The sequence below is a fragment of the Sciurus carolinensis genome, chromosome 12 (genome assembly GCF_902686445.1).
Source record: "Sciurus carolinensis chromosome 12, mSciCar1.2, whole genome shotgun sequence".
In the NCBI taxonomy this organism is placed as follows: Eukaryota; Metazoa; Chordata; class Mammalia; order Rodentia; family Sciuridae; genus Sciurus; species Sciurus carolinensis.
This window is the reverse complement of record NC_062224.1, coordinates 77191393-77263481: the sequence shown is the minus strand read 5'-3', so window position 1 is coordinate 77263481 and position 72089 is coordinate 77191393. Positions and strand designations below refer to the sequence as shown.

The following is a 72089-nucleotide window of genomic DNA, read 5'->3' as shown; positions in this document are numbered from 1 at the left end:
TTTTTTTTTTTTTTTGGTGTGTGTGGTAATTAACATTGTAGATATTATAGTAGGAACCAGATATTTATTTTAATGCTATATATTGATTGCATCAGTTGTTACCATTCTTTGTTTTTCCCTTTTCCAAGAGGTACTTGGAAGCTACAGGAACACTACATGTTCATAGGGCAGAAACTTTGCTGCTGAACTAAATTCAGCCAAAGGATAACACATTTTGCTCCATACACAAATGAACCACATTCAAACTTCAACTATAATTTAATACAAAGAATAGAAGAGACAAAATCCAAAAGTAACAACCAGACAATAAGAAGGAAAAGCTAGAGCCAGACCCTTGGGTTTCATTAACAGATACCCACACCTATAGCAAAAAGGGAGAATTAACACAAAGTCTGTGTATATCACACCTATGAAGGAGTCTTAATCTGAATCACTCTAGGACATTGTGGCAAAAGAGAAGGCTATGCCATAAAAAGGCCCAATATAAGAGTGGAAGAGAAAACCATCCCAACAGATGTATAAAACCCAACACAGAAATACAAGAAATATGAAAAAACAAGGTAATATAATTCCTCCTAAATTTATAATTCACCAGTAACTGATTCCTGGTATTGAGGTGGAAGAAATATCAGATAAAAAATTCAAAAGAATGATGATAAAAATGATCAATGAATTCCAAGAGAACAATGAGTCAATGAATTCCTAGAAAAACACTGAATGAATTAAATCAGTGCAAGCTATGAATGAGAAATTCAATAAGAAGATAGAGAAACTAAAAAAGAATCAAACAAATATCTCAGAAATGCAAGACACAATCATATAAAATGTTAGGTTGAAATTTCCTCTAATACAGTAGACCATGCCAAAGATATAATCTCAGAGTTAGAAGACAAAAGTGGCCAGTCTTGAACATTCAGACAGTATTCAAGGAAAGAAAATAACCATGACCAGAATGTACAAGAACTCTAGGACAACAGTAAGAGATCACATTTAAGGAGCACTGGAATTAAAGGAGGAGTGTGAGATGCAGGATAATATCATGAATACCATCTTCAGGGATATAACAGCAGAAAAATTTCTAAACCTTGAGAATGAGATGAACGTACAAATAGAGGATGCATTCCAAACTTCAAACAGACAAGATCAAAAAAGAGCCTCTCCATGACACATATAATTAAAATGCTTAATATGTAGAAAAAGGATAGAATTTTAAAAGACTCAAGAGAAAAATGTCAGGACACATTTAGGGTCAAGTCAATCATAATTACTTCAATTTCTGAGCACAAAGTCTGAAAGCCAGAAGAACTTGGAATGATGTGTTCCAAGTCCTGAAAGAAAAATAACAATTTGTCAAGATTTCTATGTTCAGCAAAGTTATCTTTTTGAATCAAAGAAGAAATAAAAACCTTTCAAAACAAGTAGAAACTACAAGAATTCATGACTACTAAGCTGGTATTATAGAAAACAAATTCTGCACACAGAAGAAGTAAAAAAAAAAAAAACCCAGAGCTCACAAATGAACAAATCTCATTTGAAAAGTAAGCAAATGAGAAGCAGGACCAAATTAAATATTAAAAATCAATGGCAGGAATTAATAACCATCTCTCTATAATAACACTGAATGTAAATGGTCTCAACTCTTCAATTAAAAGACATAGACTGGCAGAATGTATTAAAAAAAAACAAGTCCCGACCATATGTTGTTTGCAAGAGACTTGCACACAAAGACAGCCACAGGCTGAGAATGAAAAGATGGAAACTGATATGCCAAGTGAGCAGGAGCTGGACTCTCATATCCAGCAAAGCAGGATTAAATCCAAAATTAATCAGAAGAGACAAAGAAGATTATTACATACTAGTAAAGGGAACAATCCAACAAGAAGATATAACTACAGTAAATATTTATACTCCAAATATGGGTGCACATAATTACACTGAAGAAACACTACTTGAACTGACAACTCAGATAGACCCCAGCACAATAATGCTGAGTGCTTTAAACATATCTCTCTTAACAATAAATAGGTCATCCAGACATAAATAGGTCATCTCTTTGAGCCTCGAAAATACTGTAGATCAAATGGTCTTAACAGAAACCTATAGAATATTTTATCTATTTGGATGAACAGCCAAATACACTTTCTTCCCAGCAGCCCATTGTACCTCCTCCAAAATAGACCATATCTTAGGCCACAAAACAACTCTTAGCAAATACAAAAACAAAACAAAGTTAAAAAAATATAATTCCTTGCATTGTATCAGATCATAATGGAATGGAATTAGAAATAAACACCAAAATAACCTACAAAAGCTAAACACATGGAAATTGAACAATACAGTTTTGAATGATGAATGAATGATAGAAGAAATCAGGATAAATTTTAAAATTCTTAGAATCAAATGAGAATAGTGATACAACATATCAGAACCTCTGGGACAGTATGAAGGCAGTTCTAGAGGAAGGTTTATAGCTATAAGTGCCTGCGTAATAAAATCAGAAAGACCCAAAATAAACAACCTTCTAATGGGACATCTCAAGGCCCTTGAAAAAGAAGAGAATAAAACAATTTCAAAACCAGTAGGAGATAGGAAAAAATTAAGATCAGAACTGATACCAATGAAATTTAGAATAAAAGAAATACAAAGGACCAATGAAGTGAAGACTTGGTTCTTGGAATAGGTATACAAGATTGAGGAAACTTTAGTCAAACTAACCAAAATAAGAAGAAGATCCAAATTGTAAAATTAGAGATGAAACAGAAGAAATCACCACAGAAATCCAGATGATCATTAGGAACTACTTTTAAAACTTATACTCTAATAAATTAAAAAACCATGAAGAAATTGATAAATTTCTAGACACATACAAATCATAATTGAATCAAGAGGAAATAGGAAACCTAAACAGACCAATAACTAGCAATGAGATAAAAGCAATAATAAAAAATATTCTAACAAAGAAAAGCCCAGGACCATATGGATTCTCAGCTGAATTCTACAGACCTTCAAAGAAGAACTAATGCCAATGCTCCTCAAACTATTCCATGAAATAAAAAGGGGTGGAACATTTCCAGATCCATTCTGTGATGTATCACACTCATACCAAAACCATTTAAGGATACATCAAGATTAGGAAACTACAGACCTATATTCCTGATGAACTTAGATGGAAAATCCTTAATAAATATTAGCAAATTGTATTCAACATCATATTAAGAATATTGTACATCATTACCAAGTGGGTTTTATCCCAGAGATGCAAGGAAGTTTTAACATATTCAAATCAATAAATGTAACAATAGAATTAAGGACAAAAATCACTTAGTTACCTCAATAGATGCAGAGAAAGCCTTTGACAAAATTCACCACTCATTCACTGAAGAAATCTACCTCAGCATCATAAAGGCTATATACCAAAAGCCCAAAGCCAACATCATAGTGAATGGGGAAAAACTGAATGAATTTCCTTTAAAATCTGGAGCACATCAAGGATGTCCAGTCTCACCACTCCTATTTAATATAATACTAGAAATTCTAACCAGAGCAATGAAGCAAGACAAGGAAATAAAAGGGATACAAATAACAAAGAAATAATTTAAATTATCACTGCAGATGATATGATCTGATACTTAGAAGAGCCAAAAAGTTCCACCAGAAGACTCCTAATAAACAAATTCAGCAATATAGCAGGTTACAAAATCATACAAAAATCAATATCTTTCCTATATATCAACAGTGAATCTGCTGAGAAAGAAATGAAGAAAACAATCCCATTCATAATAGCCTCAAAAAATAAAATAAAATAAAATAAAATACTGTGAAATAAATCTAATCAAGGAGCTGAAAGACCTCTACATTGAACATTAAAGAAAGAAATTGAAGAAGACACAAGAAGATGGAAAGAACGTCCATGTTCATGGATAGGCAGGATTGATATTGCTAAAATAGCCATACTATCAAAAGCAATACAGATTCAATGCAATCTCTATCAGAACACCAATGACATTGTTCACAAAACTAGAAACAAAACAGTCCTAAAATGCACTAGGAGTAATAAAAGACCCGAAATAGTCAAAGAAATTCTAAACCAAAAAAAGTAATGCTGGAAACACCATAATACATGACTTCAAATTATACTATAGAGGTATGGTAACAAAAACTTCATGGCACTGGCATAAAAAGAGATACATATAACAATGGAACATAATAGAAGTCACAGAGACAACCCCACACAGATATAGTCATCTCATTCTTGACCAAAGTTCCAAAAATTAAATTGGAGAAACAAGCCTTTTATAGCAAATGGTACTAGGAAAACTGGTTATCCATATGTAGAAGAATGAAACTAGAACTTTATTCCTCACCCTGCACATGAGTCAACTCAATGGATCAAAGATCTAGGAATTAGATCAGAAAATATGTAACTCCTGGAAGAAAAAAAAGAGTCAACACTCCCAACTTATAGGCACAGGCTATGGCTTTCTTAGTAGGACTGCTAAAGCTGAGGAAATAATGCCAAGAGTTAATAAATGGGATAGCATCAAATTAGAAAGCTTCAACACACCAAACAAAACAATTAGTAATATGAAGAGAGAACCTACAGAATGGGAGAAAACCTTTTCTAGTTGCTCTTCTGTCAGAGTATTAATATCTGGAATATATATATTGAATTTTTTCAGTACTGGGGATTGAAAACAGGGGCACTCTACCAACTGAGCTATATCCCCAGCCCTGGAATATATTTTTAAAAACTGAAAAAAAAACCTTAACACAAAAAAAGAAACCCAAATATTCAAATTAATAAATGGGCAAATGAACTGACACTTCTCAACAGAAGAAGAAATACAAATAGTCAACGAATAAATGAAAAAAAGATGTTCAACATCTTTAGCAATTAGAGGAATGCAAATCAAAACTACACTGAAATTTCATCTCACACCAATCAGAATATCATTTATCACAAATACAAACAATAAATGCTGGAGAGGTTGTAGGGGAAAAGAAACACTTTTACACTATTGGTGGGATGGTAAATTAGTACAACCACATGGAAATCAGTATGGAGGTTCCTCAAAAGACTAGGAATGGAAACACCATATGACTCAGCTATACCACTCCTTGGTATTTATCCTAAAAACTAAAGTCATCATACTATAGTTATACCTTCAACCCATGTTTACAGCAGCACAATTCACACTGGCCAAATCATGGTACTACCCTAGGTATCCATCAGTGAATGAATGGATTTTAAAAATGTGATATATATACCCAATGGATTTTTGTTCAGCCAAAAGAAAAATGAAACTATGTCATTTGCAGGAAAATGAATGGAACTTTAGAACAGTATCTTAAGCAAAATAAGTCAAACTCAGAAGATCAAGGGTTGTATGTTTTCTCACAATATGCAGAAGGTAGAGAGGAAAAAAGGAAATGAAAAGTGTATGTGGGGAGTTGTATCTCATGAAAATCAAAGGGAGAGCAGTACAGTACAATAAAGAGACTAAGGGGAGGATGGAGGGAAGGGAAAGGGAACTACTAGGAAATGATATTGGTCAAATTATATTGTTATATGGGTACATGTGCAAATATGTACCAACAAATCCCACCATTAGGTACAACTACAATGCACCAGTAGAAAAATTTGGAGAAAAAAATTTGTCATCTGGGAGGTAAACTTTCTGAGTCTTGACATATTTCAAAATGTCATTGTTCTGCCCTGGCACTAATTGACAGTTTCAGAATGACTTTCTCCAATTTCGGTTTCCAAAGGCAAGTATTTCAAACTCTACAGCAGTGTGTTTCGATATTTATATCTGTATCTCTGAATCACTTACTTATGGAGTCATTTTTTTCATTTTTCACTTTTAGGCTCCACAGAAGATAAGAATTTAGTTCCTTTTCTTTTTTAACCACCATTTTCTGTCGCATTTGCTTCCTCCCATCCTCCTAAATAGGATTTCACTATTATAACTTCGATGATTTCATTATGCAATAATTTCATTATTATGACTTTGTAGATGCTATTCAAAACTGAATATAATATTTCCTTTATAGCACAATTTTTTGTTTTTCTTGCATTTAGTAATTTTAAAATTTTTGTTTAGTTTTCTGTTCATGATATATAGTAGTAGTCTAAATTCCCTTTCAAAATATTCAAATGCATCAATATTTCATTCATTTTATTTGGGTTTTTCTCCTACATTCTTATAACATACTTCATCTGATCTTAATTGCTCTCAAGACCTGAGAAGTAGCTGTGATATTAGATTCTTCTTTCATCTTCATTCTGAGCATTTTTTTTACCTCTCATTTGGGTTTGATCACCCATATTATGGAGCATATAATTCCCACCTATTTTCCCCCTTATTTTATTGGAGCACCTCTTCTGATAACCTCCAGAAATGATGGGCAATTAATTCCTATTCTGTTTACAGTTGTAAGTTTATGCCATTAAATACATTTCATTTATTGACTTCTGCTTCCCCTGGCAGAGACCTCTATTGAAAATCCAGGAGGGCTAGGGATGAATCAGAGGTAAATTGAGCCTTATTGGGACTCTAATCTCATTTTGCATGGTTCCTAACTAGTTTTAGATGATTATCCATCATTCAGTTTATCTGGTGGAGGAAGGGTAAATAGTCTTCACAAGACAATAACATCATTTATAGCCTGTAAAAGTTTTAAATGCAAAATACCTAGCTTTCAATAAAAAACTATAAGACATTGCCACCTAACTCCAATATCTGGGTTACCTATAAGATTTAAAAATAAGAGAAAAATAACAGTCCTACAAGTATACCAGATATTAAGGTTAGGAGGCAATGATTTTAAACAATTATGATTAATATAATATATTAATTATGTTAACATAAAAGAATCAAGTATTCTAGTATAAAGTTCATTGGTATATTAATTCTACTATAGTTCAAGTATAAATTACAATATTTAAAATTAGCAATCTGGATAGGTTCACCAGTATATTAGTCACAAAAAAGACAGAACTGGTGAACTGGAAATCAGGTCAGGAGGAAGAGAAAAAAAAATGGAAGTAGAGAAGAGAGCTCATCAGAGACATGTGAGACACAGGGAAAAGATCTAAAATATAATTGGAATCCAAGAAAGAAAGAAGAGCCAATTGGAAAGAGGCAGTATTTAAATAGAATAATGGTCAAAAGTTTTGCGAAACAGATGAGAGACATCAAGTACAGATTCAAGAAACTCTGAAAACCCCAAATTGGATTAAAATATGTAGGTAATCTCACACAGGGAACTTTTGCTTACAGGTAGGAAAAAGAGTGTCTCTTATAGCATGGAATGATTAATATGGTGGCAGGCTAGTTAATAATCACCTTTTCCAATTTCTCCTTAAAATAATTCATTTTCATATTTCCCAATAAGGTATTTGATAGTTGTATTCACATAGTTTCTGCTAATAAGCACCTTATGCTTTCTAGGCTAACTAAAGTTAACTAAAAGTTAGTATCTAGTGGAACAATATTCACATTAGTATTGTTCTCTAAATGTCACACAGTTATAGCACTGGGATACAACATTTCTTAGTTTATTTTCTGCTGCTATCACAGATTATCACAGTTTGATTAATTAATAAAGAAATGACACTTATTTCTCAAAGTTCTGGAAGTTAGGAAGTCCAATATTGATAAAATTATTTTTAATAATGAGCTAAAACTTCCAATTTTTCTTAAAAAAATTTAGATGCTACCAAGGGAAAAATTAAGAGAAAGAGAAGAGACAAAAAGAATAAATGTAAAAAAGAAAGAAAGGTAAGTAATTGTAACTAATTTAATAAAAGAATAAGATTGACTACTGTAGGATACTGCACTTTCTTATTAAAAAAAGAGCACAAAATCTGCAGGGAATTTTGAAGAGATATAAGGTAAAGAATGGTTAACAAGTTGGTACTAAAGTGACAGTGTCCTTTTCCTTTTTTTCAGATATTCAGAAAACTATATACATAATTAAAACCTTAAAACTGAAAATCTTTTAACTTTCAAATTAAATTAGTTTTAATTTTTTGTTTTAATTTGTCCTTTAATTTTGATGTTAACATGGCTATAAATGCATATTTACTTTGAAAAAATACAAGTAATTGGAAAGAAAATAAGTCACAGGTGAAATAGCCACACTTTTTTTTTTTTTTTTTCATTTCCCTGGGGTTATCACTCTTAAAATTTTGGTATATATCTTAGGTTCTTCCTCTATGCACATGGAAACAAGTGAAATTGATATAAATAAATGTACATAATTTACAGGCCTTAACAACAAGCTAAAGAACAGCATATGGAAAAAGGCAATCTTTCAGTAGAGCATTTCCCTTGAAGTTCTTTACCCCCAGAAGAAAGCAGTTTCCTGGGGCAGGGAAATTGGAATCCAGGAAACCTTTAGGTAATTAAACCAAAGGAAAGCAACCAGAATCTCAAAGAACTAAACCAGTTGTTTTTTTTTTTTTTTTCTAAATCTCTCCCACAACTTTGCTTACTACAGAATTTACTGCCCTTATTCAAAATGACTATAATCTAATCATTGATTTTTCTCTCTACCAAAAACTATCAAAATTAACACATATACTAAAAATGAATCAAAAGGTTTACTGATAGAATATAAATAAGGAAAGGGATATAACTTTATAGGAAACAAATCCCCCAATCACAGCTAGGGAAAGAAAAAGGAAATTTTAGCAAGGCCCTTTTCCAGTGAAACTATGCTATGGAAAGAAGGTAAGAGCCAAAAACAAACAAACCAAAAAACAAAACAAAAAAACCCAAAACCTGCATTCTCATAAATATTCAATTTAGAGTGAAGCAGCCTGAGAGTATGACCAGATAATTCTGAGAAAAGTTCATAGAAAAAATCAGTAGCATCTTCTCCCTCCTATTTGAAGGTCTCCCCAGGGCCTAGCATTTTGGTTTTTCAGGGCTGTCTGATAAGGAGGTTGTCATGCTGCTTGTTTGTTAGTCAGAAGCAACAAATGAAATTTTATACCTACTCTTACCTTAATGAGTGGAGGAAGGGTCTGTTTGGGCTTGAGATATTTGATCATCCCCAAGTTGAATAAATTGGACTGTGATCTTTAAGTTCATTAAGTCTTCCAACAAGGCACTTGTTGACTTGTTGAAACTTCACTGAAGTCCTCAGATCCCAGAAAGATCACCAGCAATTGCTCCTACATCAGTGACTACAGGACCTACCCTTTTCTGCCCTGAATTGCCTCACAACCTAATGGCATTGACACTGCCTGAACCTCAGATCATAGGTCCCTGGATCGGATATGTCTTGTAATTTTTTGCTCCCACGAGCAAAGAGATATGGAATCGGTGGATTCTGGAAGCAGATATTTCCTTGCTAAAAAGCAGAAAATCTTAAGTTTCATTTTAAGGGCCCAACTTGTTTCTCTGTTGAGGACAAAACATTCCTTAAAATGTTTTCCTTTCCCGATGGTCCCTGATTTACTGTTGTTTCCTTCATTTTGTGAAAAGCTGTGATGATTCCAGATAGTTTGTTACTATACACTAATATAACTTACCCTGTCTGATACATTTGGTTTGGTTATCCATATCACTTACAGTGTTAACTGATATATCCTGCCTTTTTCTATCAATTAAAAAGAGAAGATTTAAAATCTTCCTTATAATTATGGAGTCCTCAAGAACTTTTCATTGTTTGCTTATATTTTGAAGCTGTTATTAAAAGAATTTAAAATATGGATGATTAATTCTTCTGAAAAATTATGGCTTTATTATTATGAAGTTACCTTCTTTAACTTTAATAATATTTATTGCCTTAAAGTCAATTTTACCTGATAGTAACAGCTATACCACATTTTGGAGGGAGAGAAGAATTAGTGTTTGTTTGGTATATCTTTTTCTATTCTTTTACTTCCAACTTTTCTCTATCTTTAGTGTTAAGTATCTCTTGTAGATAGTATAAGTTGTTTTATTTTCTTATCCAACCTGAGGTTCTTCATTTTTTAAATGTGGACACAGATTTAATATAATTACTAATATTTTTCAGTTTAATCTTACCATTCTATTTATCCTGTTGAGTTCATTGTTTGTCTTTTTTATATATTGTACATTTTCTAATTTATTTTTCCTTGTTTTAATATTGGTCACCATATAAATTATAGCATACATCCTTGATTATCAAAGACTAATGTTAGCTGGTGCTTTTACCTTCCATTTAGAGAAAGGAAGGACCTCAGAATACTCTAATTCTTTACCTTTTTCCTGACTTGTATGCCACTGTGTTGTGTATTTTAATTCTGGGTAAATTTTAAACTCCACTTAATGTTATTCCCCTAAATCAGAAGTTCATTCATTTGTGTAAATATTTTTATTGTTGAAAAAAAGAAGTGACATTAACTTTCAAAAGAAATAATTAGAAAAGAACAACTAAATACAACTTAAAGTAGGAGGAAGGAAATAATAAAGATAAAAACCTTAGTGACTTTTAAGAGGAAGAATAAATGGACAGTAAATCCAAGATTGGATTTTTTAAAAATTCCAATAAACTGATCAAAGCCTTGACAAATCTACTTTTTTGAAAAAAGGAAATACAAAAGAAAAAAGGGGTATATCAGTAGATATATAACTTAAAAAACTTAACAGATATGTAACTTTAAAAACTTAAAGTGAATAATATGAATAGTTTTGCTAGTCTATGGGTTTGAATCTGTCCACAACATAGCTATGTAAAAAATATAACTTTATTTTTCTGTAATTCATCTCATTATTTTTGAAACCCTAATTCATTGATGTGGGATAGAAACCTGATCTTAGTTTCCCACTTTGAGGTGTGTGAGGGGAGGTCTCTATGTTGCCAAGCAAGAGCAGGGAGCATGTACTTATATTTCCCTAGTCCTGAATGCTATCTGTTCATGCAGGAATCTTCTGAGATGTCCATCATCCAGTCATTGATCCACACCATTGACCACTGAGATGTCATCATTCCTGTTTGCCTATTCCTTCAGGTATGGTGTTGTGCTCTCTTGTTAATGACATGTCACATAAGGGAGAATGTACATAATTAGCTTCTTCCCTGCTGTGCTAGAATACTAAATGCAAGGTTATTTCAAGCCTGGTCAGCATGGTCTCATCTTCAGTCATTTTTTTCTCTAGTATCATGATACTATCCTAAGGTTCAAGATGCAACCCCTCCTCCCTCTTTAGATCCCTCATATTTGTGTGGATTTTTATAGCTTCTCTGATACTCTATGCATCAGGTACACAGCTTGTCTTTTGGGGGGTCTATGGTTGTCTATCCTTTTATCAATTCCCCCACCATATTCACTTCTTCCTCAGTCTGAGGAAATTTCTTTCTAAGCTTGTAGGTTGGAGTAGGGTTATAAGGAAGTGAGAAATCCCAGTTCTTCCTAGTTATGTTTGTCCCAAATACTTCACATATATATAGAAAGGCTTAGATTTTTAGAAATGAAGTCTGAGAAGATTTCTTTTTCTTTTGGTTTTCTAATTTGGTTTATCTCTCCCCTAATGTGGTGAGTTCACAGCTGCCTAGTTGCTTAAGGGGAGTGTTGACAAAGGGACAAGGAAAAAGTGAACTAATACAAAAACAGAAAATTTAATATTTCAAAAATATTTTCCCACCATATAAAAGCTTGTTGAGATGACAGAATTTGTTGAATAATATTTAATGATATTTCTCAAGTACTCACCAGATACCAAGTACTGTTATAAGAATTTTACATGGGTTAATTAATTGAATCATAACAAAAAGATGAAATAGGTACCATAATTATTCTGATTTTAAGATAAGGAAACTGAGAGATGGGTCAAGTAATTCCACCAAGGTTTGTACAATAATGTCAGAGATTGTATTAAAACCAGCAAATGGCTCTGTAGTCTATCTGTTCTCTTAACTATGTTATTGGTTCTCAGAGAGAAGCCCCAAGGGACATTTGGAAATGCACAGGGATTATGGATCTGATTGTCATAAAACCTAGGGAAAGTTGGTGGCAGTTAGTCAATAGGGGTCCCAAATATTAAATGTCCTATAGTATGAGGAATGGTCCTGAACAATGAAGAATTGACCCATACAGAACAAAAATAGAGAACTGGGGAGCAACTTACTGATAGAGCCCTTGCTCAGCATATGTGAGGCCTTGGATCCAAGCCCCAGTGCTGGAAAAAAAAAAAAAAAAAAAAAAAAGATATATGTAGAAATCCTACTGAGAAATCTTACACTATGTTATATTACCTTTAAATTACTAAAATTGACTCAAGTAGTAGTAGTAAGAGAAGTAATAGTAGTAATAGGTAGTAGTAATAACTCAGACAACTTCATAAAGAAGCTGTAAAAGTTATCCAAAAACAAACTGATGATTGGTATATTTTCTGCCCAGTTCTTTGAAGCTCATCAGAGAATGAGTGAGTCCAATACTACAGATAATAATGTTTTCCAGAATGTGAAAGAATAGAATATGGAATGCTTTTGAATTGACGTTACGAAGCTAATAAAACACAGAAAAAATGATTTTAAGAAATATTAATAGAGCTGGGTATGGTGGTACATGCTTGTAATCCTAACAACTCAGGAGGCTGAGGCAGGAGGATCCAAGTTTCAGGCCAGCTGGAGCAATTTAGCAAGGCTCTAAGCAACCTAATGAGATACTGTTTCAAAATAAAAAATAAAAAGGACTGGGGATATGGGTCAGTGAGTAAGTGCCCCCTAGGAACCTAGGGTATAGGAATCCCTGGTATAGGAAGGAAGGAAGGGAGGGAGGGAGGGAGGGAGGAAGGAAGGAAGGAAGGAAGGAAGGAAGGAAGGAAGGAAGGAAGGAAAGAAGGAAGGAAGGAAGGAAGGAAGGAAGGAAGGAAGGAAGGAAGGAAGGAAGGAAGGAAGGAAGGAAATATTATTAGGGAAAAAGAAGGAACTTTCATTATGATAAAAGGGTCACTACATCAGGAAGGTACACAATGTAAATATATTCACACTGTAATGGACTGAATAGTATCCTTCCAAAAATTCACATCCACCCAGAACCTCACAATGTTCAGAACTAGGATCTTTTCAGATGTAATTAGTTAAGATAAGATCATACTGGACTGGGGTGAGGTTGGGGCTAAATTCAGTGAGTGGTGTCCTTATAAGAAGGAGAGAAGACACAGAAAAACATAGAAAAGAAGGCCATGTGACTGGATGCAGAGACTGGAGTTAAGCTGCCATAATTAGGGTATACCTGGAGCTATGAGAACCTGGAAAAGGCAAGGACAGATTCTTCCTTATAGCCTTTGAAGGATGCATAACACTGTAAACAAACTGATTTTAGACTTCTAACTCCCAGAACCATGACAATACATTTCTGTTTTTAAGTCACCTAGTTTTTGTCCTAATTTTTTAGGACAGTCCTAGGAAACTGATAACAACTACAAAACATATGAAGCAAAAACTGTTTACAAAGTTGGAGGGAAAAATAAGCAATTCAAAATTTGAATATTTCAGTGCCCTACTTTCTTTTCTTATTTTATTGGTTCTTTTTAGTTATACATAACAGCAGAATTCATTTTGATAAAATTATATAAGCATGAAATATATCTTATTCTAGTTAGGATCCCATTCATATAAATGTATATGATGTATATGATGGTGGGATTCACTGTGTTGTTTTCATATGTGCACACGGGAAAGTTATCAGATTCATTCTACCCTCTTTCCTTTTCCTGTCCCCCCTCCTTTCCCTCCATTCCTCATTGCCTAATCTGCTGAACTTCTATTCTTCTCCTGACCCCCACCTTATTATGGGTTACTTGTATGTATCAGAGAAAACATTTGTCATTTGACTTTTTGAGACTGGTTTATTTTATTTAGTATGATAGTCTCCAGATCCATGTATTTGCTGACAAATATCATAAAGTCATTCTTCTTTATAGTTGAGTAGTATTCCATTGTATGTATGTATGTATGTGTGTGGGTGTATATATACATATATGTTACACCACATTTCTTTATCTATTCACCTATTGAATGGCAATGGCAATTCCCATCAAAATTCTAATGTTCTTCATGGAAATATAAAAATCAGTCATGAAATTCATTTGGAAATATAAGAGGCCCAGAATAGCCAAAGCAATCCTTAGCAAGAAAAATGAAGTAGCAGTTATTGTCAACAAAAACAGCATGGTTTTGGCACCAAAAAAGGCAAGAAGACCAATGGAACAGAATAGAAGACACAGAAACAAACCCACACAAATACAGTTATTTTGTACTAGATAATGGCACCAAACACATACATTGGAGAAAAGATAACCTCTTCAACAAATGATGCTGGGAAAACTGGAAATCCATAGGTAGTAGAATAAAATTGAACCCCTATCCTCTTACCCTGCACAAAACTCAACTCAAAGTTGATTAGTGATCTAGGCATTAGATCAGAAACCCTGCACATACTAGAAGAAAATGTAGGCCCAACACCCCAACATATTGACTTACTCAATAAGACTCCTAAAGCATGAGAAGTAAAATCAATAATGAATAAATGGAATAAATTTATTCAATAATGAATAAATAAATAAAAAGCTTCTTTACAGCAAATGAAACAATCAAGAGTGTGAGGAGAAAGCCTACAGGATGGGAGAAAATCTTTACCACTTGTACCTCAGATAGAGCATTAATCTCCAGGATATATAAAGAACTCAAAAAACTTAACACTAAAAATAAATAAATAAAAGTAAAAATAACCCAATCAATAATTGGGCAAAGGAACTGAACAGACATTTCACAGAACAAATATGAATGGTCAACAAATGTATGAAAAAATATTCAATGTCTATAGCAATTAGAGAAATGCAAATTAAAACTACACTGAAATTCTCTCTCTCTCCAGTCAGAATGGTAGTTATCAAGAATATAATAGTAAATGTTGGCAAGGATGTGGGTGAAAAGGTTCACTCATACATTGCTGGTGGGAATGCAAATTGGTGCAACCACTATGGAAAGCAGTATGGAGATACCTCACAAAACTTGGAATGGAACTACCATTTGACCCAGTTATCCCACTTCTTGGTATATACCCAAAGGACTTAATATTAGCATACTACAGTGACACAGTCACATCAATGTTTATAGCAGCTCAATGCTCTACTTTCAATAATTGTTAGGAAAAATAGAAAGTCAGTAAAGACATAGAAGACTTGAGTGACACTATTCAACCAACTCGATATAGAAATATTTCTGCATAATACTTCACTCACAACACTAGAATACACATTATTTTCAAGTGTACATGAAATTTTATCCATAAATATAAAATATAAAAATGATAAGTCATGGTATGATCTCTGATTATAGTAGAATTAAATTAGAAATCAACAAAAAGAAACATATATTTGGAAATTTAAAAACAGTTAAGTAACCATAGGTTAAAGATAAAATCACAAGAGAAATTTAAAAAATATTTCAAGTTGAAAAATAAAACCCCATCAAATTTTATGGAATGCATCTAAAGTAGTGTTGAAAAGAAAAAGATGTCAAAACAACAATCTAATCTTTTAACCAAAGAACCTAAAATGAAAAGAGCAAATATCCTAAAGTAAGCAAACAGAGGAAAGTTAAGCATCAATGAAATAGAAAACAAAAACAATAGGTTGCTTTTTGAAACAAAAAAAATTGTTCCTTGATCAACAAAATTGGTGAACCAGGGCTAGGGTTGTGGCTCAGTGGTAGAGCACTTTCCTAGCATATATGAGGCACTGGGTTCAATTCTCAGCACCGCATATAAATAAATGAATAAAATAAAGGTTCGTCAACAACTAAAAAAAATTTTTTTTTTAATTTGGTAAACCATTAGCTATTCTGATCATGAAAAGATAGAGAAAAGACATAATTACCAAAATCAGAAATGAAAGATTGGATTTAAGGAGTGAAACTGTAAAAATTAAAAGTGTCATAAGGGAATATTATGAATGACTTTAGCCAACAAATTAAACAACTTAAATGGCCAAGTTACTAGAAAGATGCAGAATAACAAAATGTATTCAAGAAGGAATAGAAAATCTTAATAGAACAATAACCAGTAAAGAAAGTGATCATTTAAAATCTCACAAAGGAAATTCCAGACCCAGATGATTTCACAGGTGAATTCTCATATTTAAAGAGGGATTACCAATCCTACAGTATTTATCAGGGAAAAAAAAATGGGAGTAAGGAAACCGTTTCCAACACATTATGAAACTAATATTATCCAGATATCAAAGTTTGTCTAACATACCATGTGGAAATAAAATTGCAGATCATAAATGAATATACAAAATTCCTTCGTGAAATAATAGGTAACTAAATCCAACACATTTTGAAAAGGATTATGTACCATATTTCAGGAGTGCAAGGATGATTCAGTACCCCCAAATCAATTAATGGAATATACAATTTTGATTGAATAAATAACAAAAAACACATTATCACCCAGCAGACACACACAAAAAAACATTTGGTGGAACTTAATGTCCATTAGTGATAAAACTTTCAGTACACTAGAAATAAGGGGAACTTCCTCAACTTGATAAAGGACATCTACTAAAAACCTAGCCAACATGATACTTAGTGGTGAAAGACTAAATGGGGTAGTGCTACAGACTTATATTAAATGAATAAGTGAAGAATCCAAACACCAAAAAAACCTACATATTATTTGATTCCACTTGCATGAAATGTTCCAAAAATGCAATCTCTTGAGACAGTGGTTACCTGGACTCAGGGTAGGAATCACAGTGAAGACTGGGTACAAGGTATCTTTTTGTGCTGATGGAAATATTCTCAAACTGTGGTGATATTTGTACAACTTTATGCATTTTATTAAAAAATCATTAAATGCATATGGCAGATGAATTAAATATATATATGTATATATATGTGTATATGTGTATATATATGAGACTAAAGCAAAAATGCCTGCTCTTACATTTCAGTATGTACTTGAAGTTTTACCTAGCATATACTAAGGCAAGGAAAATAAAGTCACCCAGATTGGAAAGGAAGAACTAAAACTTCATTTGCAGATATTACAAAGTCCTAAGTAATCTAAATAAATAAACTATTAGAGCTAATAATTAAGTTTAGCAAAATCAGTGTACAGATATCAACTGTATTTCTATATGTTAGCAATGAACTATCCAAAACCAAAATCTAAAAAAGTTCATTTTCCAATAACATAAATACAGGAATTAAATATTAAAAAGAAATGTAACTTTTTTTAGTTTTGGAGAGATCCAAAATGGCAGACTAGAGGGAGGCTGTGTTCCTTGTTGCTCTGTAACTCAGGTTTCAAGCAGAGGATATCTATTTCTCTGTGAGACAGTCTTTGCTGCTTATCGATCCCCTACTGATTAACCCATTTGTCCACTGCAGTCACCTACAGTCTGCCAACATATTGACTACTTTTTGAGTACAGATTGCTCACTGACTGCCACCTGTTATCTGCCATTTGCCTGTTTGCCTGCCCCTTGTCTGCCCATCGCCTGCCTTTCACCTACCCATTACCCTCCACCAGAGGTCCATCTGCTGATCATCTACCAGTAGCCTGCAGACCCATCACAGACCACCAGCAGATTGCCAGCTGCCTGCTGTTGCCTGGAAGTCCACTGTCACAGTACCTGCAGGTTTGGTTACACATGGCTGCTGCAATTTTGGGATGACAACCAGGACCTGCAGGACCCCCAGCCCAACTGACTGTACCCCACCTCCAGAACCCCACAGTCCAACCAACTGTGCCCCACTTCCACAACCCTGGGCCCAATCAACCATACCCCACACAGACTTGGAGCCCACACCCCATGCTGCAGCTCCCCACTTGCCAACATGTTTGGAAGCCAGTATGGCCATCTTGGATTATCCTGGAAGTGGAAGCTCCCATCTTTAGGTGGGGCAAATCCCATCCTGAGATGCCTACTGGAGACTGGAAGCTTATTGTCAGGTACCTTTCATGCATCAGGCTACTGAAGACTGGGAGGTTTGAATACTATATGACTGTTACAGTATAGATTTTTTTACTCCTTTTTGAAAAATTTTAAGTTTTTATTTCTTTTTTTTTTTCTTGCTCTATTTTCCTTTTGTTTATCTGTTTCCTCAGAGTATCTTTCTCCCTTTTCTCATGCTAACAACCAATTTCTTTTGATTACATTTTCATTCTTCCTACAATCTAGAACTTCTATATTCTTTTTTTTTATCCCATTAACAGTTACATCCTACACCCCTCCCCATTCTCTTTGTCCTCCATTAAAAACTGTAGACCTCATTGCAAATCTATTTGTTATACTATAGATAATAATTGAACTCATTCTCTCTGTTTATTATGACAATATTGTTAATGTCTTCATAGGGGCTGTTTCGTTTAGGACTGCATATTGTCTGTACTGGGTGCCGCTAATATTGATTTCCCCTTAAAGAAGAGGTTTTGGAAAGTCAATATAAGCCTATAAGGGGGGAAACTGCAATACCCCAGATCTGTACTGCTAGAGAGGAAGATATGTGAACAACATGAAAAAACAAGGGAAAAAAGTATTCCAAACAAACCTAGGTTCTATATTAGTAGAATCCAGTGACAGCATGGTAAAAGAAATGTCGGAAAACAAGTTCAGAATATACATAATTCATGATTCTTGAAGCAAAGGATAAGAGAGCAAATGCAGGCAATGAATGAGCACTCCAATAAGCAGTTGAAAGAGCAACTGCAGGAAGCAAAAGATCATTTCAACAAAGAGTTAGAGATTCTCAAAAAACAAAACAAAACAAAACAAAAAGGAAATCCTTGAAATGAAGGAAACAATAAACCAAATAACTCAATGGAAAGCATCACCAACAGACTAGATCTCTTAGAAGACAGAACCTCAAACAATGAAGACAAAATAGTTAATCTTGAAAATAAAGTTGCCCAAACAGAGAAGATGGTAAGAAATTATGAATGGAAACTGCAAGAACTATGGGTTATCATAAAAAGACCAAAATAAAGAATTACCATGGTTGAGAAGGCACAGAGATACAAACCAAAGGAATGAACAACCTATTCAATGAAATAATTTCAGAAAAATTCTCAAACCTGAAGAATGAAAGGGAAAATCAACTACAAGAGTCTTACAGAACACCAAATGCTCAAAATTACAACAGATCCACACCAAGGCACATTATAATGAAAATGCCTAACATACAAGATAAAGATAGGATTTTGAAGGCTGTGAGAGAAAAGCATCTGATTACATATAGGTGTACAGATACAATACAGATATCAGCAGATTTCTCAGTCCAGACCCAAAAGCTAGAAGGGTCTGGAACAACATATTTCAAGCTCTGAAAGAACATGGTTGCCATCCAAGAATCCTATACCCAGCAACACTAACCTTCAGATTTGAAGACAAAAATAAAATCCTTCCATGATAAACAAAAGTTAAAAGAATTTACAAATGGAAAGCCTGTGCTGCAGAACATTATCAGCAAAATATTCCAGGAGGAGGAAATGAAAAACAACAATGTAGGTCAGCAAAGAGAGGAACTACCTTAAAGGAAAAACCAATCAAAGGAGAAACCAAGTCAAGTTAAACACCAAAAATAAGCCAAAATGATTGGGGAAACAAATAGTACCTCAATAATAACCCTGAATGTTAATGGCCTAAACTCATCAATCAAAAGATATAGACTGGCAGATTGGTTTAAAAAGAAAGATCCAACAACATGCTGCCTTTAAGAGACTCATCTCATACAAAAGGACATTTACAGACTAAAGTGAAGCGATGGGAAAAAACCTAGCATGCACACAGACTCAGTAAAAAAGCAGGGGTTTCCATCCTTATATCAGATAAAGTGGACTTCAAGCCAAAGGTAGTCAAAAGAGATAAAGAAGGATTTTTCATACTGCTTAAGGGAACCATAAATCAGGGAGACATAATGATCGTAAATATTTATGCCTCAAATGATGACATATTCATGTACATCAATCATATCCTCCTCAACTCCAGGAAACTAATAGACCACCAGACAATAATTCTGGGTGACTTTAACACACTGCTGTCACCACTGGATAGATCTTCCAATCAAAAATTAAAGAAACCATAGAGCTCAATAATACAATCAATAACTTAGACTTAACAGACATATATAGAGTATTCCATCCATCAACAAGCAAATACACTTTCTTCTCAGGAGCATATGAATCCTTCTCTAAAACAGACCATATGTTATACCACAAAGCAGCCCTTAGTAAATGCAAAAAATAGAGATACTACCTTGGGTTCTATCAGATCATAATGGAATGAAATTAGAAATAAATGACAAAATGGAAAACAGAAGTTACTCCAACACGTGCAGACTAAATAATATGCTATTGAATGAAGCACTGATAACAGAAAACATCAGGGAGGAGATAAAAAAAATTCTTAAAGGTAAATGAGATGTCGATACAACATATCAAAATCTCTGGGACACTATGAAAGCAGTACAAAGAGGAAAATTCATTGCATGGAGTGCATTCAAGAAAAGAATAAAAAGTCAACAATGAAATGACCTAACATTACAGCTCAAAGGCCTAGAAAAAGAAGAACAGAACAACACCAAAAGTAGTAGAAGATAGGAGCTGAAATCAATGACACTGAAACAAAAAAAAAAACAATTAAAAGGATTGACAAAACAAAAAGTTGGTTCTTTGAAAAAGTAAACAAAATAGATAAACCCTTAGCTACACTAACAAAGAGAAGGAGATATAAAATTCAAATTACTAAAATTTGTGATGAAAAAGGAAATATCACGACAGACACCACTGAAACACATAACATAATGAGAAGCTACTTTGAAAATCTATACTCCAACAAAATGGATAATCTCGAAGACATCGACAAATTTCTAAAGACATATAATCCTCCCAAAGTGAACCAGGAGGACATACACAATTTAAACAGATCTATTTCAAGTCATGAAATAGAAGAAGTCATCAAAAGCCTACCAACCAAGAAAAGCCCAGGACCAGAATGATTCTCAGCCAAGTTCTACAAGACCTTCAAAGAAGAGCTCATTCCAATACTCCTCAAAATATTTCATGAAATAGAAAAGGAGGGAACCCTTCCAAACTCATTCTGTGAAGCTAGTACCACTCTGATACCAAAACCAAAGACACATCAAGAAAAGAAAACTTTAGACCAATATCTTTGATGAATATAGAAGCAAAATCCTTAACAAAATTCTGGCAAATTGCATACAAAAAGATATTAAGAAGACAGTATACCACAATCAAGTGGAGTTTATTCCAGGATGTAAGGTTGGTTCAACATCCATAAATCAATAAATGCAATTCATCAGATCAATAGACTTAAGGTTAAGAATCATATGATTATGTCAATAGATGCAGAGAAAGTGTTTGACAAAATACAAAACCTCTTTATGCTCACAAAACTAGAAAAAATAGGGATAGTAGGAACATACCTCAACATTGTAAAGGCTATTTATGCTAAGTCCATGACCAACATCATTCTTAATGGAGAAAAACTGAAAGCATTCCTTTTAAAAACTGGAACAAGACAGAGATGCCCTCTTTCACCACTTCTATTCCACATTGTCCTTGAAACACTAGCCAGAGGAATTAGACAGATGAAAGAAATTAAAGGGATACGAATAGGAAAAGAAGAACTCAAGCTGTCAGAGTTTGCCGATGAGATGATTCTATATTTAGAGGATCCAGAAAACTCCATAAAATATTTGGGAATCAATCTAACCAAAGAGGTGAAAGACCTCTACAATGAAAACTACAGAACATTAAAGAAAGAAATTGAAGAAGACCTTAGAAGATGGAAAGATCTCCCGTGTTCTTGGATAGGCAGAATTAATATTATCAAAATGGCCATACTTCCAAAAGTGCTATACAGATTTAATGCAATTCCAATTAAAATCCCAATGACATTTATCATAGAAATAGAGGAGGCTATCATGAAATTCATCTGGAAGAAGAAAAAACCCAGAACAGCCAAGCAATCCTGGGCACGAAGAGTGAGGCAGGAGGTATCACAATATCAGACCTTAAACTCTACTATAGAGCAATAGTAACAAAAACAGCATGGTATTGGCACTGAAATAGGTAGACCAATGGTACAGGGTGAAGACAGAGACAAACCCACATAAGTACAGTTATTTCATACTACACAAAGGTGCCAAAAACTTACAATGGAGAAAAGCTAGCCTCTTCAACAAATGGTGCTGGCAAAACTGGAAATCCATATGCAGTAAAATGAAATTAAACCCCTATCTTTCACCCTGTACAAAACTTAACTCAAAATGGATCAAGGATCTAGGAATTAGACCTGAGACCCTTCACCAAATAGAAGACAAAGTAGGCCTGAATCTTCATCACCTTGGCTTAGGACCAGACTTCCTTAACAAGACCCTATAGTGCAAGAAATAAATGTAAGAATGAATAAATGGGATAGATTCAAACTAAAAAGCTTTTTCTCAGCAAAGGAAACCATCGATAAAGTGATAAGAGAGCCTACAGAGTGGGAGAAAAATCTTGTCCACACATATTTCAGACAGAGCACTAATCTCCAAAGTTTATAAAGAACTTAAAAAACTTTACACCAAAAGTACAAAGAACTCAATCAATAAATTGGCTAAGGAACTGGGCAGACACTTCACAGAAAAAGATACACAGGTGATCCACAATATATGAAAAAGTGCTCATCATTCCTAGTAATTAGAGAAATGCAAATTAAAGCCACCCTAAGATTTCATCTAACTCCAATTAGAATGGCTATTATCAAGAATATAAGCAATAATAAGTGTTGGCGTGGATGTGGGGAAACAGGCACACTTGTACATTGCTGGTGGAGTTGCAGATTGGTGCAGCCACTCTGGAAAACAGTATGAATATTCCTCAGAAAACTTGGAATTGACCCACCATCTGACCCAGCTATTCCACTCCTCGGTTTATACCCAAAGGACTTAAAATCAGCATACTACAGTGATGCAGTCACATCAATGTTTATAGCTGCTCAACTCACAATAGCTAGATTGTGGAACCAACCGAGATGCCCTTGAATTGATGAATGGATAAAGAAACCATGGTATATACACAAGGGAATATTACTCAGCCATAAAGAAGAATAAAATTATGGTATTTGCTGTTAAATGGATGAAGTTGGAAAATATCATGCTAAGTAAAATAGGCCAAGCCCCAAAAAACCAAAGGCCAGGTGTTTTCTCTGTTAAGTGGATGACAGTACATAAGGAGGGGGGGTGACAGGGGGTATAAGGAACTTTGGATAGTGTAGAGGAAAAAGGGGTGGGAGGGGGTGGGGGAAGGAAAGATAGTAGAATGAAACAGTATTACCCTATGTATATGTATGATTACATGAATAGTGTGAATCTACATTGTGCACAACCATAGAAATGAAAAGTTGTACCCCATTTGTGTATAATGAATCAAAATGCAGCCTGTAAAAATAAAAATAATTTAAATAATAAAAAATTTCAGTTTTACGTAACCAAGAATAAACCGATTATTAAAAAAAAAAAGAAAAGAAATGTAAGGCATATATATTCCTGAAATAAATAGCTAAATAAATTGAGCAATACTCCATGTTCATGGATTAGAAGACTCAATATTGTTAAGATGGCAGTTGTTCCCAAACTGATTTATACATTTGGTGCAATCCTTACTAAGATCCCAGTGAATATTTTGTATGAATTGGAAAACTAATCCTACAGCTTATAATGTAATTAAGATCCAGAAGAGTCCATATAACTTTGAAAAAGAACAAAAATTGAGGATCTAAACTCCCCAGTTTTAAAACCTAGTATGAAGCAGCAGTAATCAAGACCGTGTGACTTTAGCTTAAGGATAGATAAATAGATCCATAAAACAGAATTGAAAGTCCAAGAATAAATTCTTAAATTTATAATCAGTTGAGTTTTGACAAAAAGGTCAAGACAATTCAACAAGGAAATGATACTCTTTCAAAAAAAATGGTGCTGGGGCAATTTCTATGTACAACAACAACAAAATCTATCTTCCTCCTGTGCCATGCCCAAAATGTAATTCAACGTGGATCATGGACTTAAATATAATGTAGCACTTGTACAAAGCTTCTAGAAGATGGCAAGGAGAAAACTGTGACTTTGGGTTAGACAAATCTTTCTTGGCTATGACAACAAAAACATGAATCATTAAAAAGTTAATAAAATGGATTTCATCAACATTAACTTCTCTTCAAAAGATACCATTAACAGAATGAATATTCAAATCACGTATCTAGTAGAGGACTTTTGTCTAGATATACTTTTTTCTTATGCTTTGATGATAATAAGACAACCCTGTTTTTAAAATGGATGAGACATTTTAAAATGAGGAAATATGTGAAAAGATGCTCTATAACATTAGCTATTAAATGCAAATTAAAGAACAGTGAGACAAGTTATGGTTTAGAAATGAGGTATCCCCAAAAGCTCATGTGTGAGACAGTGCAAGAATGTTCAGGGATGAAATGATTAGATCATGATAGCCTTAATCTAATTGGTAGATTATTCTACCAACATGGATTAACTGGGTGGTAACTGTAAGAATGTAGGGCATAGTTGGAGGAACTTGGTCAGTGGGGATGTGACTTTGGGGTTTATATTTTGTCCTTGGTGAGCAGGGCTCTGCTTCCTGGTTGCCACGTCCTCAGCTGCTTTCCTCCACCGTGCTCTTTTGCTGTGATGTTCTGCCTCACCTGGGGCCCAGAGCTATGGAGATGGCCAACCCTGAACTAAACCTCTGAAACCACGAGCCAAAATAAAAATTTCCTCCTCTAAATTGTTCTTGTCAGGTATTTTGGTCACCAACTTATAGATACTACTTAATCAAATGATCACAGCATCATCAGTAATGAGACAAACCAAAATTGGGTGCCACCTGATAGGATGCTTTGAGACAAACCCAGTGCAATTTCTATGATGTTCCTGCCAAAGATGCTATCTTATAAGTTTAGACTGCTATAACAACTAATAGACCGGGTAGCCTGAACAATGAACTTCTTTCTTACAGTTCTGGAGGCTGAAAGTTGGGTTCTGGTAAATGTCCACTTTCTAGTTGACAGAGACAGTCTTCTTGATGTGACAGAAAGAGAATTCCCCTGCCTGTTCTTATAAAAGCACATAATAATCATTTTCACAAAGGCTTCACCCTCAGGACCTAATTAGTTTTCAAGGACTTTACCCCAAATCACCATACTGGAATTAGAGTTTCAACATATGCATTTTTGGAGGGACACATTCAGTCCATTGCAGATGCATAACCTAAGTTGAATAATGAGAAATCATTATACGAATTGAAAGACATTCTACAAAAGTAACTGTTCTTAATCTTCAAAACTGTTCTCATAAAAGTCAGGATAAGACTAAGGAACTGTTCCACATTGAGGGAAATTAATATTTAAATGTAATGCCTTCTGACCTGAATCCTTTAATTATAAAGAACATCAATGGAACAATTGGAAAAACTTGAATGAGGTCTGAAGATTAAATGATAGTGATGTATCAGTATTGATTTTAAAATTTTGATATTGAATTGTGGTTACACATGAGAACATTATTGTTTCTGAGGTGGCAACTTCCTCTCAAATGGTTCAGGAAAAAAATACTCTTGATATAATCATTTTTCAGTGTCCATGGGGGATTGATTCCAGTATCCTCCATGGATACCCAAATTTGCAAATATTCAGGTTCCTTATATAGAATGGAATAGTATTTGCATATGACCTACACACATCTTCTCATATACTTTAAATCATTTTAAAATTACTTATAATGCCTAATACAATGTAAATGCTGTATAAATAGTTGTTATATTGTTTAGGGAACAGTGATAAGAAAAAAGGTCTGTACATTTTCAGGACTGATGCAATCAGATGGGTCAAAGGTTTACATGTAAAGAAATGAAATTCACAAAAGGATTGCAAGAAACCATTGTGAGGTTTTGAAAATGATAATCATAGATGAAGGGAAAAAACCCATTCTGCATGTCAAAAACTCAAAAAACATGAAATTAATATTGACATATTCAATCAAATACATGTGTAACCTGAGTTCAGAGACTCAACAGTTCCACTTCTAGTATATTTGCCACCATTTCTGCACCAATATACCTATAAAAGAAGTACATCACAATGTTGTCTATAATTTTTTAAAACAGGAATCCATCAACAACAGAACAGACAAACTACAGTATAGGTGTGTAGTAAAGAATTTAACGTTCCCCAAAGAAGTAATCAATAAACCCTTGAAATGTCATACCCCCTAGGAGTAACTTTGTTTACTAGATGCTTTGAACCATGTGATCTAGGGTGGGACTGATCACACCAGATTGTCTTAACACTATGATTTAGCGTGGAGGATAATCAATATGAAAATGCCCTACAATCTAATCAATAAATATGCAGAAGATATGATCATACAACTCACAAAAAAGGAAAATATAAGTGACTCTTAACTCCCTAAAAAGATGTTCAAACTTATTCATAACAAGAGAAGTATAGATTTAAATTAATTGGAGAGATTGTTTTTCACCATCAGATTAAAGATTCAAGTTTATTATTACACCATGTTGGTGAAGGTTTAGGAAGTAGGTACTCTCTCTGCTGGTGAGGGAGAAAATTTTTAAAGCTTCAGTTAAAGGTGGTTTGACAACATCAATTAGAATTAGAAATATATTTACTCCTTACTCCCCAGTTCCACATCTAGTAATTTATTCTGTGGATATTTTCACACACCTGTGAAATGACATGTTTACAGATTATTTGTAGTAAAGTGACTTATAATATTTAAAAGATTTGGAACAACATAAATCTCCACTTATAGACCAGGCATGGTGGTGCACACCTATAATCCTAGCAACTCTGGAGGCTGAGGCAGGAGCATCACAAACTGGAGGCCAACCTCAGCAACTTAATAAGGTCCTAAGCAACATGGAGAGACCCTGTCTCAAAATAAAAAATAAAAAGGGCTGGGAATGTAACTTAGTGTTAAAGCACCCCTGAATTCAATGCCCAGTACCAAAATAATAAAAAGTAAGAAATTTTTAAAAATCTCCATTTGTGATAGACTGATTAAATCAATTTAATACATGCAATCACAAAAATATTTAGGAATTCTTTGTTCATTGATTAGAATAGACTTCAAATTATATCTGTACAGAATGGTATATAAAATATGTTACCACTTATGGAAATACTGGTGGTGAAGACAAGAACATATATTCTTGTTAGCCTGTAAGTGCTTAAAAGTGTTTTGGAAGGACATTAGTAATATTTGTTTTTGTCTTTGAAAAATGTTCTGACCTGAATGTTTGTGTCCCCCCAAATTAATATGTTGAAGCCTTTATCTCCAGTGTGATGGTATTAGGAGGTGAGACCTTTGGGAGGCAATTGGATTTAGATAAGGTTATGAGGGTAGAACTCCTCTGGTGGAATGAATACCCTTAGGAGGAAGAGACACTAGAGCTTTTTCTTTCTATCCCATGAGGATACCATAGAAGAGGTAGCCTATAAGCAGAAACTGGGCCCTTACCACACATGGGATCTACTAACATCTTAATCTTGGAATTCTTAGCTTCTAGAATTGTGAGAAATAAACTCTGTTGTGTAAGCCACTCAGCTGTGGTATTTTGTTATAGCAGTCTTTAGTGACTAATAAAGGGAAAATTTTGATGGATGGGTGACAGGTAGAAAGGAGATATTTTACCTTTAAAATTTTAAACTATGTGAAGATAATTACTTCTCAAAAATAAATATGACCTATTTTTTATTTAATTACTCATTGATATGTTTTCTTTCTTAGGATAAAAGATAACATCAAGAAAGAGAAAGAGAAGGAAAAAAGGGGAAACAATTACATGTCATCTTTTTAAGGTATATAGTTTAAGATTATGTTGTAGTACTTTCGATCATTGGTTTGCATTTTCATCAGTTTGGTTTCTCAAGATCATAATCAGTGTCCATGGTGTTAAGGAGAAAGTTATGTGTATTATTTTTTTCTTGTTAGTTTTAGCTACAATGTATAGATATTTCAAAATTTAGATTTATATTGTCATCTCTTAAATATCTGTATCAAAATTAATAGAGCAGACTTGTGTACTCCAAAACAGCAAAAGAGGCCTATTCCATTATTTTTATCTTCATACCTTCAAAGAGGGTAATATTCACTGAACAGTTACCTACTTTCAAATTTTATTTTTTAAAAATATATGCTGTCCTTCGAGTCATTTAGTCTGATTAAAATACACAATTACCATGTCCTTAGAAAGGAACCTATTGAAAAATTTAAAATAACTGTCCTATAACTGTCAAAATAAATACAATAAAAATGACAACATTCGTTTTCATCTTTTCTTTTATCTTGTGTATAATAGTTGGGGTGGTATGCACTGCTCCAAATCAGGTACTTACAGATACATTTAGAAATCCTTTTAACTTGTTAAACATGGTATTCAAACTTGAACACTTCATTTTTGTATTTGTGACTTTATTTCTTTTTGTTTTTGTCCAAACTTTTCTACATGTTCCAAGAAGGCAGAGACTTCTAGAAAACAAATGCTACCTTAAGAGTATAATTCTCTGAGACCCAGAGCAGTGATTAATCTGTTTCAAATTAGTAAACCATGTAGGCTTCTCCAAAAGGAGATGATGGTGTTTGAATCAAACATTAAAGGATGAGTGGATTTTAGTTGGCAGGAAAAGGGGGTAAAGAACATTCCAGACTAAGGGCAAAGCATTAGCCAAGGCAAAAGGAGCAAAAGTCCATTTTGGATCAGGAAATTTTTAGCTGAAACTGCAAGGCAAGAGATGGCATGTAACAAATGAGACCAGAGAAGAGGTTGGGCACTAGTTTGGATTTTATTCTATAAGCAGCAGGAACATTTGAATACCTAAAATGAAAAAAATGATATTCTCTAATCTTTGCTCTATAAAGATATTTCAATATCAGAATGATTCAGAAGTAATAACTGACAAAAAAGCAGTTGTGACCTAATTAGGAAGAGATATATTAATACAGCCCATTATAGATCAGACTAAAGACAATGATTGTGGGGTTGAAAAGGGAAGATAATTGAAATACTGCACAGGTGGAATCTACATGACCTGGTATCTGGATATGGAAAATTTGGAAGACAGTTTTGTAAAAATTCATGTTTTAATAGAAGAAATCTTATTAAAGGGGCATCTCAGGTGTTTTTTTTAGTACTATGCACAAAATCCTATAAGTTAAGGCCGTACAAATTTTAGAAAATAAAAGTTTTACAAAGTAGATGATTACTTAAAAATAAGTATGATCAAGACAGGTGGATTTCAGGTAGACTTGGCAGTACACAAGTTTTCTTCATGTTGCTATTAAATCAGGGTCTCACTATGTTGCCCAGGCTGGCCTCCAACTCCTAGGCTTCTGCCTCAGTCCTCTGACAAAGTTTCATACTCAGTAGAGAGCTCTGGTAAATCATAGACAATAGTGCTATAATATCAACCCACCTGGTATGATTTGTGTTCTTTTTTTTTTTTTTTGGTGCTGGGGATCGAACCCAGGGCCTTATGCTTACAAGGTAAGCACTCTACCGACTGAGCTATCTCCCCAGCCCTGATTTGTGTTCTTATTGCCACATAATCACCTAGTTAAATTGTAGAAGAGGTAGAATCCTTTTAATAAGTAACTGAACCATATCAAGTTATGTAATTACTGTTTGTCAGATAATAGGTTTAAATATAGAGGGCCTGTTTCCTAGGAAAAAAAAGAATAAAATTGTTTCTGATAGCAATTTAAAAGTTAAGAATCTCAAAATAACCATTGCATATGAAAAGGTATGTTTACTCCATGAAACATTTTATTTATATTCAATACACACTTCTACTGAAAGTTCTAAGTAATCCCACATTGAAAATGTGTTTATTTATAGTAAAAGGAACCTAATAAAGTCACTTTTCTGAAAAACTTTCATGGAGGCCATAAATCTAATATCTTTGCAAACATTCTGTTGTAAATTATTTCATTATGGTGGGGCATTTCATTATAAAATCGAAAGACTGAAATTTGCTACAAAGTTGATCAACTATTATAAGGATTTTGATAATTCCAATGGCTTTTTTTCCTTTTAAAATCCCTAGCACATAACAGTTGCACATGTCAGGGATAAATCAGTGAGTGTCATCTCAAAAAAATAAAAACGAAGCTTTTAACTTCTCAGTGTTTAGTAATGATAAAATGTAAACTTGCTTCTCTTTCAGTCTTCCTTTTTAAAGTATTTTACTACCCAAGCCTGACCTGGGGATCATTCTCAATTCTCTCTCTTTCCCCTCCCCTACCATCACCACCACATTCACATTCAGTTAGTGGCAGTTTTGGCAGGTTTGCTCTCTTAAAAGTTCTTCCCCCTTCTTAGCCTACAAAGACTGAAAAGTTAATCTTCAAATCAATTCCCAGACTCCCTTGAAGCCAGGAATAGCCATTTGGCACAATTCTGGCCAGTGATTTAAGGCAAAATTCTTATCCTTTTAAAAACATAATTCCGAAAAAACAAAGGGAGCATGCACCAAAGTTTTATTTAACTCAGTGAGGGAGGGAAATAGCAGGAGGAAAAATCTAGTTTAAATGGTAATATTAAAAACTTGGGGAAAAAAACGTGGGGGCTGGGCTCAGTGGTAGAGCACTTGCCTGGCATGTGTAAGGCCCTGGGTTCGATCCTCAGAACCACATAAAAACAAATAATTAAAATAAATTTCCATCAACAACTAAAACAAAAATATTTTTTAAAAAGTGTAATATTTAAAAAAACTTGGAAGTTGTTGTTTTTATGATGAGTGGAAGAAAAAAGGAGTGCTGAAATAAGATCACTGAATTAGGTATAAAACTGGTTAAAGTCCTGTGGGGGCAAGAAGCCAGAATCTTCAATTTCATTTGAGTTAGCTTCTAACTGTAGAGTTGTTTGTTTCCCATAGAAAGTACTGTGTTAAAATTACCTTCCCTGGGAATTACATGACTGCTCAGCAGTCTCTCTCTCCTTTTTTTTTTTTTTTTTGATACTGGGGGTGGAACCCAGGGACACTCTACCACTAAGCTACATTCCCAGTCCTTTTAATTTTGAGACAGGGTCTCCCTATGTTACTGGGATCTTGCTAAATTGCTGAGGTTGACCTCAAACTTGCAATCCTCCTGCCTTAGCCTCTTGAGTCACTGGGATTACAGGTGTGTGCCACTGTGCCCAACTTGGCAGCCTTCTTAAACAATGCTATTGCATGACATTAAAATGTCATGTGGCTATCACTTAACCTTATTTCCAAGTTTTGAATATTTTCCTTCATAATTGTTATAATAGATACTGAACTTCACCCAGAGTTAAAGCTTCTTCCCTTCCCAGTGTCAGTCTGTCTTATTACTTTAGTGACATTCACTGGGAATTTGAAACTCTAGTGTTAATTTAAATTACTTTCAGAATGCTCTCATCTTAACACAATGATGGGCAAAGTTTATTTTTTATTGTCAGTATTAAGAAAAGTATAAGTAGATATAGCAAGTAGTGAATCTACTCTAATGAAATCTACTTTTTGTATGCAGAGGGGCTGAAACCAGGTAAACTTTTTGATTTCCAAAATTCAACCTTTGGTGTAAGCTAATCAAAGAAGGATGCAAATTCCAGCAGAAACCAACAGAAACATCAAAGAGCTCAAAGAATGGAACATCTCTTGCACCAAGTCTAGACTCACAAAACCAGTCTGCATCCTCTGTAACCACAAATAAAGAGTTTGGAAATCATATTTTCTTTTTGAAGGCCCATATGCAACACTTGGGAGCCTGAAGTCCAAGTCAGTTGCAGAGTGCTTATTCCATATTCAACCAATTTATAAAGAAGGAAGAGACCCACTCACAAGAATGAGGTCCTAATTAGAATAAGATATATCCTGTGCTTGTATAATTTTATCAAAATGGATTCTACTGTCATGTATAACTAAGAAGAACCGATAAAACAAAATTTTAAAAAAAGAAGGAAGAGAACGAGTTTCGTCTCTTGAATATTATACCTAATAATTACATAGAAAATGCTTTTGCTGCAATCCTACACAAAGCAGAAGACTTACAGATCACATGAGGAAGGTAAAGGCTTATCCATATACTTTTGTAGTTTTTCTTCACAGGTTTTATGTTTCCATTTTTCAATTATGTCCCTTCTTTCAACAAGTATAGAATTTCATAATTACAAATAGTGTTTGGTTTACGAACATGATGTAATGTTCCTTTACTCTCACTTTAGATACTGGTTAGGAATTTCCAAGTAAAACTTTTCAGCTTTAAAAATAATTTTAGTGTTTTATAAAATAAAAATACAGGGAGAATGTCCAGGGCAGCCTTTGTGTTGCTTCTGACAGTTTTACAAATACTTGGACTTCTTCCTCATTTAGTTTGGGGGTGATTGTGTAGCCAGTCTACATATATTTGGTAGTTACCTTTAGAACAGGCTCCTGTTAAAAGTGAAGGATGGGCCTGGCAGGGTGACACCTGCCCACCCATGTTCCCAGTGGCTAAGGAAGCTGAGGCAGGAGGATGGTGAGTTCAAAGCCAGCCTCACCAACATGGAGGCACTAAGCAACTCAGTGAGACCCTGTCTCTAAATAAAATGCAAAATAGACTGGAGATGTGGCCCAGTGGTTGAGTGCCCTTGAGTTCAATCCTCAGAATCCAAAAAAAGTGAAGGATGGAAGAGAGGGCTTAGTTTTTCAATTGGAAATTGAGATATTGTTATTTCATTATTAAGGCAAACCACTTAAAAATCTTGAGTCCCATTCTTTGCTAGAGTTTAAAATGTTATTCGTATTAACATAATGTAGTGGTGTAACTGATTGGAATTCCTTAAAGAAGTTTTTTCCCCACTGATACTGACTTAAAGCAAAATTGTAATAGGATTGTACCTGCTTAATTGTAAGTTAAGCATCTTTGGTTATAAAGATAATTTGGCCAACGATGACAGACATCATTCCCTCCTATGTTGTCTTGGGCATCTAGTGTTTATGTATCAAGAAAGTTATTTCTTTGTTAAAATGATGACATTTCTTAACTGTACCAGCAGAGAAAACAGTTTTGTTGTTCATTGTTGTATTTACTGAAAAAATAAAGGCAATTTAGTTTAAAAATGTATTGTTTTCTTTTTTCCAGGAAGACTAATTTTCATAATTATGGGATAATCATGGTCTTTTCAAAAGGCATAATAAAATGTGGGCATTAGACTTTAGTTATTTCAAACAATTTTCTGTCATTTATAGTTCAATTAAAATAGAAACCGTGCCCTCTGGAGGAGATAGTAACATAGGCAGTATGACCAGATGTGGTCTGAAGAAGTGCATCCCTTTCTGGATTTTTTTCTAACTTCAAACTTCTATTTGCCACATAATTAGTGCTGATGGTAAATCAAATTGTGATAATGCTTTCCAGAGTAAAAGTTAAATAGACTGAAAGAATCATGTAAAAAGTAGAAAACAAGAGAAGGAATATTAGTGAAGAAAATTTCAAAAATATTTTTTTAAATATGTTTAGTAGGAAAAAAAAAAAAAAAACTGTGGATTACAATGAAGAGACCTGAACTTTAGGGCTGATTTGTTCCTACCAAGTTGTTTTCCTCCCCATTTTCTCCATCAGCAGAGGCTGATGGACAGGAAGCTGATACTTCTCCTAACACCTCCACTAAAGAAGGGGATAAGGTAAGGAGAAAACCCTGTCTTCTAACATGTCAAGGTCATTTTACTATTTTAGTCACTGTAACCAAAAGACCTGGAAAGAACAATTTTAGAGGAAAAATATTAATTTAGCACTCATGGTTTCAGAGACCTCAGTACATAGACAGCCAACTCCAGTGCTCTGGGCCCAGGGTCATCATGGGGGAAGGGTGTGGAGGAGGAAAGTAGCTCAGGACATGACAACCAGGAGCAGAGAGAGCTCTGCTCACCAGGGACAAAATATAAACCCCAAATGCACACCCCCACACACACCAGTGACCCACTTCCTCCAGCCACCTCCCCACCTGCCTACAGATAATGCCCAGTTGATCTGTATAAATGGATTAATATACCGACTAGGTTAAAGCTCTCATAACCTAATCATCTCAGCTCTAAATTCTCTTGCCTTATCTCACATGTGAACTTTTGGGGGACATCTCATATCCAAACTGTCATATTAACCCATTCAGTCCCAAGTTCTCAATTCTGTAAATGTTTCTTTTTTTTTTTTTTTGGGTGCTGGGGATCAAACCCAGGGCTTTGTGCTTGCAAGGCAAGCACTCTACGGACTGAGCTATCTCCCCAGCCCTTCTGTAAATATTTCAAGAAACTGACACAGGTGCATTAAAATAGTTTGGAAATAATAATCTAGAGCTTATGTAATAATTATTATATTATAATTTAATTATATAATTATATAATATACTATATTTATATTTAAGTTCTTATAAATGTTCAACATCAGAGATAATGGGACAAAATGGTTTAATATATGAGGCCCTAACAGATCGATTGGAGAAAGAGCCAAAATATTTGACTAGACAGTTCATAAGGTCATTCAAATTGCTAATACATTTCCCTTTTCATGTTCAATCTTTATCATAATGAAATAAGTGTAAATTAAAATATAATATTTTGGCTATCCAATTGACAAAGAGAAAAAATTCAATGTTGCTGAGGGAATATGTACCCTAATTGCCTGTTGGGCCTATTTCTCCTTCCCTTGAAAGTAGGCTGACCACAGTAACTTATGTGATCAATGGAACAAAGCAAGTGTTATTGTGAACTTTCCAAAGCCAAGTCTTACCAAGTCATGTAGCATCTGTCTGGAATGCTTGCACTTGGAACACTCTCCCTCCAAAGCTGGTCACCATACTGTGAAAAGCTCAAGTCACATGGAGAAGGGCACATGTCCAGGAAGAGACATTTGCTTCCTATGTGAGTCAGGTTGGAGAAACACCCTCGGCTAAGGAATTGTGTGTTCTTTCTTAGATGTCTTAGCCATTCAGGGTGAATGCACTTGAATACCTTAGAAGGCACTCAGGCCACATCTGTTATCTATTCTTGGGTTTCCTGGGTTATTATCAGTGATTTGTCCATTTCAGTGGGTCTATAAAACCCCCAAATGACACCTCGCAGTATAAAGGATAATGACACCTAAGTAAACGGGAAAGGGAAAGAAGCAAGTAAATTATATTTCTTCTTCCCAGGAAATCTGCTGTGAGAACAAGTGGAGGTTGATATTTTCCTGGGGATCAGCTGATTATGGCCATGGAAGGACTGAGTCATATGAAGTAAATACTCTTGGCTAGTCAGTTTTAGACAAAAAAATTATTCTAAGCAGAAATGCATCTAAACAAAGAGAAGGTAGTACTAAACACCAAGTACTTTGCTTCTTCTATCTGGGTTTGCTAAGTGGTTCCTAGAGTAGTGTTGTGAAAGAAGTAGTTTTCTAGGAATTGAGAGGCCTACATTCAAGTCACTGGTGAAGGAGACTGAAAGGTCTCTAAGGTCAATGAGAAATAGGTTCAGGTTCTGTCTTTGCCAGTCTCTCTCTTTATAACCTCAAGGAGTCACAAACCATCTATACCTCTGCTTCCTTGTCTGTAAAATGGGTATAAAAATACCTATCATCTCATATTCCTTATGGGGATTAAATGAGATCACATGTGCACCATGTTCAGCACGTGCCTGGCACACACAATGAGTGTCCCAAAATGACAGGTCATTTTCTTGCCAGGGATATGCTGTTTGATGTTGTACAAATTGCTTAGTTCCTGGCTACACTAGAAATGATGCTCCTGCCTCATCCCCCTCCCAGAGGATGGAGGTCAATGGAGGATGGATCAAAGAAAGGCGACATGATGGAGTGCTAGATGGGAGGCACCCAGAGCTGGGGAAACAGCCTACACCATGCTCCACTGAGGACCTAGAGAGCAGGTGAGCAAGTGCCATGCCACAGTAAGGCGCCCCTGAGCATGTATTGAGAGACTAATAGAATAACACTTCTTCCAAAAGTTTTATGTCTTGATTTCAGTTAATATCCACAACAGCGTATTATAAATATTACTCAAATGGGAAAACCAAGGTTAAGTTACTGGGCCACACAGTTTGGAGACGACATAGCAGGTGCCTTGCTTCTGCAGCTGAGAAAGGATGCGATGCTGCAGCAGCTGCTGCCCAGCCCTCTCGTCCTGCCAAGAGCCACCCTGAGCAAACTTGTAGAGGAAGCTATCCCCAGCTGGGAAGGAACAGTGCACCCGGAGCCCACTCTGTTCTGCTATAGGTGCTGATTCACAGCGACCTGGGTGGACTCTGGTTGGGCCTTCAATGACCACCAGGGGGCCTTCACAGCCTCTGCAGAGAAGAACAAACTTGGTTCCCAGAACTGGTTTGTGTCTGGAGGTGGCTTTAGCCCAACAGATCATAGCACTTCACAAGTGACCTGTTCTAAGGACAAGGGTGTCCTTCTGCTTGCTTTTGTCAGCAGCCTCACAATTCTGCCACTTGACACAAAAAGAAGGGAAGAGAGGGTTCTACACAACCCATCCCCATTCAGTCACTCCTACCTGTTGCATTTTAACCTTCTCAATCTCTTCCCTACCCCTCCTCTCTGCCTTATGAATAGACATCAGATAATTGTCATCCTCTACAATTATGTTCTTTTGGGTTTATAAGAAACAGCTCAAATCCCATGATCCTCACCATCTTTGCAGTTGTTATAAAATGGTATTTGCAGCATGTCTTGCAGAATTTCATCTCACCTCCAAGCAACTCCTCAGTGCTGCCAAGGAGATGAGAAACATCCATCATAAATAATAGACAGTTATGTGATACGTGGTCTTGCAATTATCTGTCTGATATCACATAAGGCTATCATAGTAGTTGCAAAGTGTATTCATCTCTTATTGAGATAAAATCAGTCAGGCATATAGCTTCAGAGAGGCCAGCAGAAAGCATTATCCAAAAACATGATGTTTATAGCCTTGGCTGCACAATGGAATCAACAGGAAACATTTAGAAAAAACAATGCCTGGGTCCCATTCTGAGTTTCTGATTTAGTCAGTCTAGGATGCAAACTGGGTATGAGATATTTGAAAGCTCCCAGGTGATCTAATGTGCAGCCAAGCATGAGAACCACAGATCCAAAAGATTAGGGGTATTGAGCTCAAGAACAATGGATAAAGAGCCAAGTTAGGATACTCCAGGGGAAGGAGGATGAAAAGTGAAAAGATTCTTGCATGTGTTCAATTAACTTCCTGTTATTCATTCTAATTGAAGGGAAGACTGTCATAGACAACTGTGAGATCTTAGATTTTAAGTTCCTTTGTACTTTGCAAAGTATTTGATCTTATTTTAACCTCCCCACAAGCCTGGGAAGCAGACAGGGTAGCTGTGCTTATCAGACAGATGAACAAGTAGCCTCAAAGAGGTAAGCGTTTTGCAAAGATATAAGAGGGAGAATCCAGAATGTTCCACAGCCCAAAAGATTCAAACAATTTTATATGTGCTATTAAACTTTTCTTCCCCTCCTAAGGGCAAAACTCTACTCATGAGTAAAGAGCAGAAAGATTTTATTTTTTTTTTATTTTTCAGAGCTAGGGATAGAGCTCAAGGCTTTGGGCATGCTAGGCCAGTGTGCTGCCAGAATAGGTAACTTTTTAAGCAAAGATGGAATGGCAGAGAAAAGAAAAATGAAAGAAAAAGAGAGAGAGAGAAAGAGAGAGAGAGAGAAGTTAAAATTTCTCAGAAAACAAACAGTTGCTGTTTCATTTCTTCTTGTGTATATCTACACCTGGGCAGAAGACCGATATGGCAGCAGGAGATTAGACAGGAAGAGGGACTTTCTAGTTTTCTCATCCATGAGACGTTCATTTGGAGCCTTTAATATGACCCTTTAAGCAAGAACATAGACTGGGTGGAAGCTTCTGTGAGTTACCTCAGTATGGGATTACAGGGTACTTTAATTTCTTTGAAAGAACAAAAATGATTTTACAAGGAAAACCATTGTAATATTGAGCTATTCAGATTTCCACAGAGTAATTTTTAGACCTTTGAGATTTCGACTGCTCTCATTTGAAGATTTGGGAGCTGGTTTGGAGGAAGCAATCTAATCTGTTTTCCCATCCACGTCTTTGTAGCAATAGACCCCCTTTTAATTCACATGTTTCCCATGGGGCTGTCATCTGGCACTCCAGGTTCCCAGACAGGCATGTGATCCAAGCTGGGTCGTAGCACCCCATCCCCAGCAATGGTACCTACTCCTAGGATGGTGGCAGTCATCCTAAGCAGGAGCAATTAATGTGTGTGTTGGCGGTAGATCAATAATCCCCACATCTGCAATTCCTAGATTTTGGTGATTTGACTAATAGAAGTGTATTTGTAAATCCTGTTTCATTCCATGTGGTCATTCAGGGACACAGGTCCCTTTCATCTTGTGGCTGCCTCTCTTCCAAGGCCTTGGAGTCCTCTCCATTCAGCCAGCGAATGGGGAAAGAAGATAGAGGATTGGGGAGGTTGGTTTTGGTGGGGGGCATCACGTAACTGTGGAGCCTTTCACATCTGTTCAAGGTCTTTCTCTGGGATGAATATCTGGCGGTGTTGGGAGTGCTAAACTGGAGTCACATCAGCCTAGGTCCCAGCAGTCATCTTTCCTAGCTGGAGAGAGTGATGTGACCAAAAGAATAGTCAGCCACCATGTAAAGGAGGGCAGAACACAAGATGAAGGGAGAGAGAGCGAGAAGGTGGTGGTGGGGAGACACTAAGGGAAAAAGAGGAGGAAGAAAAGGAGGAGGAGAAATTCTATTGTATGAATCTGGAAGTCCCAATTATGGAAGCTGTAAGGAATAGCTACATAATCTCCAGCTACATAAGTGCAAAATTAAATCTGAAGCCTCTTGTTTAAAAGAATTTCAAGGGAACAGCAAAACCTTAAACCATGTGTGGGCTTTCTGAGCCCTGTGTGACTGAGTCAATCTCACGCCTGCAAAGCTAGGAGTTACAAATGCCCTTTAGTGCTTTTACACGTGTTGCTTTTATGGGACTGGTGGTATGTTAAGTTTGTTCACACCAGCGTCCCTTCTAGCATGAGTAAGGTACTGTTTTACAATATTAAGATGGTTGTGAGGAAACTGGGTGATGGGAATTTTTCAACAGTGGGGCCACTGTTGTATGTGTGGTCTGCACTAACCCAACTGCTGTTACCTGATGTGCAACTGTATTTCCAGAGTCATCTACCTCTCTCTCCAGAGAACCTGTAGCCTGGAAGATCAAAATATTAAGCAGAAGTATCTTTTTTGAGGCCCACATTGTACAAGGAAAATAAGGGATTTTAGCAATCCGGATTCACTTTGAGTTTACATGCAATTCAGTCATTTGACCAAAGAAGCCCTTGGGAAATCTCCCCAGGAAGCCTTCTGGAGTGATTCAGAGAAGAACTAAAAGCTCAGCTCTGTCTGATCCGGCTGGAACACGTTGCAAGTAACTGCCCCCTGCCCCATCTCCTTTATGGTTCCTACATAAACAGGAGTGTGTATGTTTGATGATTGTACAAGTGAATTCTTAGAAAGTGTGTTGACTACCTACTAAGGGTTAAGCCTATTGTGGGAAGTACAAACTAAAATCAGACATGGGCACTGGCTTCAAAGAACTTATACTCTCACTCCCCACCCCTCACCCCCATTATATATCATCATCCACTTATCAGGGAAAACATTCAGCCTTCGGTTTTTTGGGATTGGCTTATTTCACTTAGCATGATATTCTCCAATCCCATCCATCCATTTGTGTACAATGGATCAAAATGCAGTCTAAAAAATAAATATTTTTTTTTTAAAAGAACTTACAAACTAATGAACGATGCAGATACTTCAGAAATGCCTCAATGTTTGTCCAACTCTTCCTTAGCCTCTGCCCTGGGTGAGCTCTGTGTTGGTGTCCATATGAACACATCACTTAAACACATTTGTGAAGTATCTACTGTGTGCCCAGAAGGTAGGGACACAGGCATAAAAGACCTGGTTCCTGCACTTAAGGATTTCATGAGCTATTAGAGGCAGGAAAATGATGGGGGAGGAAAGTGAACCATATATATTTACAACTTTGTGATAAATACAGTGAAGGAGGATTTGGAGGGCTGTTCAGGGAACACATAGGATATATAATGCTGAAAGGCACTGCAGCATGCAGAAGGAACCCCGGCTTCCAGTTCTAGGCAGACTACTTACATGTAACCTGAGACTCAACATAATGTACTTCACCTCCTGGTAGAGATCAAATGAGATAATGTGGGTGAAAACTCTTAGTAAACTGTGAAGGATCATTCATATGTTAATCAAGGAATTTCTTTTTGACCATGCCCTCTTTATCCATAGCCATATTGTAGGGCTGGCTTATTTGACTAGAAGATGTATTTCTCCCATTCCTTTTTTTGCATTTTGAGAAGTATTTTTGCCTGGTGGTTCTGTTTCCTTTCTGTTAAGGACAGGCTAAACTAACCTCAACTCTATCCCCTTTTGCCCTGGGTTCTGGAGCCTGGACACTTGGTGAGAACCTAGCAGAGGCCCCTGGCCCTGGTCAGGAGCCAGAAGTGGCTTCTAAGCAGATAGCACAGCACTGAGCTCATGCTGAGAACAGCTTGTTCCTAGAATGTAGTTCTCCCCGCAGGGAATTCCAGCCAGGATGGTAGGATTTTGCATTTGTTCCAGCAAGGGGTTCACTATAATGAAATATAATTACATAAAATGTGCCAGAAAATTTTGCAATCTCTGTTGGCTTGTGAATACCTTTCTCAGTAATATAAAAATTCTTGAGCATCTTCAGGGAGTTTTAAGAAATCATTATTAGTTTTGCCTTAAATATAATAAAGAAATGATTTTATTGTTTTCATTTTTAGATTAGCTCTTTACTGGATATTATCATGCTAATTTAATACAATACGTAATATTATTCAAAAAAAAGAAACAGATGTTGGTATCCACTTTTGACAAATGAGTCAAGCTATTAAATTAAAATAATTGTCAAAAGTGAATTGTTGATGAATAAATGTTGAGGTTACATTGTGTTTGGAGGGTTCCAGAGGAACATTAAGACATAGACTGAAATTTACATGATGAATAATGCCATCAAAAATAGCCATAACCCATTATTGTTACCTACCTTTGTGAATAATTGATGTTTCCCCTGATTTATTCTGATACATTTTAGTGTTTAGTTTCTAAATGGCAAGAAAAGGGGAAAGGTTTTTGGTCACTATTTGCAAACATATCTCAGAAAATAAAGCATATGGATGTGGCAAGTGTTTTCATCCAATGGAAAGTCATATTACATATACTGTCACTATCACTTGCAGAATTATTATCACTTGGGAGAGGTAATTAACTTATTGTACATCAGCATCAATGTCCCACAGACCCTCTGTCCTACAGCGGAAATAAATAATACCATATGACCAAGTATAAAACAATGTGCAACTTAAGATCTTGTCAATAGGTGGGGCTGGATCAGATCTTCATTCAAAGACATAAACTGCAAGAATCATTTGTTGGGAATAATAATGGAAATTTGAAGATGAACTGAGTACTAGATAATATTAAGGAATTACTGTTAGTTTGATTAGAAGTGATGGCAGTATTGTAGTTAGAAAAAAGTCTTATTCCTTTGGCGTGCACTCTGACATGTTCAGGAATGAAGTGTCATATGTCTGGGATTTATATTAATATACCTTACAAAAATTTGATAATGGATAAAATCAAACATAGCAAAATACTAATAACTGTTAAACTTTGGTGATGGATGTATATGGGCTCCTTAATTTTTTCCCTCTCCTGTTTTGTTAGTTTGAAATTTTTCATAACAAGTCAAAAACACCACAAAGTCAAATAAAAAGTAGTCGTAAGTCCAACCCCCATGCCACCCCCTCTAGAGGCTGCTAGTGTTGAGCCAAGTGCTCAGGGACATCAGACTGAGTCCCAAGTATGCCCCACCCTTCCCCTCTCATTACTGCCGGTCACTCATCTGAGTCACAAGAAGGCTCCCACACTCTTTTGTCCTTTTTGGCATTGCTCCCGAGTTTTAAAAAACAGAAATAGGAACATATCATTAGTTCCTTTAACAACCTGAATGCAGAAGAACAACCTCCCGACCCTGGCGAGTTTGAGCGCCACTGTGGGATCAGCTGCAGCAGGACATTGGGCATTGAGGAGGCTGGTGGGTTCTGTCTGTCTCATGAGTGAGGCGGGCAGAGAAGGTTTTAATTGGCAGTCTAGTCACTTGAACTTTTTTTAAAAAGGACACCAGGTTGAAGCCTGAGGTCTTCCTTTTCTTTGGGGAGAACAGGTATGTGTGAGTGGATAGGGAATAAGGAAAATAGTAGATGTTCTCTGAACCAGCCTCTTGAACCTCCTTCCAGGTGAGCCATGACCCTCCATTCCTCTTAAAAATCATGGTAACCTCATCAGGGCACCCCAGAAAACTGGGTTGTAGGCTTTGTTTTAGCTCTCCCTCAACAGTCATTCCCAGCTGGGTGGCTGCTTGCCAAGAGTCTCTTCTGTTTATTCCAAAAACTCGTTAAGGCCACTTGTTCTTGTTATTGTGTGGGACTCCTGTCACACAACCCATACATGTGAGTTCAGAGAAGGGAACACCACCTGGACCTATATCCAAACTTTGGGGATTGAATGAACTTTTCAATGTCTTCCAATCAAATACATGTTTATTTTAAGGTGTACATTTTCTTTATGTGATTCTCAACTTCTCCCAATTATTTAATAAGCCAATCAGCTCCTTCATCTTGATAGCACTGAATGAGAGGGTTCCACCATTCTATGATTTTTCTGTTCAGATTTGAATAAAAATAATCCAAAATCAAGATATTTTTGAGGCTGAGGCAGGAGGAGCACTTGGGCCTAGGAGTTTAAGACCAGCCTGGGTAACATGGTGACACCCTGTCTCCAGAAAAAAACGGGGGTGGATTTCCACTGAGCTTGCAGTGAATATATGAATTTACTCCCTATCGTTTCACTTCCTTCTGACATTTTACTTATTTTATTATTAAGATCCACTTGCATTTTCTGAGCATGCACTGGTAGTTAGGGCCACTTTCCCCCAACACAGGGGAGGCATTGCTCAGACCACTGGAATGGAGATGCTCCCCTAGAACGTCCCATCATAGCCCAGGATTCAGGGACTCAGGGGCAGAGACTACAGGAACAATCTCACTGCCTGTGTGGACCTGGATGTACTTTAGGACAGAAGCTACCCCATCTGAGTTTCAGTTTCCTTGTTCACTAGCTGACAAGAGTGGATCCAGTGGTCTGTTGCATCTGCCGGCTCCGCCCGTCCACAAGGCTGTGACCCACCCTCCAGGGATGAGATCAGTCAGTCACTAAAGAGAATGGAGACCATCCAACAAGTCCCTTATCATTACCCAGGAAGAGATGAATGGGATATCCCTGAATTTGGGGTGAGCACCCAAGTCTTGCAAAAAAGATAGGGCACCTCGTTGAAGGAGATGGAGATGGGGCATAGGTCTCTCTGTCAAGACCTCGAGACTCTGAGGTGGGGGGCGGGGCAGCTCCAGCATCTCGAGCAGGCGAGGGAGGGCGGGGCCGCCTGCGGCAGCAGCTCCACGCCCTGACTCCCCTGGTTCGGTCCATGGCCAGAAGAGGGTAGGATGGGGAGAGGTCGTCCCATTTTACAGCAGCATTTTGGGATAGGGCCGCCTCTGATTTCCTCATGAGGGGTAAGGGGAGAGGTTCCAGGACCGACGACCAGGTCACCGGCCTATCATGTCCTCCTGCCAGGCTCTCGCCTTTGAACAGGGGCGTGGCCGGGGTCAGTCTGCATTGGGTGCCCGAAACTCAGGCATGCTCCAAGTGCGGGGCGGCGGTGGCGCGTCTCGCTCCACGTCCTCCGAGATGGTCCGGATGTCGCTGGCGAAGGGCGAGATGCGCGCGCGGCTCTTGAATGTGGCCAAGCTGCCCCGGGGCCGCAGGTTCCACTGGCGCGTCAGCTTGTGGGCCTCCTCCTCCTGCTTCATCCTCTCCAGAACCTCCTGCAGCACCGAGCGGAAGAGCCCAGACACCTCCTGCACCTCAGGCTCCTGCTCGGCCAGCAGCTGCCGGAACCTGGACAGACAGGGGACGCCTTGGGGCCATCGCCGGGTGGCACGTGCCGGGCCTCTAACCCTGAGGGGCTGCTCGTGCCTCCCAGTGGTCAGTTCCCCTTTAGTTCACTTCACCTAGTCCTGGAATCAAACAGCCACCCCCACCCCCGATTTCCCCAGCCCATCCTGAAGTCAAACCCCAGTTCTGCCACTTCTGGCCTCCATGAGCCTCTGCGTCCTCATTTGTAAAAGGGGACCGTTTCTACCTACCAGAGAGGCTTAATGCACCCAAGTACTTAAAGATCCTGACACTAACCTAAGGTGGTCAATGCTGGAGTATTTCGGGGAGCCCACTGCTGTGGCAGCCTTATTGTGTAAGACTTTCCAGCTGACACTCTCCCTTTACTTCACCCACTACCCTAAGTGATCTCTCTGAAATGCGTATCTGATTATGTCACTACCCTGTGATATTCCTCCCACAGCTTCACTGTCACCTTCTGGGTGAAGGGGAGCTAGCTGGCCATTCACCTAGGGCTCCTCCTGCTACTTCCCCAGATGACCCTGCATTATGGCCAGGAAGGAGCCTATGGGGTTCCCACAGGTCTGGTTTGCACCTGGGTCCCTGAGCGTTTTCCCAATCTGTTTCTGCTGCCTAGAAAGTCTTTGCTTAGAGCTCAAGAATCAATGTTAGTGAGTCCATTTAATACCTGGTTTCCTCCCTCATATTGAGAGTCAGGACTTTGCAAACTTCTTAGCAATGATGTGAGATGGGAAATGTGGCAGGACAGCAGTTACCCTGTGCCTGTTTCCAGCTTTTCTCTCGCTTAGGAGGCTTGGTAGGCAGCTCACTTCCCCATCAGCACCCTACCCTCCTCAGGTGCTTCTGGAGTAGGTATATTTGGGGAGCTTCCATGGTACAAAATCAGAAAAATGGAGGGGAGTGACTAGGATTCTCAGCCTAGATAAAGGGGGAAAGTTAGAAAGACTACAATAACCAAAGGAGCAAGGATAGGACTGGATAAGGCATTTTAAAGAGGCATTGCAAATGGAAAGGTGTACCATAGATGCATAAACTGGTTAAAGAGATGGGTAAAGGAAGATTTGAGGAATCTCAAATCTAGGGGAATGTTAAAATGTTTTGGTGTTATTTTGTATTCCTTTACAAAGAGAAATACAGATAAACATAACTTGAGTTGTTTTGAAATCATTTTTGGTTGTTGGACTAACTGCATGCTTCTTTGACTTCGTCAATCTTGCTGAGACAGGATGTGTGGGCTACCACTTCAGGGAGGTTACATTTATATTCAGGAACATTGTTGTATCAAAGCTTTAAATGTCCCGTGCCCCAGGGCCCCTGAACCTTCACACATACTCACATAGACTCCTTCACACCTTAGGCAGACTGATGTGAAATAAGAACATGGAGACACTAATTGTGGAGATTGTCTGGGAAAACTCCTCTAAGAAGGTAATCATGATGATAAACTGACAAAAGAGAAGGCAGCTGTTGAAGTCCAGGATACTAATAATCCTGGCAGGAAGAACAGAGACCTTGAAGGCCTGAGTCCTCACCCATCAAAACTCACATGCCCCCACGACCTGCCTCCACCTCACTCAACCCCAAGCCCTAGCCTGTGTCTCTCAGTTCCTCTTCCTGTCTTGCTCCTTCTAACAGATTAAGTGTGTCAGGGCCCTGTCAGAACCAGCAGCTCAACAGCTGGTGCCCCTCCCTGCGCCATGGGTTACCTGAGGATGGCAGGCCCACAGTAGGATGGGTGGATCTTGGCACAGACGTCCTCCAGTTGCAGCCGCTCCCCAGGGCTGAGGTCATAGGTGGACCGGGGCGTGCTGGCCAGCCAGCTGTAGTCCACACCAGTGCAGATCTTCCTGACCGTGTTGCTGCGCTCCCGCTGCTGCCTCTCAGCCTCTCGCATCTGCCCCACCAGCTCCATCATGAGCGTCTCCAGCACCATCTCAGCAGGGCTCCTGGATGACAGCCTGGATGGGGGCTCATTCCACCGGAGCCATGGGATGAGGGACATGGCCCCTCCAGGCCCTGCTGAGACAGAACAGAAGTGTGCCTTCCCTGGGTGCCTCTATCAGGGGGAGATCCAGGAGACCCAGGGGTAGGGAGGAGAGCTGAGCCCCAGGTGAAAAGACCTGTTCTGCCCTCACAGCTGAGCAGCCTTGGGTAGCTGGCTTCACCTCTGTGAGCACTCATTTCTAATTCTATAGGACAAGACAGGGCTGTTGTGAGAAAAGGCTGTGAGTAAACTTGCTACACTATAAGCACCACATAGAAGTAATATACTTACTCATGGTTATAACGATTCTTAAAGCATTCTGATAATTGGGCCCAGAGAAACTGCTTCCTGAATCCCCACTAATTCCAAGCAAAACAGGAAACACACTGTGCATGACCGAACACAGTTTTATCCCTAGGATTGAAGCAGGGAAATGCACACACACACAAGCTCGCACATATTTAGAACAGATGCTTATGTCCTGTGCCAATCAAGCAGGAAAACACCGTTTCCAAATGCCTCCGGCCTAGTGCGTGGACACGTAGAACTGATAAACTCATTATCCTGATAAAACCTAACTTACCCACTGTATTCATTCAGTCATCATTCCTTCATTCAGCACACATCAATCAAGCCCTGTGTACCCATCTGTGGAGGGATACAACATGAGAGCTCAGAGGGACTCTGCTCTCCAGGGGATACAAGACTTGATGAATAAAAACTACAACATCCATGAAACCAGGTACCAGTGACTGGCGAAGCAGAGTCAGTATGGATGGGGGCCTGGTGGGTTCTAAGTGATGAAAGCAGTCAGAGAAGTCTTGTTATGGACAAGAGCAACCAGAAGGGTGAGTGCTGGCTTCAGACAAGGGGGCTGAAGGTGGCCCAGGTGGAGGATCCAGCCACGGTACAAAGGACTAGCTGAACAGAGCATCAGAAATGAGAGCAGGGACCCCAACTTGTCATTGTACTCTCACAGGTTTCTGCTCAGTGCAACTTTTGTGGAGGACTGACCAACTAAATAGATGGATAAATAAATTAATTAAATAATAGGTGAATGAGCCGCAATGTCTGCCATGCACCATTGTCCGTCAGAAATGGGTTGTGCCTCTGACAACAAAGAAAGGAAGTGCCATCCCTGAGCTAAAGTCTAAAGCTGGTCTTCAAGGTGCTCCACCTCCCCTTTCTGCATCCTCCTCCCTCCACGCATGAATGATCCTCTTCCTGCCTAGACCTTCCAGATGCAGAGAAAAGAGATTTGAGGAACTCAGTCTTGACAGTATGGTCATGAGAGCTGTCCCTCTCTCTTGCTTTCAAGATTCTGCACACACTTAGTGAACACTTTCAATCTTTCAGTTCTTGGACAAATCTCACCTTAGCTCTTAGCTTACACTTTGCTTCCTTCAGGAGAATTCCCTGTATTTCCTGACTAGGAGCTGGTGCCTCCTGTCTCTGCTACCAGGCTGCCCTGTGCTGACCCATCAGTACTCAGTCACAGCACACTAAGATGTCCTGTGTGCCCTACTGACTCTTCAGACTGAGCTCGAAAACCTGTCTGTGCATCATCCCACCAACATCCAGCACCCAGCAGAGGGTCTGGCCCACAATAAGTACTTCATGAACATATATATACACATATCTATATGAAATTATTTAAAATAATTAGATGATATAATTATTTCTCCAATAATTTTTATATAATTATTATGTATATATGGATGGATCCTTATTTTCTAATGGATTTGGATTAATCCCAGAATTAAAGATAGGATAGGGTTGCCATGATGTTTTAGTTACAGTTGTGTGTGTGTGTGTGTGTGTGTGTGTGTGCGTGTGTTAGCTTTTGGTCGCTGTGACAAACTACCTGAGAAAATCAACTTAAAGAAGGAAATATTTATTTTGGCTCAGAGTTTAGAGGTTTTAGTCCATGGTCATGTGGCTCCATTGTTTCTGGGCCTGTGGTGAGGCAAAACGTCACCCGGAAGGGTGTGGTGGAACAAAGTTGTTTACCTCATGGTAGCCAGGAAGTCAAGAGAGAGAGTAAGAGGAACGGGCTGGGGGCAAGATATACCCTTCAAAGACACACCCCCAATGGCCTACCTCCTCGAACTAGGTACTTCCTCCTAAAGTTTCTGCAGCCTCCCAATAGCCCCACCAACTGAGGATCAAGTCAACACAGGAGCCTTTGGGGGAGTATTCCAGATCCAAACAAAACAGTGTGTGTGTGTGAGTGTGCACATGCATGTGGGTACGTGTGCTCACGTATGTTACAGAGCTGGGTTATGAATCTACGTGGGGAGTTCCTTCCCACCACCAACTTCTCACCATTCCTAAGACCCACTTCTGAGGAACCTATCTTCGGGTCACGAACTGCCCTCCTTAGGGGCCTTGCTTTCTTCTTCTGCAGGTTTGCATTTGAGATGAAAGGAGACCGCAAGAGAGTGGCATGTGACAGAGGGTCCTTCTGTGACTGAGAAAAATGTGGTTGAAGGAAGGCGAGGCACCAAAGATGACATTGGCCTCCATGGCAAATTGACCCCAGAATACCCACACCAAGGCCACTAAGGTCAGTGCGCTGGGGGCCTGAGCAATATGTCCACCCTACATCTCTGCAAGGGGTCTAAAAATGGAGGCTCACATACCATAATCATATGTCCATAGATAGATTTTTGCATAATATGTAAGTATGTATATATTTATAAATAATGTTATATGGAGATACAGACATTATATTATGAAATTATTGTAAATAATTAGATGATATGATTATTTCTCCAATAATTATATAATTATTATATAACTTATAAATGCATATTTATGCCAGGCGCCATGGTGCCCACCTGTAATCCCAGCAGCACGGGAGGCTGAGGCAAGAGCATTGCAATTTCAAGCTAGCCTCAGCAATTTAGCAAGGCCCTGAGCAACTGAGACCCTGTCCCTAAATAAAATACAAAAAGGGCTGGGGGTGTGGCTTAGTGGTTAAGTGCCCCTGGGTTCAATCCCTGGTACTCCCCCCAAAATGTATATTTATTTATATCATAAAATTATATGTATATATGTGGTATATATTTATGTCTAAATACTATTAAGTTACAAATTAAGTTAAAGTATTAAATATGTTCTGCTCCCTTCTTTGTGAAATATACCTTCATAACGACTTGAACAGATTCGTATGGAGAATGCTTGGCCTCCTCAGAATTCGTGGCTGGCTCATGTGCGTGTTGAGCCAGCTCCTGGCTGCAGCCTACCCTTCTTCTCTTCCCCCTCGTGACTCCTTCTTGCACTATGAAGGGGCCTCCCAAACATACATGGGGTCACCCTATCCTCTTCCCCACACACGGTCGCCTCTTTGCCACTCGGTTCTTCATATTGGCAGGGCCATCACTCTCGGCAGACTGAGAGGGTAGACGGTGCCCGCATGGCGGCTCCTTCTGGGGGAAGGGGGTGGGAGCTGTCTGGTGAGGAATTCCAGATCTCAGCCCCTCATCCCTGATATGGAGGGGAAGTGACCCCACGTGGGCAAATCTCCTGAGCCCCCAGACTCCAGAAGAAAGGACAGAGCCCGAAGTGCAGTCTCATGGGGGTCCCTCTTCCTTAAGGACAAGAGTTGGTCTCTAAAGGGGAATGAAGGGAAGGGAGTGGGGATGGGAATGGGAAAGACCGTAGAATGAGTTGGACATCCTGTCCTATGTTCCTATGTGAATATGTGACCAGGGTCACTCCACATCATGTTCACACAAGAATGGGAAGTTCTAGTATTATGATCTGTCAAAATGCACTCTACTGTCATATATAACTAAAAAGAACATAAAAAGAGTTGGTCTCTAGAGGCGGGTAATGTGACAGGGGGCAGGGGCTGGTGGGGTGCACCCACCTGAGATCTGTGGGTGCTGAGCATCTCAGGCCCAGTGGTGGGGTCTCACTGGGAAGGGGGTGAGAGTTTCTGAATTGTCTCCTCTACACCCTCCACACTCCCCAACTCCAGCCGGAGCTGGGGCTTTACAGAGACAGGTTTCTGCGGGAGCTATTTCTGTCCCGGTGCCAGCTGCTCCCCCAGGAGGCTCTCAGGCAGGTCTGATTAAGTTCTTATGAACAAAGGAGGGAGGGAGAGAGAGGGAGGAAGAGAGAGCAGAGACAGAGAAGCAGGCAGGCCGACTCTCAGATTCCAGAGATGGCTTCCTTTCCCCACCCACCTAGGACCTGTTCCATGGCTGAGACTGATGCCAGGGTGTGTGTAGACTGTGGACAGCAAGAGTGACCTGTCCTGGGACTTTGCACAATTTGAGTTTTTCCCTCCCTTGCTCTGGATGAACCACCATGGCAGAACCAAACTCCTCTTTGTGAATTTCCAAGCCACCTCGCTCTCTGGCTCACACTGGGCCTGTGGCAGTGCCTTGGGGACCTCAGAACCCTCCTGTGAGGATTGCCAGCTTCCCCACAGCCAGTCTACCTCAAATGTATGAACACTGAGTCCTTCTTCGAAAACATTGGGGGAAACTTGAACATGAATTGGATGTTGAGGAATGACTGTTAATTGTCTTAAGTAGAAAAACGGTATTAAGGTTTAGGGGGAAGCTAGGATGTGATGCCAGAGTTCATGGATGTCCACAGTATTCTACATTCATATCATTCAGGCAGTGCTACATATATGTACACATAGAAATAGGGAAATTATGGCAAAATACAAACAATTGTCTCATGGAGGTTTTTATGGACTCTTATTATGCTATTCTTCCCACCTTCGCACATAGTCAAAATTTAAACATTGGAAAAATATCTAGCTCCACGCTGATTGTTCTCAGATACCTTTCCCTTTTCATTCCGCCTGGTGGGTTTGCTTCCCCTCAGCACCTCTGCCCTGTCTGTGTTCACTCACTGGTGTTGCTGGGGTTTTTCTCCAACAGGCTTGGTCATCAAGGCCATGGGCAGTGGATGTGCTGGGCAGTCTTGGGGTCTGGAGGTGGAAGCCCAGGCCTGAGTTCTTGACACTTTGGCCTCAGCAACCTAGGGGACAGTATGTGCACTGTCCCTGTCCCTGTGCTGGGTGCTGGGCCTCCGGTGAGTGTGCATTCAAGGGAAAGAGGAAAACCAGCAGACCAGTGATCGCAATGCTCCTGGAGGGGACGACACCCCCATACAGCAGAGCACTTCTGGGTTTCAGCAGGGCAATCACCCAAGGGCAGGCCCCAAAGCTCCTGCTGAGCGCTAACCATGTGACTTTGTTCAAGTTCATTACCTTCCTCATTTATGAAATGGGGTTAATACAGCTGTGTGGCCCACTCGGCAGAGCGCCTGCGAGACATGAGGAAAGTGTACGAAAACATTTGTAAACTGCAGTCCTGTTCAGTGACCTGCCTGTGCCCCACCCTGCCTTTGGTCCATTGCCCGCCAGGTAAAACAGGCTGGTGGTGGGGAGGCCTGTAGGCTTTGGCAGAGAAGGCTGAGTTCAGCTCCAATGCCCTTCCCCTCCCTGATGTATCTTGCCTGTGTCCAGGTCACCTTCATAGCTCTGAGCCTCAGTGTCCCCATCTGTAGGAGGGGACATAAGGGTACCTACTCAAGATACTTTGAAATCAGTCAGGTGAGGTCTGCATAAGTGCTTTTTAACCAGCCAGAAGCTGGTCCACCCAAATCTGTGGTCATCATTGTTGCTTAGCACAGGGATTCTTATCCTGGGGTCCTGGGAGAATTCAGAGGTTACAAACTTGGATAGGGAAGGAAAAAAAATTATCTTTGTTTCCACTAACCTTTAACTAAAAGATAGTATTTCCTTGAAATACCAGGTCACAGTAGTATCAGTGGCACCTGTGATCACAGACAAGATCACAGCTATGTTCCTGGCTCTTCAAAGTTGTTTTTCATGAAACAGCACTCATTCTTTTTGCTACTTGAAGTCATGGTATCTATTAGATCTGCCATTAGTTTTTTTTTTTTTTTAGCTTCTTATTTTTTTGGTACTAGGGATTGAACCCAGGGAGCACTAAACCTCTGAGCTACACCCCCAGTCCTTTTTATATTTTATTTTGAGACAGGTCCTCATTAAGTTGCTTAGGGCCTTGCTAAATTTCTTAGACTGGCTTTGGACTTGAAATCCTCCTGCCTCAGCCTGTAATCCTCAAGTCCCTGGGATTACAGGCACGTGCCACTGTGCCTGGTCTAGATTTCATTATTTTACATGCTGATAGAGAAGCATATATATCACTATGCCACAACTTGTTTTTTTTTTTTAACTGTTTAAATAGCTACACTTTGATAGAGGTGGTTTCCTTTGCAAACCAGTGAACGTCACTGAATTTACTTAGAGAGATTTTTTTTTTTTTTTGAGAATGTGTTCCCAGGCTTTGCTGATAGCCAAAGGGTCCCAGATGCACAGAGGATGCAAGCTTGACCCCAACTTCTCCAGCTCTGTCTTCTGTCCTGGCGTGGTAGGACCTGAGCCCTCATGTTCCTAGAGAAAGCTCTGGGCAGGAAGATGACAAATTCAAAGTCAGCCTCAGCAACTTAGCAAAGCCCTAAGCAAGTTAGCGAGACCCTTTCTCAAATTAAAAAATTAAAAGATCTGGGGATGTAGCTCAGTGGTCAAGTACACCTGGGTTCAATCCCTGGTACCAAAAAGAGAGGGAGAGAGAGAGGGAGGGAGAAAGAGAGACAGAAAGCTCTAGTAATGGAGCCTTGGTTGACCTGGAGCAGGACAAGCCTCGCATGTCTGGTCTCTGCCCCTAGGTGTCGCTCTCTCACGTCCTATCTCGCTTTCTCTGCTCTCCTGCTGCTGCCTTTCCCGGTTAGTATACCTCCCAACCCCCTGTACTCTCTCTCAGCCTTCCCTTAAGCCTGTTTCTGAATATCCCTGAGGATAACCATTTTTCTATTGCTCACTGGAATACACGACTACCAGCTGCCGCCTGTTAGAGACACCAGGAAACCCATCCACCTGCCTCAAGGGCAAGAGTCATCTCTGGTCCTGGGTAGTTAGCAGTTGAGGAGGACCAGAGATGCTTGGTGACAAGACCAATATGCCCCCAAACCCCTGTCCCCCTGATGGAGTGGGGAGAGTGTCCGTAGCCTCCAGAGGGTTCCAAGGCCCTGCGCTAGTGCCTGGCCAACCACTGAAAGGTGTGTAGTCCTTGACCCAGGAATGCTGATTTCTCAGTCCAAAAAGAGCCTGAGTCCTGACTCTTCTCCCTCTGAAACTGGGCTCTATTAGCTGAGCTTCTGCAAGCCCGGATACAGGGCTACCCCTGTGACTCACAGGGCCCATGGACACCAAGCCACCTCACTGAGCAGGCAGGCTGGCTGTGGCTGAAGCTGGACCCAGGGTCTGGGCAGAAGCCCTGCGGTAGGTAGAGAGAGTGGGTACTCCTCTTTCTGGCTAATCTTCCTTCCAGTCTTGTTTTTGTCCAGGTCCAAGGCCAACTTCATAGATTGCAAATTGGCCTTATTTATCTTGGGTGTCACGGGATAAAAGAACCACCAAGTCAGATAGACTCAGCCTGGTTTGTGGGTCCTCTGCCCACCTGACAAGGACTAGCTCATCTTACAGTTCAACACCTCCCTCAGCCTGCCCCTCACTTCCCCCACTTAGGTGGCCTAGATCTCAGTAGCCATTGGAGTCGGGCACGGTTCTCCCTGTTTCGGCTGTAGTTCATCACCCAGCTATGACCTCTGCAAGGCAAAAGCTGTGTCAACTGGGCCGGCACACTGTAGGTACTTGAGAAGGTTCCTGAATCAATGAGTGGCAGTTTGTCCTCATGCAGAGGCAGAGGTGCAACCAGGAGGGGCAACTGACCACAATTGGAGGGGCTGATCCCCAAGATACTGCCCTAATCCTAGGGTCACAGCCAGACTTTCCTTTCAAGCCCAATCACCACCCTGCACTGATCTGTCTGGGACCCACACTCGGGCTTCTTATCAGGGGTGCACAGGCTGCTTCATGGTCAAGGGGACTGAGGCTCACACATCACCCACACATCTTAGCCGTTGCTAAATCCCTTGACCTGACTCTGGGCCTGGGAATTATAGTTGCTAAAGTTGTGGTTCTCAACCTGATGAGAGGATCTCTGATGTGGGTCTCGCTTCCCTCTCCCCAAAAGCAGAAGAGAGAATACTGGAACTGGCCTCTCCTGGAGAGGCTTGCTGATTCCAGACAGACAAAAGCTATGACTCCTTATGAGTTTATAAAGCAATGACCAGACCAGGGACCAAGAATACTGCACCAGTCCACTCATTTCCTGGAACTGATGGGGACTGAAGGGGCCTACCTGTGGCCATCTGGGCCAGGCTCCAGCCTGCTCTTTGGCTTCCAACCTGCCACCCCCCAGAAGGCTGACCAGCCCAGCCTGGGCTTTCACTCCTAAGGCTGTGGCTGTTCTGGGGCGTGAGTGGGGAAGCCACGGCCTTCTGGGGGAACTCCCTCTTACCAAGTTTCCAGAGGTTCTGTTGAAGTCTAAGTTTGCAGCAGGGATCCTGCTTTCTGCTTCCAAGTCTGGGAGAAGAGAGTCTGGATCTTTTCAGGGAAAACCAGAAAGTCGCTCAGCCAAGGGTGGCGGGCAGTGGTGGGCAGCGTGGCCTACATCCTCCCCGGCTCCCTCCTCTCCATTCCTCTTCTGCTGCTGGCTGCCTTCTTCTGCTTTGTGCTTTCTGCCTTGTCGAAGTTTTTCCAGTGAAAACAGTACTTCCTGGAGGAGAGATGCAGCTGGGTTGGTGTTTGTGGAGTGTTGTGTGTCCCAGGAGGCTGGAGTCACAGCTCCCTGCTGAACTTGGAGGAGGGCCAGCTCCCAAGCTGCGGTTGCCGTGGAGACCTGCCTAAGCCTCTTTGCCTGTCACAGTATTATCTGATGAGGGAGCATCTGATCCGGTACAGATGCCTGAGAAGACCTGTGGAGAGGGCGCCTATGTCCAGATGGCGTTCTGGGCCCCTTCCTCCCCCGCCAGCATTTGGTGCAGCGCAAGCTGGGGGAACAAGTCCATGCTCATGGGTCCCTCTGTGGAGCCCTTGGCCCACCTGCTGTTGATAGATGCTTCCAGTTACCTGGTGGGTGACTCAAATGGAGGTCTCCTCTTTCCACCTATTCCCTCCAACAGGAGGGGTGATTCTGGTACAGAGGATGGGCAGAGGGAGCCATGGAACATGAAGTATGGATTTTCGTGGCACTTGAGGTCATGTTCAGGACCAGCAGGAGCATCCTGCCGCTGTCCACCTGCATCCTGCTCACATCCAGACCTCCTTCCTTTCTGCAATCAGGACACTGTGTCACTTACAGACTATTCTACAGGCTACAGATGGGCCAGTCTATACTGCATGGATGTGAGATGACACTGAAATGGAGGCATGCTGCCCTGCGAGAATCACTGGGTACTGGAACGGACAATATGCTGCATTATAATAGATCGTAGGTGATGCTGTACTGGGTACCAAGTGACAGAGTGACTTTTGGACCTATCCAGTTTTGATTGTGTTGAAAATGAAGCAGGAAACACAACCATGGTTGTGAAATGGTTGGTGACACTGGCTCAGATTGCCCACGGGCCTTCACATTTAGATTTTCATCCCAAGGTGGTTGGTCACTTTGTGCTTGTCCTGCGGCTGGTTCCATCTGTGTCCCCTCCTGCATCAGGCAAACAGGGGCCTTGAGTTCAGAGCTGCATCACACCCTCCTCTTGATCATTTCACAGCAGGACTGTCTCAAAGACTGAGAGGATCACTGGGGGGCAGAAGATGCACATGTTTTGGGGAGCTGAGGATGACCTCCTCCAACCCATAATTCCTACGTGGCCTCCAAGGTAGGCCCAACTAAGGCAAGGGCAATCTGAGTAAGGTGACAGGACCCCCACCTCTGAGCACCCACCACTGTCCTGGTCCCTCCTTGAGGGTTCTGGCTCAGAGATCCAGGGCATTTCCACTCCAGGAGGAAGAGAGCAGAGGAATGAGAGGCTCTGGCCTCCCTTTGGGAAGGTCACTAGAAACATCAAGGTGTAGGGGTGAGCAGTGCAGTCACACACTTCTTTGTGCGGTGTATTTTTCTAGAATTCCATTCTCTGCAAGCACAGTGCCAGGAGCTGGTTGAGGCTGGGCGAGCCCATTTTCCTCTCCTCCCCACACTTCCCAGTCAAGCCTCCCTAAGTGCTGGGTCAGCCAAGATCAAGATGGACATCTGGCGGGTGGGTGGAGCAGGGACAGGATTAGGTCTCAGAGTTAAAGCTGTGCAACCTTGGGTCTACACTTGATATTCTGTGGATAATGAAAGCCACTCCTTTGCTAGAGCCATGCTTTTGTCTTAATACTTCATCCTCAAACACACGCACGCACACACGCACACACGCACGCACGCACGCACACACGCACGCACGCACGCAATTAATGTGAGAGCACACCAGCCACTGTTCTGGGCCATCAGAGGGAGGATTGTCCCACCCACAGCAATGTATCAAAGCACGATGGTGGTTCAAGACTCCTGAGCCCGTGACTCTGGGAACAGGTACACAAATAACAGCGTTCTAGCAGCCTCTACTCCAGGCACAGCCCAGCCCTTTCCCACATTTTCCAAATGATGCCTATGACAAGGAGAAGAGGCCTTCCCTGCTCCACCTCCTCTGCTGTCTGCTGCCTTGATCCCTTGTGTGTGCTGACTGCTAATTTATCGTGGTTCGTTGGCCTGCGAGGGCTTTGTGATTATCCTTGCCGAGTGAGCTCCTACTGGGCAGAGGAGGGGGTGAATGATTTTTTTTTTCCCTTTCATGAGGCATCAATAGAAGTTGCCGAAGTGCAGTTAGATATTCAGCGACCGTTCAAATGGTGAAGCACCAGAGGAGCCACAGCATTGCCCCTTAGGTGGCATTTGATTACAAAATTGGAGATGTGGAATTATGAAGCCATTGGAAGATTGGAGAAGATCCCTGGCTGTGTGTGTGTCAGGGGATGCTTTTCCTGTTTTCTCTTTTTTTCTGGCATCTTTCCAGGTTACAGGGACCATTTCATACCATTTCTAACTCCTCAGTCGTGAATGGGATTTTCAGAGTCCTGTTTAAGATCCATGTAGCTCAAATCCCAAAAGAGACTGAATGAAACTGACAGAATATTCGTAGGTCCAGAGCAGACTTGCAGTTTCCTGTTCATCTTCTCTCAGTTCTCTTTCCATTCTTGGGGCCATATTTCTTTTCCAGATGTTTGGACTGAATATTTGTCCCTCCAAAATTCATGTTAAAATGCAGACCTCAAAGGGAAGGCTTCAGAAAATGGTGCCATTGTGAGGTGATAAGGTCCTGAGGGTGGAGCCCTCATGGATGAGATCAGTGCCCCCATAAAAGAAGCCCTCAAGATCCCTCACTCCTTCCACCCCTTCAGGACAGCAAGAAAGACACTGCCCGTGAATCAGAAAGCAGGACCTCAGCAAAAGCCAAATCCGCTGTGCCTTGATCTTGGACTTGCATGCCTCCATGCATGAGGAAACAAGTCTTTATGGTTCATTAGCCACCAGTTCACAGTACTTTGCAACAGCGACCTGAATGGGTTAAGACACCAGGTAGAGGGGCACTGGGTCTGATTGTAGGAAAAAATGAGAATGTATATTCCTCCCAACCTTCCTTCCCCTTTCCCTCTTCAGGCCTCATTCTTCATTCTGCTTAAGAGGTTAAAAGGTGTGGGGAGGGGGGAGAAAAATACATAGAATTATATGGAGAGAGAGAGAAAAAAACTAAGGGAACTTTCTAAAGCATGACTACCAGAAATAATGAGAATTAACTCTTTCCCGAGCATCTGATTCAGCATTCCTACAGAATGGGAGCTTTCAAGAGCAAGGAGTCCAGGCCCTGGCACATGGTGGAAACAAAACAATTTAAAAAGGTGGTAACAGAAGCACCTGGTTTTGGTCCCGGTTTTAGGAAACATACAACTTGCTCCCTGCTCTTGTGAACCTGAGATCTGAGAGTTGCATGGTCACAGGCCCAAGGACCTGAAGAAAACAGATGCAAGCCAGGCAGGAGTGGACTCTGCAGAGCTGCGGTCACTTCCGCACCAGGGGATGCACAATCCAGGGGAGGTGGGAAAGGCGTGGGACCATTAGAGGACGATGGAAGAGCCTGGGTGCTCCACACCTCGGTCCACACACTGGAGGCCTGAGACAAGCCCAGGAATGCTTCTGAGAAGAAGCAAAATTAGTGGAAGTGGAAGGAAAGAGGGAACTGGGCATGTTGCAGTATTTAGTGCCACACTTCTTACACTTTGTGTGTTTTGCTGTTTAAATTGGTCACCAAGTGTGCTGAAGTGCAGTGTTCCTAAGTGCAAGGAGGCTGTGAATGAGCCTTATGGAGAAAATACCTGTGTTGAATAAGCTTTGCATTAAAGAAGAGAAAAGCTGAAGGAAAGAGGCTGGACATAAGCCCTTTGGGGAGGTTCTGTTATGAGATCATGGGGTTCAAAGAGGAAAAGAGATAATATCCATGAAAGATATGGTGGAAGGTGTGACCATGTGGGATCAGATGATCACAGGCAGACCTGAAGGTCACCTGTGGATCTCAATGGGTTCCGAGAGCAATGCTCAGAGCACGTCAGTGAGCCTGGAGCAATGACAGCAGCCCAGTACTTAGTAAATTGCCTGGCTGCTGGGAGGCCACTGGGACTTGGCGTGGAGAAGGACAAAGAGGGTGGAATTGTTTGGCAAGTCTGGGCTGATGGTGTGAGATGTGAGAGCCAGGATGCGGAGGAGATTGGAAGAGGGGAGACAGGCTCGCCTTTGGCTGCACAGAGGTGGAGACTGAGTCCCAGGAGGGGAGGTCCAGGCACCGGCTCTATATGCAGAAGGAAGGGTTCAGCTACGGTACAGACCTGGAGGTCATAGGGTGGAGGTGGAAGCTCAACCATGAGCACAGGGCAGAAAACTCAGCTCGCACAGGATCAGAAGGGAAGAGAGGCTGGGATGGACTCAAGGGGCTGAGAACGAGCAAGGAAGAGCCTCACACCATGGCCTTATTCTGGTTGCATTCCTGCCAAAATTTGGCTGAAGCAAGGAGAACTAAGCATTCTCTGCTAATGTGTCTCCGTGGGCTCTGGCAGAATTCTAGACTACATCAAACAGGGAATATGTGAGCATTTAGAGGAGGGCATGGAGATCCTGTGGCATTAGCCGTTGTTTGTTGACTGAAGCTCAAGGCCAACGCTACCACCCAATATCAGAGACAAGAAAGGGCGGGTGTGGATGGCAGTGATGCCTCTGTGCCCTTGTCACATCCCCTTGGCCCGCCTCTGTTTTCAGGCCAGGTCTGGTGGGCAATTCTGTTTGAACTCAGAGGTTCCTTTAATTAATAACATCCCAACTTAAGCTCATGGCCACCTTTCCACTTTCAGCTTTCTGAAGCCAAGGAAACCCATGTGCAAGAATAGTCCTGAAGTGTGGGGCAGTTCATATCACTGGGGACACTGTTGACTGGGAGATAGAAGCCAGCAGATAAATGCTCCATGCTCCCATTCATCAAATGGACAGTTCTGCAAGGCATGCGTTTACAATTCGCAAGAAGTCCCCATGGAATCTTACTCTGTTGCTGTATTGCTCTCAACAATAACCCTGATAACACACTGCATTAGTCAACCTTCTGTTGCTGTAACAAACATCTGAGACAATTGATTTTTAAAGAGAAAAATATTACACTGGCTCACAGTTTGGTAGGTTTTAGTCCACTGTTGGTGGGGACCCATTGCTTTAGGCCTCTGGTGGGTTGGGAACAGCTCATCATGGTGGGAGTATGTGACTGGATGAAGCTTTCATGTCACAACTGAAATGCAACAGAAAAATAGAGGAAGAGACTGGGGTCCTTTGTAGGCACACCCCAATGACCTAAAACCTCTCATGAGGCCCTACCTCTTAAAGGTTCTACCACTTCTCAATATGTCAAAGTTCTGGGGACCAGCCTTTAACACAGGGGTCTTTGAGGGACATTCCAAACAGAATTATGGCATGTGCCCTGATGCTGGCTTTCCCTTCTTCGTGCCTCACTGTTCTTGTGCCCTTGCTCCTGCTTCCTGGATCACCTCCAAAGTCTAGAGTGTGTCCTGGCTCCAGTTCTGCTTCTGGTAAAGTCAAAGAGGAAAAGCCAATGTGTACCAGTGGGCTGTGACATCCTGTGCCACTAAGAGGCCAAGTAGAATGAGGTCCAGGAAGGGCCATTAGCAACAGGGAGGTGGTACAGGTCACTGGGGCCCTGCCACGGAAACCGGGGGATGGAACCAGTGCCCCCAGGGCTGCCGCCCAGCACCCAGAGTTCTCGCTCTGTGTGAACCTCGGCACCTCCCTCACTGTTCAGGAAGCATTCCTAAGCCAGAATTCATGCAAAGTGTCGTAGAGAGGCTAAAGAGGGAGGTTGTCCCTGTTCTGCACAGAACGCCCTGCCAATTCCTCAGATAGTGACTCTCCCCTCAGGGCTCCCTGCAGGCCCCCAGGTCTCCCCCTTTCTTTGATACCTGCACCCTTGCCCTGCTGGCTGCTGCCTCCCGACTCCTGGGATGCCCCTCCTCCACATACGACAACCTCTCAGCGCCCACTTCCTAGAGCCTGGGTTCACACATCAGTGATGCTGAGAACGAGCCACAGTGGGGAGCCCCAACCCCCCAGTGGCCCTGTTCCACATCAGCAGTCTGTCCCCGCTCAGAGCAGCTTCTTATGGAGAAGACATACCAAGGTCAAGGATGTGGCTGGTCTGATAGAAATTCTCCCCCAAGTCAGAACAGATGCCTTGCTGTTGTCAGGAGCAGGGACGGAGCAACTCGGTCTGCAGCCTCTCCTCCAGCAGTCCTCTGATGGACGCATTCGAGGCTAGAACTTCTACCCCAGGAATCCTAAGTGCATTTATTTATTCAACAAAGATTAATGAGACATGAACTCTGAGCCAGCCCCATGGCCTGGGGCCCAGGGTGGAAGTGGAGAAGGCAGAGCTACCTGCACCCTGGCAGGGCTTCCAACCCCAAGGAAGGGTGCGGCCCAGGCAGGGCACTGCAGAGATCTAGAGGCTGTCTGGAGAGCAGCCCCAGCCCACAGCTCCTACCCCTGCCCATGCACCATTCTCTTGTCCCTGGGCAGAACCAGAGAGAGCAGGGGGCTTGGCTACTTTACTCCACACCTGTTGATATCATGGGTTCAGAAAGGGCTAGCAACTTCATCAAATAGCATAGCGAGTAACAAAGCCAGGACGGTAACCTATGCTCCTCTGCCAAACCACTGCCCTGCCCACTACTGCCTTTATGGCACCAACAAGTCAGACAGAAGCCCCGGGCACATCACCTTAAGCCTCAGTCATGAGCAACAAATAAATCTGATTTTCTGTGACAAGAATAAGCTCATTTACCTGGAGGAGGTGAGGTGGTCTGTGTGTGTGTGTATGTGTGTGTGTGTGTGTGTGTGTTTGCATGGGGTGGGGAGGAATTCCAGGTCATTCTCTCTTATTGTTCTGAAAGTTTCTTGAAAGAGAAAGTCTTCCAGCAATCTTCCAAATGCTAGCTGCTCTTGCTGGGAACAAGGAGGGACCCCAGGAACAGAGGATCCCAGGGACCTGTGTCCTGAGGCTGAGGGAGAAGCCGGGATGTCTGGCACCACTGCCAGGTGGGGGACCTGCCCTGTGTAAAGCCCGCAGGCTGCTGGAAGTTGCCAGAAGCATCAGTAGGCTCTCCAGAGTTTATTCACCATGCCCTTGGCTCTTTTCCTGGAAGGTAAACCAAAGGCAGCGTCACTTCCTCCCTCCTGCCAGCCAGATGGCCAAGGAGAAAGAACAGAGCCACCACAAGAAAAGCAGAGAGGTCTGCACCCCAGGGATGAGGCACCAACTTGCTTTTCTATGGGGCAAGAAGTCCCTGTTTTGCTTCTGGGCAGGAGCCTTGTGGCTATTACCAGATGCCACGAATCCCTGGAAATCTCATAGAGAGGAAACTGGAAACAGAAATTGGAAAGACAAGATTCAGAAACATGCTCTGAGAACATACCAGGAGTGATCAGCCACAGAGGAGCCACTTGAAAATTAGGATCCATCCTGCTAGCTGCAGTGACATAATCCTATAATCCCAGCCACTGGAGAGGCTAAGACAGGAGGATCACAAGTTTGAGGCCAAACTTAGACCATGTCTCAAAATAAAAAAATTTTAAAAGGGCTGGAGAGGTAACTCAGTGGTAACGCACTTGCCTAGCATGCATGAAGCCCTGGGTTTTATCTCCCCTAAATTACAATACATCCATATTCCAGACCACCCAGCTATAAGACAGTTATGACAAAACTTCTCTAACTTCCCAACCTGTGAAAACCAGCAGAAGCACCAGAGCAGACCCACCGTGGGTGCAGATGCACAGAGGTGACGTGCGCAGAGGAAAACGTTTGTGTGGCTGGAATGAACGTATCCCCCGGATGAAGAAAATGATCGCACACCTGCGGGAATTCTTCTCAAAATATTCACGTGGCTGCAGCATTACCTTTCTTAAAACCAGAGTATGACACTTAAAAAAGAAGGAAGACAAAGGACTCCGCAAGGAAAAAAGTGTGTTCAGTTACTTTCTAGATGACAGCATTACCTTGAGTTTGCCTATTTTCCTGGGGAACATCCCTTAGGGAAAGTGTGACCACCAACTATGCGATCTCCACTTCCCTGGACAAGGGAAAGCTGTATGTGACCGTAGTTACGGAACTTGACCCCTCTGCTTTATGACTTTGCAAAAGAAGTATTGTACGTGGAAATCCAACCTCGTACTTCACTGGGCCAGTCTTTGTGCCCGAAGGGGAAAATGAGCTGCAGTCAGTCATCTTGCACGTGCACAGCACCTGGCAACGTACAAAGCACTTTCGCGCCCTTCGTTTCATTTTATTGATAAACACAGATCTTCCCTCATCAGAGCCCAGTGAGGAGGGCAGGGCAGATCCTGTGGCGTTGGGGCTATAAAGAATGAATCCTGGGCGCATGGCCCCTGCCCGGTCCTGATCGCCCACGGAGTTCAGAAGCCTGGGTAACAGTTGGTGTCTGTGGTGAGTTGCAGAGATGTTCTCCGGCTTCTGGGAGCCTGGCATAGAGGCCAGGGGCCTTCCAGAGAAAGAGAGGGAGCTCTTCAAAGACCCACCTCTCTGGGTTCAAATCCGGATTTGGCATTTGCTGGCGGTGTGATCCCAGCTTTGTGTCCCAACTTCTCTGAGCTCAGCTAAAATCTAGAGATAAGAAACCTTTCTTGCAGGGTGGTGGTGATGATTAAAAGTGATAGATCTCCAAAGCATCTTGTCTGGTGCCCTGCTCTGGACACCTCTCAATAAACAGCATCTAGTCCCAGATTCAGGTGTTCCCAGAGTCAGTGCCCCTGAGTGACCGCACTGGCACTTTTGGGGCTGAGCCTACGGCCTCAGTCGCCTTAGTTCTCTCTAGTAAAAGCAGGGAGCGAACTTCCTGGGGGGGCAGCAGGGAAGTGGATCAACTCCGCCAGTCCTCTCTCTGCCCTGACCAGACTCCGCCCAGGCCCCTGGAACACTAAGATGCTGCTGCAAATGAGCCAGGCTGCTGGCTGTGGAGAGGGGCTCAACCAGGACCCAGACTAATGGATATGGAGAATAAGAAATTCCCAAAGTAAGGAGGCCTGAGAAAAAGAAAAGGGAGGAAAACTGAAGGCCAAGCACTGACAGCTTTCATCTCCCAAGACTAATGTTTTCCAGATGCTGGCTGCAGGCAGAGAGGAGGTTTATCATCCTCAAAGGAAACGGTCTCCAGGAGGCGTTATCTCCTCCAAAGCAAATCCTCTTCAGACCCTTCCCACAGACCTTGACCAAAAAAACTCACAATCCTGAGTGTCCCAGCAAACTGACACGTGTTCACTAGACCACCCCTCAAAATAACCTGTATAAACCCGTCCCTTTCTTTGTTCAGTGGCTCATTTTTCCACCAGGAGAGTGGGTCCACGGGCACCACTTCGTCCCCCTGAATAAAGAGCCGAGCCTCTGATGGGATGGGAGGAGAAGGGGCCTGCCGCACACTGGGCCCTCGGCACCACCAGTGACGTCGTCAGCCGTTTAATTCCCACGGCAACCCCATGATTACATCCTTAGCATTCTCAGTTTGTCAATGAAAAAACTGAGGCTTGGGAATAATTGCTGAAAGCTTTGGTGCTAAAATCGGCAGGTCCTAAAGGCCAGGCCCTTTACATTACTCAAGGGACCCTAAGCAATCAACTTGACTCTGGTGATACCTATTCAGAGAACCTCCCAGGACTGAAGGAAGGGAGGAAGGAAGGAGCCTGGTTTTTACAAAGCCAGGGCCCCATTCCCACCCCATTTGAGAAATGGATCTATTCCTGGGCATGTACCCCGCCACCACCCACCTGCTGACCGGGAGCCTGATGCCATAGAACTTCCCATAGGCTGCCCTCCTCAACCAAGGAATGGATGCTGGCGGACAGCCCAGCCTATTGGGGCAATTGTAGAGCTCGGAATTCCCTGTTGACCCCCGAGACTCTCACCTGTTTATGCAGTAGTCGGGTTCCACAGAGGCACACCTGAGGGCGTCCAGAGGGGCTGCTCAGAAAGCTCAGCTGTGCTCCTCCTGCCCCGCCTTCAGTCCCCAGGGCCACACCTTAGCTGGTAAACATGGCAACCAGAGTCACCTGCCCTCATTACCTGGCCTCATTTCCCACTCAAACATCTCTTCTTCTGCTTTTGAGTTTCTCTACTGGTGATTCTAACAACTTTAAATGACATATCTGACTCTCAGCTTCTACCATATACCTTGGTCCATTCCCCCTGGTTTCCTACAAAATGGCAGCATCTGGGATGGATGAGGACATTTACTCCCCTCCCCTCCCCTCCCCTTCCCTCCCTTTCCCTCCCCTCAAACTTTCTTCCTCCTATGTCCTCCTTTCTAACCAGACTGGTAACCATTTACATCCATTCTGGAAACCTAATCAAATCCTTTGTGTTTTGAAGCCACACAAGCCTCTTGCCTTGCAGTGAATCTCTAATAAGATTGACCGCAGGGTCATGCTTCTTCACTAAGTGTGGGCTGGGTCACTAGGAGACTAATCCCTGTATCCAGTTTGAATCCTCTCTTTGTTCTACGAACATGCAGCTAAGTGCTGCAATTTACATTTGATTTATGCATCAAACATGCTGTCTCTCACACACATCTAAGTACATAAAATGTAGGCAAATGAGCATTAATCTCTTTAAGCCTGTAACAGCCTATGAAATGCATGTTGTTACAATCTCCATTTTATACATGGGGAAACTTCAGTATGGAATAAATAACTGGTCCAGGGGCTCACATGTAAGTGGCAGAGTCTTGGATGTGCTTTGAAGCAAGTCGGGCTTGTTCCACTATTGGTCTTAGTAGCCATTAAGTCATTCTGCACTGAGTTTCCTTCTTGGGGTTGATCAGAGTCCATATATATATATTACCAAATTAACCCAGGCTGTTGAGACAAAAGCGATGAAGCTCAAATGCATAACACTTCCCCTACCATAGACAAGCATGGTGGCACACACCTGTAATCCCAGTAGCTTGGAAGCCTGAGGCAGGAAGATTGTGAGTTCAGAGCCAGCCTCAGCAACTTAGTGATACCATAAGAAACTTAGCAAGATCCTGTCTCAAAATAAAATATAAAAAGGGCTGGGAATGTATCTCAGTGGTTAAGCACTCTGGGTTCAATCCCTAGTACTAAAAAAAAAAAAGAAAGAAAGAAAAAGAAAAAAATTCCCTTAACTTGCCAAACCCCACCAATCCCATACACCTGGACCACAATAATTATCTGTTGTCTTTTAAAACACTTTTCTCAAACCTATATGAATATCTAAAAACACATTAGAATTTTCCTGTGCAAGTAGTTTGTCAAAAATGGGGTCATACCCTTGACATTTTCCTACAAATTTCAACATTCACAGAAGAGATGAACACAAACAACTCAAATTGATTCCGTTGCATTCAAATTTGCATAAGCATACACATGAGGGATGAACTAGACCTTATGTAACAACTTCCTGATTGTTTCAGATATCCTGGTTTTTGCAGAGGAGCCTCCCTCTGGATGTGTCGGCCTGCTCTCTCTTTTAAGGTATTTCGTTTGCAGTAGGTTTTGGGGACGTTTTCATTTTGTTTCCTGCTTGGAGTTCATAGAACTTCTTGGAACTGTACACCTCATATAATTTTGCCTCATATTTGGAACATATTATACCATTATTTCTTAAAATATTTTTGTGACCCACCCCACTCCTTTTTTCCTTCAAAGACATCAATAGCCCACAGGTTTGGTGATGTGATGTTTTCCCATAGATTGGTGAGTTTCTTCACTTTTGTTATTTGTTTGATTTTTTTTTTTTTTTTCTTTCTTGGGGTATAGCAGACATACAGCAAAAGGCTCCAGCTTAAAGCACACAATTGGACACCCCTATAACCTCTCCCTGCAACTTGCCCTGATACTCTTTCCCCCCACATGTCACCCAGCAAACAGCGACATGCTTTCTGGAACAGTAGATTACTTTGCATTCTCTGATATCATGCACAAATGATGATTGTCAAATTCACACAGACATCTCAAAATATAAATTTTTAGGGTCTGGCTTCTTTCAATCAGAATAATTATTATGAGATTTATCCATGTCGAAGCATGTGTTGGTAGTTCATCAGTACTTATAGTTTTCTAGTTTTCTCTTGGATAGTTACACATTTTATTCCTTTACCTTTGATGGACATCTGAGATGCTTCTAATGTTTGACTATGAAGCTGTTATGAACACCCATGTACAAATTTTGTGTGGATTTGCTTTCACTGGGTTTGGGCAGATACTTAGGAATGGAATGGCTGAATCATATAGTAGGTGTGTATTTAACTTTTTAATGGACTGCAAAAACTGTTTTCCAAAGTGGTTATAAAACCAAGCATTGAGACTGCATCTTGAACCCAACTCCCTATTTAACTTCCTCTGACCCTTGTCATCCAAAATAATTGGGACGAATCAGAAAATGAATCCAATGTAAAGGAAATGGACAGAAATCCAGTTTTTCTGGTGTTTTTTTTTTTTTTTTTTTTTTTTTGGAGGGGGGGTTAAGTGGGGGTTGGCAGGCCAGAGTAGGGTAAAAAGAACAAAAGTTTTTTTTAAGTTTCCCAATGAATAGATGAGGAAACTGAGATGTATCGATGGGGCTTAATTAAGGTTAACTATCTGGTGAGAACTAGGAGGATTCAAGCCTTGCTCAATGCACAAGCCTTCTGCATTGCATACCTACTGATCTGCCCCATGCCCAGGACAGTCCTCACAGTGCCTGGGCTCCTGCAATCAACCTCTTGGTCAGTGGGCTGGACAAGTTTCAGAAGGGGGACTGGAGAAACAAGGCCATCTAATAGGCAGGGCGGAGCCTCCCTAACCACACCACGCCTCCTCGGACAGTTCCAGGGAGTTCAGAGCCGCCCTGGTGGGAAGCCGGTGAGCGATCTTGACCAGTGACCCCTCATTGGCAGGCAGAATGTCCCTGGGAACACTGCAGTGCCCAAGGACCAGCGTTGGAGCCAGACTCCACCTCATCACATGCCTCTCAGGGACATTATAGGGACAGAGGACACATATTTTGTCCCTATGGGTCCCAGGATCATCTTTGCCTGATCTGGGGAGGGGACAATGGGGGAGAGCGGAGGTTGTTGAACACTCTAAATACATTGAGCCCCTGTGATATACCAGACGTCCTGTTGTATACATTACATAAGACAGTTATCCACCCATGATCACAGAACTCCAAGGTGGCAAAACCAGGACTCTGAATCCCAAACCAGTGTCTTTCCACAGCACCATGCTTCTCCCTAGGCAGGGATGGGAAATGAGTTTTGGGAGAGGCAGCACTGTGTAACCACTGAGAGACCTGTCATGTTATGTTACCTAATCAAAGCCAACCCTACTGCTTGGTAGCTACTTGGTTTTAGGCAAATTACTTAATCTCTTGTTTACTTATCAGTATCCTTGTAGCACCTCCCTCTTAGGAATAGATAAGTATTCAACAAAATCATACACATAAAACACTTAACCCAGGGGCTAGAGCCTGAAAAGCTATTCCTGTGGTGTAAGCTGCTATGTCAAACATGGCTTTCCCTGAGTGGCTGAAAGAAAATTCTAGATGAGAAAGAAATAGAGAAGCAATGGAGGGAAGAGAAGATGTAGGATAGATCCCCTGAACAAGCTGCCTTCCAACTCTTTAGAGCTTGTCACTCAAAATAAAATCAGCAACAGATACAACACACCCCTGCAACATACTTCTTCACCTTCTGCAAACACATTTTCATACACTGTCTCAATTTAACCTTGTTACAATCCTGTCTAGTGGGACTATCTTCCCCATTTTGCAGGAAACTGTAGCTCTGAGATTCTAGGTCCGGCCCAAGTTATGTATAGGGTGGGAATTTCAGGTGGGTGACAGACTGGGTTCCTCTGACTATCTGAAGAGGGGAAGATCTCGGGGGCATCAGGATTTGCAGAATGATTTAGACCAGTGGCTCTTAAATTTGAGCATGCTTCAGAATGCCGTGGACAGCTTGTGGAAACCACAGATCACTGGGCTCCACCCCTCGTTTCTGATTCAGTAAACCTAGGGCTGGAAATTGTTCTTCCTCAGTGTCCTTGTGAGCAGCAGTGACATCTTGTGGTGAGTAAGGGAAGAAACCTTGGAGTCCCTGCAAACCTCAACTTCCAACCAGTCTAGGGTGATTCTGGGGAAATCGGATCCTCTGATCCCTGAGAGCCTGCCCAGCCATGGGTGCAGGCAGGAAGAAGCTCACAGTTCCAGCCCTAGAGGCATGAAAGCAAATCTTGTGTTACAGAACTTTCAGCTTCATTTCAGATTTTAAAAAAAAATTTTGAACTAATTTTTTTTTTTTTTGGCAGTACCTTGGAGATCGAACCCAAGACTTTGTACAAGCTAAGCAAGTGTTCTACCAGTGAGTTACATTCTCAGCTATTATTATTATTATTATCATTATCATTATCAAGATCTCACTGGCCTCGAACTCATGATCCTCCAGTCTTTGCCTCCAAAGTAACTAAGATTACAACCATGTGCCATCACTATGCCTGGCTCTTTTTGGAATATTTTTATTTTCACTTTTTGAAATAAATTCCTTCCATGGTGGAGGAACCCCTCAAAGTGGGTCAATGCCAAGAACCTGCAGGTGGTATGGCATGTACTCAGTAATTGCCTGCAGCCCAAAGGGGCACAGTACAGCAAGGGCTCGTAGCACTGAGTGATTAAGGTTGCAGTCATGATTTGTGAGTGTGTAAAGGGAGCCCCGAACCCAATAGGTAGAGCAGGGGCACCTCATATTTCCTCTACTCAAGCAGTGGGGAATTGATAGACGGGGGTCCTGCAAAAGTGTCTCTGGCATTCCGAAGCTTCCCATGACCTGTGTTTGGAGCTTGGGTTTGAACTCTGGTTCTGCCTGGTTTAGGACCTAGGGCTCCTCACCTCAGCTCTGTGAGCTGTCCATCTGTAAAATGGGCAAGGGGACAACAGTGATTCAAGTGAATGTGCCCCATGGTGCCTGGCATATGATAGAGATGGCTAAGCACGGGCACCTGGGCAGGGGAGGAGGGCACCAAGGACAGAAAAGTTCATGGCTCAAGTTCCTCCCTGCCACCAACTGCCCCAGCCCCGGTCCCACCTCAAGACCTGGCTTAAGTCTTGACCCTGCCTGGGCCTGTTTCCTGCCAGTACAATAGGAGACCCCACGAGCCTGCCTCCCTCCAAAGTTCCAAGTTCTGGCACCCTATGGCCATTTCACGCTGGGAGATGTTAATCATTAACTGCCGGGTTAACGGGCTGCGGAGGGAAGTGTCCTGGAAAGGCCCTCCGGGTGCTCTGCCACCTTGCTGAGTCACTGCTGCCGGCCCAGATCCCTACCCTAGGGACTCCCATGCCAGCGGGGGTCGCAGGGTTCACACCCTGAGTGATCTGTGCCCTCCCACGGTGCTCCTTGGTGCTCCCAGGAAACAAGGGGATGCCCTCTGAGCCATGGAAGCATCCAGGCTGGCCTGGCTACGGTGGCATCAGAGTGGCTTTCCAAAGTCATAAACCATCCCTGCTAAAACAACTAGGCCGCTTAGGCACACACGTGCACCCCACATGCCCTGTTTCAAAAGGTGGCCTGTGAGGTAATTCAGGGAGCCAAGGTCTGAGGCTGGAAGGTCAATCTTGCTCAGACCTGTCTGGGAAAGATTAGATAAATGAATTGACAATGAGACCCGTGTAACAATACAATAACCCTCCTCCACATTCAGGACCTAAGACCATCACAACCACAGGAAGATCCAGTCCTGGGGTTAAGGCCCTCACAGAATCATGTACCCACGTCGACTGTCTCCCCAGCCCAGGGCCAACAGGGTGCAAACCTGCCCACTTGATCCCTGGGCCCTCCCCAAGTCTGAGCCCTCTGAACCCCATGAAGTAGCTGAGAGGCTGCAGGTGGTTGAAAAAAACAGGCCGTGGGCTTTAGTGTAGGAACCAGCATGGTGGGTGTGGAAGGAACAAGGTCTGTCCCCAGGTGGTCATTGGATACCTAGGTGATTGCACGCAACTTCTCTGTCTCTGATCCCCAGTTGTAAATGCTATTAATAGTAACTATCTGGGGTACCTCAAAGGGTTGCTATAGTGTTCAAATCAGGAAACACATTTATTTATTATTCCACTCCTTTGTTCAATGTGTATTAAGAACTTACCAGGAACGTGACAGTACACCTTCTTCATGGCTGCGGAAAGATTAAGTAGGATCCCCCCTCCCTGTGGCACAACCAGTTGTGCACACGGGCTTAGCACCAGCCTTTCTTAAACTGGAGCCAGAGGCCGGCTGCAGAGGAGCAGGAGGAGGGAGGCCAGCTGCAGGCAGGGGCGGGCTGTGCTGCAAGGTGGAGGAAGTAGGAAGAAGGATGACGGGGAGGACGTGGCTGCTTCTCCCATACGGCCTCATCAGTCCCTGTGATCTCACTGCTGAGCCCAGTTTCTTCCACAAGCTCCTGGGGAATTTTTGAGCCGAGCATGATTCACTAGTTCCACATCTGCCCCACATCTGCTCAGGCAGTTCAAGGACTTCTTAGCAGTTTTCTGGGGTTCTTGTCTCCATCTTACTTTTTACCTTCCCTGCCTTTTCCCAGCCACAGAGTGAAGATTTGGAAATGGAGGGTCTAAAGAAATTGCCTCTAAGGCCCACTCAGAACCAACCACGCTCATTTCAGACCCAGGCTTCTGGAGCCTTTCCCTCTGACAGAGATGCAACCAAGAGACCTGGTACCAGCCTTACCTGATGTGGTTTTCAGGCAGATGAGGGGCGAGGCAGGTAAGAAGTGGCCCCTCTCGCTCCTGGGTCCGGTAGGTAGTGAACCAGGCTAGGTTGTCAACACCAGCTGGGACCACAGAAGGCAGAGGTCAAAGATTGGTGGAGGAAAGTGGGACAGTGTGGGGTAATCCTAAATTCTGGTACAGAGGTGCTTACCATGCATCCATCTGACACAGCCCAACATGGAAGCCCCCAAATACTGACTCAGTCTTGCCATATCACAGGTCTCCCAGTAGGCTGGGTACTTCCCAAGGCCACGGGCCATGCCTCCTCTTCATCTGACACCTCCTGTAAGAGGTTCCATCTCTCAGGAGAGGAACACTGAGGTCATCAGTGTTCATGAGGCTCCTGCTGACCTGTGGGCCAGCCTGCTGGGCGGCACAGGTGCCCCGTGTGCGTAAGAGACTCACTTATCCAGGCTGAGCCCTAGCTCAACCTGTTATCAAGCTCAGCCCCCTGGACATACTGTGTTTGGAGAAGCTCAAGGGCAGAAAGGGAGAGTGTTATGTGAATTAAGAGCAGAGCAGGAAAAAGCCAGGTAATGTAGGGCCTTGGGAGTCACATCAATAAGTTATGTCTTTATCCTACAAAGGGAAACATCAAAGCTTCCCCAGGCAGGTATGAGTGTGACATGACTAGATTGGTGTCCT

General features: G+C 41.1%; 1 protein-coding gene across 3 annotated transcripts; it reads right to left on the bottom strand.

Moving 5' to 3' along the window:
* Positions 1-42283: 42283 nt before the first annotated feature.
* Positions 42284-71460, bottom strand: Rd3 (RD3 regulator of GUCY2D). 3 transcript variants are annotated; one of them, XM_047521155.1, is made up of 3 exons: positions 71404-71460; positions 45859-46171; positions 42284-44134 (listed from the first exon to the last, which is right to left on the bottom strand). In XM_047521155.1, the coding sequence occupies exons 2-3, from the start codon at positions 46152-46154 to the stop codon at positions 43843-43845; spliced, it is 588 nt and encodes a 195-aa protein (XP_047377111.1). In that variant the 5' UTR covers positions 46155-46171; positions 71404-71460; the 3' UTR covers positions 42284-43842. The 3 variants fall into 3 exon arrangements, with proteins under 3 accessions (XP_047377111.1, XP_047377109.1, XP_047377110.1); XM_047521153.1 differs by lacking the exon at positions 71404-71460 and adding an exon at positions 54554-54767; XM_047521154.1 differs by lacking the exon at positions 71404-71460 and adding an exon at positions 54554-54767 and having other exon boundaries at positions 45859-46168.
* Positions 71461-72089: the final 629 nt, after the last annotated feature.

Bases quoted from the DNA above. Each gene is read 5' to 3' on its own strand.
- Rd3 (XM_047521155.1), bottom strand. From the start codon at position 46,154: ATGTCCCTCATCCCATGGCTCCGGTGGAATGAGCCCCCATCCAGGCTG. The intron at 44,135-45,858 runs GTAACCCATGGC...CTGTCTGTCCAG, and splicing joins TGTGGGCCTGCCATCCTCAG to GTTCCGGCAGCTGCTGGCCG.